Raw genomic sequence first — 71,249 nt, 5'->3', positions numbered from 1 at the left:
TTCTTGAATGAATTGAAATACAATACATCTCACTTATATATAAATGAATTTACACGCATAAAATAGGATCCAGAACTTTCTAACAATCCTAACTAACTTGTAACAGAATTTCCCGCCATCTCTGAAGCTTGAACTGACTGGGTTTTAACAGACACATGCCATACCAGAATCACACGAGTTATAACTAACTCTTATCCACACTGAAACGACATAGTTTAATTTATTGGTTCACACGTGTGTATGAGTCCAATACGTGCTTAACCATCTTCTTCCTTTAACTGTAAATGATGCTCTGTTTTTCTATTGTTATCATCCCCCCTCAAATGAATGGGGAAGGAACGAGGCATGAGTTTGTCCCGAAATAGGAGAAACAAAGGACCAGGCAAAGGCTTAGTGAATATATCTGCAAGATTATCTTTGCCAGAAACAAAGGAAATAGCTAAGTCCTTGTGAAGAACACATTCTCTGATGAAATGATAATCCACTTCGACATGCTTAGTACGAGCATGAAAGACTGGATTCGAAGCAAGAGCAATGGCAGACACATTGTCACACCATAAAACTGGAACATGATGAAGGAAAAGTAGAAGATCACGAAACAACTGACGAAGCTAGGAAAGCTCAGCAGTAGTGGTGGCAAGTGCACGATACTCAGCTTGTGGAGGATCTAGACACAGTGCTCTGCTTCTTAGATGACCAAGAAATAGGATTGGAGCCTAAAAACACCATAAACCCAGTGGTGGACTTCCTGTCAAAAGGGTCACCTGCCCAATCAGCGTCTGTGAAGGCAGTTAAAGTAAGGGGACCTCGAGAGAAATAAATGCCATGAGAAAGAGTGCCCCTCACATATCTGAGAACTCTCTTAGCAGCCTCCAGATGAGCAGATGTAGGAAATTGCATAAATTGACATAACTGATGAACACTAAATGCCAAATCTGGTCTAGTAAATGTGAGGTACTACAGTGCTCCAACCATGCTTCTATAAGTAGAAGGATCAGACAAGGGCATACCAGAATCTGGAGTAAGTCTTGTGGCGGGACAACATGGAGTTTTAGTAGGCTTAGAGTTATGCATATTGAAACGATGAAGAACATCAGAGGCATACTTTGTCTGGGATAAGGTAAGACCATACTTGGTGGGTGTGATTTGAATACCCAGAAAATAATTGAGGGGGCCAAGATCCTTGAGATCAAAAGTGGCACTGAGAGCTGAGATGAGATAGGTAATCTGGTTAGGAGCATTACCAGTGATGATAATATCATCAACATACAGCAGTAGGTAGAGAATAGTAGAGCCAGACTGATAAACAAATAGAGAAGAATCTGCTAAGGAAGCCACAAAACCAAGATGAAGCAATTGGGAAGTGAACCTCTCAAACCATGCCTGTGGTGCCTGCTTCAATCCATAAAGGGATTTGAGTAATTTGCAGACATAATGAGGTTTAGAGGGATGAACATAACCCTGTGGTTGCTGCATATAAACCTCCTCCTTGAGATAGCCATGAAGGAAGGCATTGGAGACATCCAATTGCCTAATAGACCAGTTAAGGCTGACAGCAATGCCCAAAACCAATCTGACAGTAGCAGGTTTTATAATAGGACTGAATGTTTCTGTGAAATCAATTCCAGGTTGTTGATGAAACCCCTTGGCTACCAGCCTGGCCTTGTATCTGGCTATTGAACCATCACTGTGAAGCTTCAATTTGTAAACCCATTTACACCCTACCAGATTGAAATGATCAGAAGGAGGAACAAGAACCCAGGTTTACTGTTTCTGCAATGCATCAAATTCAGCATCCATTGCCTTGCACCAATTTGGATAAGAAGAAGCTATTTTGTAGGTAGGTGGTTCAGTAAAATTATAGTCCAGAGTGGCCTTATAGTAGAGTTTAGGTTTGGATATGCCACTCTTGGACCTAGTTTGCATGGAGTGAGTGTTAACAGGAACAATTGGTAAGGGTAAAAGGTTACTAAAGGAGGAAATATGTGGGACAGAAGCAGGTAATGATGGCAAAGTAGAACTAATAGGAGCTGTGGAAGGAGGATGGGGCAAGTTGTAGTGCAACTAGGTGAAGCAGGAGCAGGAGAATGAACTGTGTGAGAGGGTTGATCAAAGGAAGTGGCAAGAGGTGTGGCAGGAGTGACAAACTATGGGGCTGGCCCTAAAATAGAAGGTTGATGAAGAGAATGTAAGTAAAGAAGATTAGACAACCAAATTGAGTGAGATGTAGGAGTGACAGGTGATTGTGAGGAAGAAGAAGTCAGTGTAGTAAAAGGGAATTTGGATTCATTAAACAAAACATACCTAGAGGTATACATAGAATTTGTAATGGGATCAAAACATAGGTAACCTTTGGAAACAGAAGAGTAACCTAGAAATACACATTCCTTGGTTCTAGGTTCAAGCTTGTGTGAGGTGTAAGGTCTGAGAAGGGGATAACAAGCACATCCAAAGATCCTGAGCTGATTGAGATCAGGTTGGGAGTGATACAACAGATAATATGGTGAGTGGAACTGAAGTGTTGCAGTAGGAAGCAAGTTTATGAGAAAAACTGCAATTTGGACAGCATAAGACCAAAATTGGAAAGGTAGGGAAGCCTTAGACAGTAAAGTAATTGTTGTTTCTATAATATGTCTATGTTTTCGTTCTACCAATCCATTCTGCTATGGAGTGTATGGATAAGAGAGTTGATGGAGAATACCATAGGCAGATAAGTAAGACTTAAACTCCTTAGAAATATACTCACCACCCCCATCTGATCTTAAGATTTTAAGTTTTGATGAGAACTGTGTTTCAGCCATGGATTTGAACTTAACAAACATAGGAAAGACCTCAGACTTGTGTTGAAGAAAATAAACCCAAGTAAACCGAGTATAGTGATCAACAAACAACACATAATACTTGAATTTATTGATGGAAGAAACTGGAGCAGGGCCCCATACATCAGAGTGAACTAATTTAAGTGGGGAATGAGCAGTAAAATGGGAAGTAGGAAAGGGGAGTTTATGAATTTTCCCACTAAGACAGTGTGTACAAGATACACTGGTACAATTATTTGAAGAAATCTTAAGACTAGGGAGAAGTGTTTGCAGGACTTGAGCATGTGGATGACCAAGCTTGTTGTGCCATAATTCCCAAAGTGAAGATGTGGAGGCAACATGATTGCAGACTCTAGAAGGTAAAGATAGATTAGGAGCTTTACTAGGGTAGATAGGGTATACACCCTGTTCACTCCTGCCCTGGTAAAATACTCTCCTTGTGGTCAAGGCCTGAACAGATAAAAGGTTTTCATCAAAAACACCAAGAATTATTATCATGGCAGAGTTTGTGAACAGAAGCAAGATTTGAAGCTATTGAAGGCACTCTAAGGACATTATTAAGATGTAAGGATGAGTGTTGAGTAGGGAATTGAACTTTACCTATGTGAGTGATAGAAAGGTTTTGACCATTACCAACAGTTAGGTGATCCTGTCCAGTGTAAGGTTTTGGGAAGGAGAGTGCATTGAGGCTGGATGTGACATGATCCATTGCAGCACTGTCAGCTAACCAAGGCTGTTCTTGAGCAATTGTAGCATTGGAAGCTGTTGCCATAGCAGCTAACTTGGTTGGAGGGTGCTTTCCTTAATAGGCATAGTCCATGCGATGGTAACAATTAATTGCTGTATGACCACTCTTCCCACATATCTGACATGATGGCCTCTCATTTCTTGAACCTTGAAACTGTGATGATGGAGAGAACTGAGAGAACTGATTTGAATGGTTCTGATTTGAAGTGTATGATGAAAACTGATGTGGAAAAGCATTAGATGCTCTACCACCACCATTGCCTCTTCCTCTATTATTGTTATTCCTTCCTCTTCCTCTGTTGTTGTACTGATTATAGCCACCACCACCTGATCTAGGTGTGGCATTCACTGCCATAGCAAAAGTCTCTTTAACATCAATAGACTCATTCAAAGATTCCTCTTCTGCACCAAGTAGAGTAGTGAGTTCATCAAAATTCACTTGTGTACTCCTTGTTCGTATAGCAGATTTGAAAGCATTAAATTCTTTGGGAAGGCCTTTGATGGCTATGTGAAGTAATTCTTCATCATCAAGAATTATTCCAACTACCATCAGCTTATCTCTCATAACTTTGATCTTTTGAAGATACAGATCAACAGAATCACAGCCTTTCCTAATGTTGTGAAGTTCTCCTTTTAGATTCATAATGTGTGATCTTGAGACTGAAGAAAAACGGTTTTCAAGAACTTTCCAAACTTCCTTTGCTGAGTGACATCCCACAGTTAGAGCAAGAACTAAAGGAGTCAACGTTGAACTAATGAAGGTAAGAGGTGCTTTCTCCTTTGATTTCCAGATTGAATACTCTGGATTGAAGATTGCAGTAACAGATCCTGAAGGATCTGTGAGGAATTTCTCAGGCATTGGTTGAGTATCATCGAGTAACTCAAATAAGGAGTAAGTTTCAAGCACCATTGAGATTTGATGTTTCCAAACTATATAGTTGGAACTGTCAAGCTTTATTGTCATCATGTTTGACATGTTTGACAGCAATAAAAGAGGTTGATTGATCAAATTGATCGAAGCAGTAGAAGCTGTAGAGGAAGACGCCGTAGACGCCATTGTTGAAGATGAAGATGGCATTGCAGTAGAAGCCATCTGTTCAGTGAAGGCCGTTTGTGGCTCTGATACCATGAAGAAACAAGTGAGAATTGCAGAGATGCGTGAAAGAGAAAAGAAGCAAGGAAAAGAAAAGGAAAACCAGAGAGAGAGAGAGAATTGAGAATATCAGAGAAGAGAAAACTGAATTATGATTTTCTTGAATGAATTGAAATACAATACATCTCACTTATATATAAATGAATTTACACGCATAAAATAGGATCCAGAACTTTCTAACAATCCTAACTAACTTGTAACAGAATTTCCCGCCATCTCTGAAGCTTAAACTGACTAGGTTTTAACAGACACGTGTCATACCAGAATCACACGAGTTATAACTAACTCTCATCCACACTGAAACGACATAGTTTAATTTAGTGGTTCACACGTGTGTATGAGTCCAAGACGTGCTTAACCATCTTCTTCCTTTAACTGTAAATGATGCTCTGTTTTTCTATTGTTATCAAACTGCTCTAGTGACTTAGCTTCAATGACTCGAAGACTGAAGCAGCAGTTGGCTCAACGACTCAATGACTAGCATCAGGGTCTTAATGTCTGAGGTGCAAATTGACTTTTTTTTTTTTTTTTGAGCAAATTAACTTATTTGGTCTTAAATAAGTTTGGTTTTAGCATTGTAATAATGTACAAGTTAAAATGGCAACTAGCTTCTGGTTTGACTTTCTTTCGTTCCTCGTCTTATAGTGTTGCACCTGCACTATTGGTCTCCTCCTTACTTTATGAAAAATTATACAATTGGTGAAGAAATCTACAAAAATTATACAATTGGTGAAGAAATCTACTTAACATCGATGGGGAATTGCAATCATCGAGTGTATGAATTCTTTATTCTTTTTAGACTAAAGAGATTTCTGAACATCAACGCCAAATTGGAAAGATTAAATAGTGATTAAATAAAGAAGTTTGTTTGTGCTTTCTTTTGTGCATAAACAAAGCTGTATAATTAGATAAAACAAAACCGAATGCTGGTGGAACTCCTCTTTATTCTAATATAGGTTTTCTAAACGACAGGAAGATTAGAATCTGAAAGTTCAAATAGTGTAAAACATTATAGCTTGTTTAGACCTCCAATTTAAAAACACAGCTTAATTGCTTTTACTCTAACTTATCTACGTGCAAAACAAGAGTATATGAAGTGCAATAAACCGGAACTACTCTAGCGCATGAATATAAGCAATAAACAATAAACACTCAACTATATGATTAATCATTATTGTTATTAACATCAACTTACCTAATTAATTTTGGAGAACACTGATTTCTCTCTTCCCTATTTTTTGCTTGCTGTTCACAAATAAAATTTATAAAAAAGAAGAAGTCCATTACCAGCTTTTTTTTGTTCCATTAGCCATTCTTTTCTGCTCAAACAAACATTCCCTCGCTCTTTTGAGGAAGTCGACAAAGCCAACCCAAATGTGTATGAGCAGAATGACATACCTTCTTCTACCCTTGAGTAAGTTTGTTTTCTTTTCTTTTTTTAGGAAATGTGTGTGTGTGTATGTGTGTGTGTGTTTAAAAGCATATGAATTGGTTATATGAAGTCATTCTTGTATATCTGTGTTAGATTAGATTCATAGCAAAAAAAATTTTTATTTTTTTTATTTATTTATATAAGTTTCCAGTGAAACTCGAGTTCCAAAAATTGTCACGTAACTAATATAATATGTTTCATGTTTTGTCACATAACAGATATGTTGGCAAAAATATAATTTTTGATCAATGTATATTTTCTTCGGTTTCCATCTCTCCTTTTCTCATTTTCTCATTGAGTCAATTGTATGGGTTCAAATCAAATAAACCCAAGTGGTTAAAGAATTGTTGGATTTTTTTTTTTTTTTTTTTTTTTTGCTTTGATACTTCATTATCGATTGTAGCCCAGACCATGTCACCTGACATTCCGTCCCACCCAACCAACAACTTGAGACACCTAGATTTGATTTGAGACACCTAGATTTGATTGGCCATTCAATCGGCAGCAAATCCCTAATCCATTCACCCGATTAAATCAAGTTAAGTGGTGGCTCATCCCTAATACTAGGGGTGTCAAATGGGACCTAATAAAATTTCTAAAATGCCCCTTAAACTTGAAAATGACTAAAGTACTCCTAAAATACTTTAAAATTTCCAAAATACCCTCCAAACCTAAAGAAAGACCAAATATGCTAAAAAAAAACAACTTAAAATTACCAAAATACCCTCAAAACTTAGAAAATGACCAAAATACCCCTAAAACCTAAATATCGACGAAAATTACCCCCCAAACCAAAAAAAAAATGACAAAAATACATCTCAAAACCTTAAAAAAAAATGATAGAAATACATCCCAAAAACAAAATAAATTTACCAAAATACCCCCGAAACCTAAAAATTGAGCAAAATATTGGTGGGTTTCATTATTTGCTATTGTAAAGCGTAGATAAGCATCTTGCCTATGCTAATTTTGCACAATTTTGGTAGAATTTACTAGACTTTCCCCCCCTTACTAACGAAAGTATTCACTCTGGTTACATGATAAGATGAACATATTTCAGGTGGCTAACAACATGCCATTTAAAGCAAAGAAGTTAAGATGATATACAAAAGTAAAATAATCTTATCTTATACAATAACAAACGATAATTAATTAGTGGAGGAGAAAGCACAAAAACTAATAATAGTACAGAAGTTGAAGTATATATAGGAGAGTTCTTAGCAACCTTGCATTAAATTAGTTAATATTAGTTGAGTAGTTTCAATGGTGTGGAACTTAGGTATTGAAGTAAAAATAACTTCAAATCAAATGGGGTTACCATCATTTCGTACAGCAAACTAGCAATAGAAAGAAAATAAAGAACAATAAGATGGGAAAGAATTTAAGCATTGCAACAATTTCCTTGCTATTGGTGTTGGCATCCACCAAATCCCAGCAGGTCTCTGATGTTGAATCATATGGAGCACAACCTAATGCTGATATAACCTAGGTATAAATACGTAATTGGCAAGAAGAGTGTGTTCTAGTTAACATCACTAGTAAAGCCTTTTAACTTTAACAAGAGAACTTAGGTTCAGACTTCGTTTACACTAAAAATGGATTGATGTCATGACCAGATGATAAAAAATTAACATGCAAAAAGATTATTATATACTGATCTTGATTTTTTATTTTTTTTTTTTTTTTTTTTTTTTTTTTTGCAATGTGTTTAGGCTTTGACAAAAGCTTGGAAAGCTACGTGCGCAGTAGCAGGAAGTAAAGTTGTGATTTCAGCGGGGGTATACAAACTAGGTTTAGTGACTTTGTTGGGTCCATGCAAAGGTGCAATTGAGTTTAACCTTCAGGGAACCCTATAGGCCCCATCAGATGTTGCCTCCTTCAACGGTAAAGATGGTTGGGTTGCTTTTGAACGTATCAACCGTCTCACTGTGTCAGGTGGTGGAGTTTTTGATGGCAAAGGACAACAAGCATGGCAAAAAAATGAGTGTGACAAAGACAAAAACTGCAACGTACTTCCTATTGTAAGATTTCAATCTTAATTAATTAGCATTTATATTCCATCATTTTCTATTAGATATACATCGACACTACAACTTTAAAAAATTTACTCGTTAAAAAAAATTTCAAGCATTTATATGTTAAATGATGTTTTACTAATAATTTGACAAGTTTTGTATAGTTATGTGTCACAACTCAAAAAAGAATTAATTTTAAAATTTATATATGAGAAAGTTTATGGAGTACTTTTTGTGCCACGACACTAACATGTGTGACTATAAGCGATATAGAAAAAACAATGGTTAAATATAAAAGCGATAATTCACCAATCACAATCACACATGTAATCTTTTGACAAAGCTTGTGGTCTCTGAAGAATTGTTTATATAATATAATATTATTGAAGTAGTACCAACCACGTTCATAGAAACATTAGTTTATAAATTTTTATGTAATAATATTTGCTACAACTTTACCATTTTTTTATATTGATTTAATGATCACGTTTGTTTCCAATCAATTTTATTTATTTATTTTTGTATAATTCAAAGAATCGTTACCATTTTACTAATTAAAATGTTTTTAAATGAAACTCGAGCGCTCATATTTAGCGTTTTCATTTATCTAACTTGTAAACATGAACAGAATATAAGGTTCGACTATGTCACAAATTCAAAAGTCCAAGACATTACATCAAAGGATAGCAAATATTTCCATATCAACCTTTTGGAATGCAAGAAGTTGCAATTCCAACATGTTACCATAACTGCGCCCGTAGATAGCCCCAACACCGATGGAATCCACGTGGGACGTTCATCTCAGATCACCATTACCAATGCCGATATTGGAACAGGTGATGATTGCATCTCCTTTGGTGATGGAACCCAAGATATTACTGTTAACCAAGTAACTTGTGGACCTGGCCATGGTATCAGCGTTGGAAGTCTTGGAAGGTACCAGAACAAAGAACCTGTTTTAGGAATCAGAGTTACTAGTGCCACACTTAGCAATACAGATAATGGTGTTAGAATCAAAACATGGGCTGCTTCCTCTTCTGGAGTTGCATCTGATATACATTTCGAGGATGTTGTCATGAACAATGTTGCCAATCCTGTAATCATTGATCAAAACTACTGCCCAAACAGTCAATGCTCAAATCAGGTTATTATAAACATCACAAATATATACACAAATTTTGATGTTTAAAAAAAAGTAAAACTACTAATATCGAATTCTTGGGTGCGCTTTTTTGTTTTGGTTTTAGTCTCCCTCTAAAGTTAAGATCAGTAATGTTAGCTTCAAGAAAATTAGAGGCACTTCTTCGATAAAGGAAGCTCTGAATCGTATTTGCAGTAAGAGTGTACCATGCCAACAAGTGGTGCTTTCTGACATTGATCTCGCGTCTAAGGGAGGTGGAGAATCTGCTACTTCCACTTGTACTAATGTCCAGCCTGCAGTTTTGGGCAAGCTAAACCCTCCTGCTTGTACCAATAAACATTAATGAAATGCTTCCCAAGCTATTAAAACTAACGTAGAATGAACAAATACAATTTGCAGATAGGTTATCGGGGTTCTATTCTAAATAGAATCCCATCTAACATGTTCCCTTTTTCTTTATTTAAATGAAATTGGGGAATTTTTTTAGTTATTTTTTGAGTTGTTTAAGTTCAGCCTTTTGTTGAAATTTGCTATGATCTGTAGTATTGTTGTAGATAGTAATTGTTCTATTATTGCAATTGAGATCATTCTTAATGAAAATCAAAAAAATTATTCAACTCTTCCTAAATGCTTTTTATTCTTAAGTAATATTGTCCACCAATATTGTTAAGCATCTACTACCAATCCAATTTAGTACACAATCGGGTAAGTAAACAAAAACAAAATGAGCAAAATTTTAGGTTTCGATGAAATTTTGATCGTTTTTTAGGCTCCGGAGGTATTTTGGTCATTTTTGGGTTTTAGAGGTATTTCATTCAATTTTTAGGTTTAGGGGGGTACTTTGGTTTTTTTAGGTTTCGAGGGTATTTTGGTCATTTGATGGGTTTAGGGGGTATTTTGGTCATTTTTTATGTTTTAAAGGTATTTTGGTCATTTTTTAGATTTAGGGGGTATTTTGGTCATTTTAAGATTTCAGGGGGTATTTTTTTCATTTTTAGGTTTAGGAGGTATTTTGGTAATTTTGGAAGTTTTATGGGTATTTTGGTCTTTTTAGTGGTTTTGGGGTACTTTAGAGTTTAGTGATTTGTAGAAATGATATTTGGGCTTAATTGGGTACCTAGTAAAAACCCAATTAGCATTAGTTATAATTGGGTCTAATTGAGTTACTACCCATTTAACCCAATTAATAATTGGGTGGGTTTAGGTTGTATTTAAGTTGGTGGGTTTGCGTGGGAAAATGGGCATGAGTTGATTTTGCCAACTTGACTCGACCCATGGATAGCCCTGGGCATTACCATCATCAACCAAAACCAAAAGCCCATTCAATTGTATCTCTTTCACATAGTCACAAAATTACATGCCAATCCTTCTGTAAAAAAATATTTTGAGGATACTAGATTTATCCATTTAGCTTGGTACTCACACGCGTAACACGTATCTGTAGTACTATTTAAGGGTATTGCCCTGTTTGGGATCGTTTATTTAGATGCCCAAAATACCCTCAAATTCATCTATTTCTAAAACTTAAATCATAGGGTTAGACATGTAAAATTAGTATTTCAAAAACACCTAATTTTTAGCTAAATTAAAAAAAATAAAAATAAAAATAAAAAAAATAGTTTTTTCTCCCAGCTCCATATTTCTCTCTCACGTTAGTTGTCAAGTACTAATACAACTTCTTCTTTTAGAAAAAAATATAAAAAAAATAAAATAAAATTGTTTTTTCCTTTTTCCACAAATGTACCATTTTTTTATTTATCACTAAACTGTTTTATCCCACCTCAACATTTCTTTCTCGCATTAGTAGTCAAGTACTAATACAACTTCTTCTTAAAATAAAAAATAAAATAAAGCTCCCATGAGTAAAATGTGTAAACCCAAAAAATAAAAAATGAAAAGCATCATCGCGCGTGTGAAGCGCATGTGATGAGGCTAGTTACTTTTAATCAAGCTTATGAGAATCATTTCTAACTTAAAGAGTAAAGACTAAAAGCCAGACCAAGCACCCTACCATTACAGTAAATCGCATGCTAGTGTTCTCATATGCCATAAGCAATAAGAACATCAGGTGATATAAATCGAATAGAAACAACATCATTAGCACTGCTGCCACAAAGACACCATGCTTAAAAGGCATAGTGCTAGAATTTCTAACCTAAGAACATCTTTAACAGGTTCCTAAGTGTCAACAATAGTCTTACAAAATATTCAAACAATTAGAATATTCATATAAACTGAAAAAATAACACGAGTTTGCAGCAAGGTTCTACTAGACAAGCCAGAAGTCACAGATTATGAGAGGATTTACAATTCCCTATATTGCAAGAACAATATTTCTTAAAAAAATCTTTTTGTATGAAGATCCTTTAAACCTCTTGATCTTGAAAATATTTAAGCAACGACGCCATAAAGGAATTGGAAGCTCTCCAAGATTTCTGTGTTCTCGTTAAAATATTTCTCTAGCCCTGTTTCCTTTGCCTTTAGAGTTTCTTTATCCACAACAATTCTAGAGTTTTCAGTTATCACAGACTTTAGGCAATGCCTCCAACACGGAACTAGAAGGAGTTTGCAATGGCTAGGCTTTTCCCCTCTAAGATTAGGCTTTTCATAGGAGAACTGAAATCAAGTAAAGAATTGGTAACACTTTCAAAATGCTAAAAAAAAAGTTTAAGAGATTGGCTATAGTTAAATTAGTCTAGTTTTGTGACAAAATGAATCATATTTATCAAATTATGAAGCAGTGACGGTTATTGGGAAATATTTATTTTTATAAATACACTCGTTTAGAATACCATGATTATAACTTGTTAACGTGTATTATGTTATGGGCTTTAGGCCCAATTAGGTTACTTGTATAGCACACTTGTACTTGTACTACACTCTACTTGTACTGCACACATATGCCTCATATATAAAGGCAGTGATGTATATTCTTTCATTCAAGAAATACAATACAATCATTCAGTATTTCTAACATGGTATCAGAGCCATTGCTCTAACCTTCTTGTGTCTTGCAGTCCTGTCTTTGTTGGTGTTTTCCGCTGCCTCGACTTCTTCGGTCAGTAAACCTTTTCTTTTGTGCCCTCAGAGGTGCCAAGGTTGAATCTTCACCGTCAGAAGCTCGATCACCGCCACCAAGATCACTGCCTCCGTCAGGTCTTCCACATCAGACCTCCGATTAAGACATAAGAAATATCAACGTATAGATTTTCACCCGATCTACACATAGCCACCGGAATCATCATCATCTGACCTCTCACGCGCCGCCACGCGTCGGTCAAAGATTCGGCCGCTTTTCCACGCGCCATCTGTGTTGCTCCGATCATCTCACCGCCGCAGTCATCGGATTCGTCTAGCTTCGATCTACATCACCGGTGAAGAATCAGCATCATCAGGCGTGCCACGCGCCCTCACGCGCCGACAGAAGTTTCGGCGAAGATTGGACCACGTGCTCACGCGCCTCACGTGCCGCTGGGTCATCTGCTGACGTCATCGCTGACGTCATCTCTGCCACGTCATCATCTACGTCAGCCCTAGCTGACGTCATCACTGGAGTTGACCGTTGACCATTGACTTGACCGTTGACTTTCTACAGAGTTGACTTTTTACAGTACAGGTGCTCCTTACCCAGTTTTTCGCGTAGATTTCATTTTTGCAGTCTATTTTTGCATATTTTGCTTCAAAATGAAGAATAAGGACAAGTCTTCTTCCTTTTGCAACAATCGTCGCCGACAATCCAACAAACGTTTTTGCAATTTTTGCAAACGTTTTGGCCATAATATTGAGACTTGCTATCAACGCAACAAATCAGCTGTTTCCATTTCTGCTGCTACTGTTGCTAACACTGAGAGTATCCAACCTGTGGCTCCCGTCTCTGCAAAGTCTCAGTCTTCTGGATCCACTTTCACCATTTCCAGAGATGACCTTATAAATATCATCGCCAATGTCATTCGTATGGTTGGTAATGCATCTTATTCCTCTTCTCTCTCAGCTTTATCTGGTATGTCTCCTACCTCTTGGCTTATGGATTCTGCTTGTTGCAATCACATGACACCTCACTCGTCCTTATTTTCTGACCTTAAACCTGCACCACACCCTCTTAATATTCGCACAGCAAATGGTTCCACAATGTCTGGTCATAGTATAGGTTCTGTTGCGACCTCCAATCTCTCGGTTCCTGGAGTCTTTAATGTTCCTGACCTTTCTTATAATTTATTTTCTGTTGGACAATTAGCTGAGTTGGGTTATCGCATTATCTTTGATTATTCTGGGTGTATTGTGCAGGATCCGAGGACGGGACAGGAGCTTGGGACTGGTCCCAGAGTTGGGCGTATGTTTCCCGTGGACAACCTTCGTCTTCCACTTGTTGCTCCAGTTTCTGTTGCTGCAGCTGCTACAGCTTCTTCAATTCCTTCCCTTGCACTTTGGCATGCTCGCCTTGGTCATGCATCTTCCTCTCGGGTACAACAATTAACTTCTAGAGGTTTGTTAGGTTCAGTGTCTACAAAAAATTTTGATTGTGTTTCGTGCCAATTAGGAAAACAACCAGCTTTGCCTTTCAATTCTAGTGAATCAATATCCACTGATATCTTTGACCTTATTCATTCTGATGTTTGGGGCCCTTCTTCTGTCTCTAGTATTGGTGGGTCTCGATATTTTGTTGTCTTTGTTGATGATTACTCTCGCTATAGCTGGATTTTTAATATGAAACATCGTTCTAAATTATTGCAAGTATATTCTAATTTTGCAAAAATGGTTGAAACTCAGTTTTCCAAACGCATCAAAATTTTTCGATCTGATAATGCTCTTGAATATACTCAATATGCTTTCCAAGCTGTTTTACATTCCTATGGCACTGTTCATCAACTAACTTGTCCAGGTACCTCTCAGCAAAATGGTAGAGCCGAACGGAAACTTCGTCATATTCTTGACACTGTTCGTGCTCTTCTTCTCTCTACCAAAGTTCCTGCTCCTTTTTGGGGCGAAGCTGCTCTTCATGCTGTTCATACTATTAATCGCATTCCGAGTCCGGTTATCCAAAATCAAACTCCATATGAGCGCCTTTTTGGGTCATGTCCAGACTATCACCACCTTCGCTCCTTTGGTTCTGCTTGTTTCGTTCTTCTTCAGCCACATGAGCATAACAAACTTGAGCCTCGGTCAAGGCTTTGTTGTTTTCTTGGCTATGGCGAAACTCAAAAGGGGTATCGGTGTTATGACCCTGTCTCTCATCGTCTTCGTATTTCTCGCAATGTTGTCTTTTGGGAACATCGCCTCTTTGTCGAGCTCTCTCACTTTCGTGCCTCCCTATCTTCCTCTTCTGTTTTAGATCTTTTTCCAGATGAGGCACATATTCCTTCTGTAGCTGCTCCTGATCCTTCTGTAGTTGCTCCTGATTCTCTTGTAGACTTCTCTATCCAACCACCAGATATCACTGATCCCTTTCCTAGTTCACCCTTTAATGAACAGGTGGAAGATGAACAGGTTGAAGACGAGCTACCCAACCCCAACCCTGAGCTTGGGTCCCCTGCTCCTGCTCCGCCTGAAGATCTTGCACACGACATTCCACCTCGTCACTCAACTCGAGTAAGATCTATTCCTACACATTTACTTGACTATCATTGTTACACTGCTCTTGCTACATTACATGAGCCTCACACCTATCGTGAGGCTTCCACTGACCCTTTATGGCAGATTGCAATGAAAGAGGAACTTGATGCATTATCTAAAAATCATACTTGGGATTTGGTGACACTCCCTCCCGAGAAATCTGTGGTTGGTTGTAAGTGGATCTACAAGATTAAGACTCGCTCTGATGGGTCCATTGAGCGCTACAAAGCTCGTCTTGTTGCAAAAGGTTTTACACAGGAGTATGGGATTGATTATGAAGAGACATTTGCTCCGGTTGCTCGTATCTCATCTGTCCGTGCCCTTTTAGCTGTTGCTGCTGCCCGTAAATGGGACCTTTTTCAGATGGATGTCAAAAATGCATTCCTTAATGGGGATTTACATGAAGAAGTTTATATGCAACCTCCTCCTGGTCTCTCTGTTGACTCAAATAAGGTTTGTTACCTTCGACGTGCACTTTATGGCCTTAAACAAGCTCCACGAGCTTGGTTTGCCAAATTCAGCTCTACCATCTCTCATTTGGGTTACATGGCCAGTCATTATGATTCTGCCTTATTTCTTCGTCGCACTGACAAAGGCACTATTTTACTTCTCCTGTATGTGGATGATATGATCATAACTGGTGATGACCTCAGTGGCATTCAGGAACTCAAGGATTTTCTCAGTCAGCAATTTGAGATGAAAGATCTTGGACATCTCAGCTACTTCTTGGGTCTTGAAATCACTCATTCTACTGATGGACTTTATCTTACTCAAGCTAAGTATGCTTCTGAACTCTTGTCTCGAGCTGGACTCACTGATAGCAAGACTATTGACACTCCACTTGAGCTTAATGCGCATCTGACTCCCTCAGGGGGGAAACCATTGTCTAATCCCTCTCTTTATAGACGATTGGTTGGCAGCCTAATTTATCTCACAGTTACTCGCCCAGACATCTCCTATGCTGTTCATCAGGTGAGCCAGTATCTGTCTGCTCCACGATTAACTCACTATGCTGCTGTTCTGCGCATTCTTCGATACTTGAAGGGCACCCTCTTTCATGGCCTTTTCTACTCAGCTCAGTCTCCTCTTGTACTCCGTGCATTCTTTGATGCTGATTGGGCAGGAGATCCTACTGATCGTAGGTCTACTACAGGTTACTGTTTTCTCCTTGGTTCTTCTTTGATTTCTTGGCGAAGTAAGAAACAAACTTTTGTGGCCCGCTCCAATACTGAAGCAGAATATCGTGCTCTTGCTGATACCACATCTGAGCTCCTTTGGCTACGATGGCTCCTTAAGGATTTGGGTGTGTCCACCTCCTCTGCTACTCCCCTTTATTGTGACAACCAGAGTGCCATTCATATTGCTCATAATGATGTCTTTCATGAACGGACTAAACACATCGAGATTGATTGTCATTTTATCCGTTATCATCTTGTCCATGGTGCTCTTAAGCTTTTCTCCGTCTCCTCCAAAGATCAACTTGCAGATATCTTCACCAAGTCACTTCCTAAGGGACGCACTCGTGATTTGGTTGACAACCTCAAGTTGGTCTCACATCCACCTTGAGTTTGAGGGGGGCTGTTAACGTGTATTATGTTATAGGCTTTAGGCCCAATTAGGTTACTTGTATAGCACACTTGTACTTGTACTACACTCTACTTGTACTGCACACATATGCCTCATATATAAAGGCAGTGATGTATATTCTTTCATTCAAGAAATACAATACAATCATTCAGTATTTCTAACATAACTTTTAGCATCTACTCCAAGAAACTAGCAAATTAGGTATAATAGGAGATATACAAGACATATACAAACTTCCAAGATTGTAGGGAAAATGATAGAAGTCTCATCATCATAACCTTCTTTCGCTCTAGATATATGGTAGTTTCAATGATATGATTTGGAGTAGCGGAGCATTCTAAGCCTAACAAATAAGGTGGTTCAGAAGAGGTGGTGATACTAAGCCAAAACCCAACTTAAAGGTGGTTCAAAAGTAGACTATCTGCATGGAAGAACTATGCCTCTAAGAGAGTCATGGCAATAGAAGGGGCTATAGCTCTTACCAAGCCAAGCCGTTGGTTGTTGAGAATATGACAGAATTTAAGACCAATAGCAGATAGTATAGTTGAGTGGAGGAACCATTCCCTAATGACATGCTATTATCAGCTTTACACTTAAAATTTTTTATTTCCATCGCTCTTTACTCAAGTTGCCATTTACATGTCTTTTTATTTACCCACCTATGCTCGAACAAGCCATAATTTCCTATCCCCAGGAAAGGGGGGAGGGGGGAAGGAAGAAGAAACACCTGTGGGATGATAGATTTGCATATTATTTAAAACCTTTCTTAGCATCAAGTTTTGCTGGCCTTACAAGCTTTTTTTTTAGTACTACTGCTACTACTACTACATTTTTCTATTATGTCCTACCAAAAATAATTGAAAATTTATCTTGACACTACTTGTAACTTTTACCCTATGAACATGCCTACCTTTCTGTAGTCTTCTTATGAAGATCATGGTCCTTGAGGGTGTTCGTCCCCCAACAGATGGAAAAATACTGCCACGTCTTCGACCATTATCCATGATATCTCTTCAAGCAAGTAAGAGTAACTCCTCTAAAGCACCTAAGAGTGAACCCTTCCTTCATGCCACTTCATCCGGTCATGGCTCCACTACACCTGTGCATACCGAGACTGCTTCTCCCATTACTCCTATGCTACAGACAACTAGCACTCAACATGAACAATCCAACCATTAAGATGACAGGTTGGGTATTTTGTTTACGAGTCTACATCAACGTATTGCCGAGTTTGAAAAAGTTCTCTTCTCCACCAACAATCAAGTTTAAATGCATCTCACAACCATTCAGACACAGTTAAATGCTATTCAACAAAAGCTGGAGAACAACCTTTAGCTATTTGTGCCAAAAAGGGGGAGAAATATCATACAGTAAGGGGGGAGAGAAACACGAGAAAAAGGAAATGTGCATAGTGACAGGGGGAGTAAAAGGAAGCTGATACATACACTCACACATACTTTTGGATAGCCTAACAAACTTTTGTTTTGCTAGTCTAGTTTATATCTATTTGCATACAGTTTTTATAAACTCTTGGATATGTTTACAGTGCTTGTGTGGATATGGTTTTAGTGTTTGTGGTTAAAAGCTTTTGGATCATTGGTTTATATATATAAGTTTTTTGTTTAAATTTTGTTTTGTACCCTTGCTTTGTAGCGTAGTACTTGTTGATTAATGTTATGCATTTTCTTTAAGCACATCACTCTTGTGCCCTTTGTTAGATTTTATATCCTTAATGCAATTACCTTGAGTTGTTGCATTAGTTGAGTGTTGGACATGCAGATGATACTTTGCATTGAGATTATTAACTTGCATGTCCGGATGTTCATTCCTTGTGTGAATGAGCATTGTGGTCACTAATTATAATGATTGTTCTTTTTTGGTCAAGTCATGGTTTATTGCTTAATTCCATTTTGCTTGATTGCATTGTGCTTGCTCCATATGCATTACACGTTTTCTGCATACAATGATCATATTGTGTTGTTATTTTTCAGGAGATACTTGTACTTATGGCTCAAGAGCTACACAGATTCTAGAGTTAGGTGTGAGTGAGTTTTGTTCAACTGTTCCCAACTCACATGTTAAGTCTAGAGTTTGTTTTAGGGTTTTGTCATGGAATAGCAAAAAGGGGAGATCGTAAGGTTGAATTTACTCAACTATTTTGTTGGCTTTATTTCGTGCCAAATTTTCTTGTAATTCAGCATTTAGAAACCCTATATTTAGGTGAGAATCATGTAAGGGTAGTGTGTGAGAGAGTGTGAAGAAAAGCTCAGAATTATGCAACTTATCAAGGCCTCGCGACTAGATCTCGAGACTGACTCGTGGCTGGCAAGTCGCCAGAAAAGGCACATGTGTGAAGCATACAAAGGAGCTGAAGAGTCATACCAGCTGTTGCACTACAGGACAAAAGTCCCAGGCTGGCCAAGTAGTTAGCTCGCGACTTGAACTCGCGACTCAGTCCAGTCACAAGGCCAAGTCGCCAGACCACTCTGTTTGGGAAAAACTGAACTTTCTCATTCCAAACACACACCAATATAAATACCCCTTATACCCACGAAATGTTGAGAGCTTCCAGAGAGAATTTTGAGAGAAAAACCCTAGAGAAAAAAAAGACTGACTCATCCATAATCTTCATCTTTTGATTCTCCAAATTCCTCTACTATCACCCTCTCCATTGTTACATCCTTGAGAGATACATTGGCCAAAACCTTTTCTCACCATACTCATATTTGTGAGTAGGCTTTTTGGTGCTTGTGAAGCAGTTAGGAAGGAATCAATTGATATTGGTTGATGCTATGGATTATAGCGGAATCCGGTAAGCTAGAGAAGACAAAGGTTCGACGTAACCTCGTTGGAGCAAGAAGTTTGGAGGGCTTAGGTGCACTGGGTAGATTAGTCTTGGAGGGTCACAACTCAAAAAAAGAATTAATTTTAAAATTTATATATGAGAAAGTTTATGGAGTATGGACACAACTTTTTGTGCCACAACACTAACATGTGCGGCTTTAAGTGATAGAGAAAAAACAATGGTTAAATCTAAAAGTGATAATTCCGCAATCACAATTGCACATGTAATCTTTTGACAAAGCTTGTGGTCTATGAAAAATTGTTTATATAATATAATATTATTAAAGTAGTACCAACCATGTTCATAGACACATTAGTTTGTAAGTTTTTATGTAATAATATTTGCTATAACTTTACCCTTTTTTTTTAATATATATTGATATAATGATCATGTTTATTTCCAAACAAATTTTTATTTATTTTTTGTATAATTCAATGAATCATTAGCATTTTACTAATTGAAATGTTTTTAAATGAAACTCGAGCGCTCATATTTAGTGTTTTAGTTTATCAAACTTGTAAACATGAACATAATATAAGGTTCAGCATCGTCACAAATTAAAAAGTACAAGACATTAACCTTTTGGAATGCAAGAAGTTGCAATTCCAACATGTTGCCATAACTACACCAACAGACAGCCTTAACGTCGATGGAATCCACGTGGGACGTTCATCTTAGATCACCATTACCAATGCCAATGTTGGAACAAGTGATGATTGCATCTCCATTAGTGATGGAACCCAAGATTTTACTGCTAACCAAGTAACTTATGGACCTGGCCATGGTATCAGCATTGGAAGTCTTGGAAAGTACCAAAATGAACAACCTATTTTAAGAATTAGAGTTATTGGTGCCACACTTAGCAATACAGATAATGGTGTTAGAATCAAAACATGGCCTTCTTCCTCTTTTGGAGTTGCTTCCAATATACATTTTGAGGATGTTGTCATGAAAAATGTTGCCAATCCTATCATCATTGATCAAAACTACTACCCAAACAATCAATGCTCAAACCAGGTTATTATAAATATCACAAATATATACACAAATTTTGATGTTAAAGGTTAAAAAAAGAAAAAACAATTACAAATACTAATATCAAATTCTTGGGTGTGCTCTTTTGTTTTGTTTTCAGTCTCCCTCTAAAGTTAAGATTAGCAATGATAGCTTCAAGAAAATTAGAGGCACTTCTTCGACAAAGGAAGCTATGAATCTTATTTGCACTAAGAGTGTACCATGCCAACAAGTGGTGCTTTCTGACATTGATCTCGCATACAAGGGAGGTGGAGGATCTACTACTTCCACTTGTACTAACATCTAGCCCGCAATTTCGAGCAAGCAAAACCCTCCTGCTTGTATCAACAAACATTAATGAAATGCTTCCCAAGTTGTTAAAACTAATGCAGAATGAACAAATACAATTTGCAAATAGGTTATTGAGGTTCTATTCTAAATAAAATCCCATCTAACATGTTCTCTTTTTCTTTATTTAAATGAAATTGGGGAATTTTTCTTAGTTATTTTTTGAGTTGTTTAAGTTCAGCCTTTTGCTGAAATCTGCTATGATTTGTAGTGTTGTTATAGATAGTATTTGTTTAGTTATTGCAATTGGGATCATTCTTAATAAAAATAAAAAATTTTATTCAACTCATACTAAATGCTTTTTATTCTTAAGTAATATTGTCCACCAATATTGTTAAGCATCTACTACCAATCCAATTTAGTACACAATCGAGTAAGTAAACAAAAAAAAAAAAAATGAGCAAAATTTTTGGTTTCGGTGGTATTTCATTCATTTTTTAGGTTCCAGGGGTATTTTGGTCATTTTTAGGTTTTAGAGGTATTTCGGTCTTTTTTTAGGTTTAGGGGATATTTGGGTCATTTTAAGGTTTTAGAGGTCTTTTGGTCATTTTTAATTTTATAGGGGGTATTTCGGTCATTTTTTAGGTGTAGGGGGGTATTTTGGTCATTTTAAGTTTTCGGGGGTATTTATGTCATTTTTAGGTTTAGGAGATATTTTGGTAATTTTGGAGGTTTTATGGGTATTTTGGTCTTTTTAGTGGTTTTGGGTATTTTAGAGTTTGGTGATTTGTAAAAATGATACTTAGGTCAAACTGGGTACCTAGTTAAAACCCAATTAACATTAGTTTTAATTGGTTCTAGTTTTGGTTACTACTCATTTAACCCAATTAATAATTAGGTGAGTTTAGGTCATATTTAAGTTAGTGGATTTGGGTGGGAAAATGGGTTTGGGTTGATTTTTCCAACTCAACTCGACCCATGGACAGCCCTAGGCATTACCATCACCAACCAAAACCAAAAGCCCATTCAATAGTCTCTCTTTCACAGAGTCACTAACTACATGTCAATCCTTCTGTAAAAAAATATTTTGATGCTGCTAGATTTATCCATTTACCTTGTTACTCACACACTCAACACGTATCTATGCTACTTTTCATTGGAATCTAATTTGGAATTTAATTGGACTTTCTCTATGTTTGGGCTTTAAATACATATATATTAATGAATGTATCTCAAAATTCCCATTTTAGATGATGTGGCAGGGTGCCCAAAATAATGAGGATACCATATTAATATCTAACTGAAAATTGGCAAACTGGGCAATTATGTCATTTTAGATTATTAGATTAAGATTTGTGGACTTGTACAACTTTTTGTCATTCTTAAGGAAAGTGTTAATTTTTTTATGAGCTGTAGAGTAGTTTGAGGGCTTTGACAAGTTAGAAGTATTTGTATATTAGGAACCTCAAGTTGCAATGTTTGACAAGTTTGTGAAGGATATTAAGGATTTCAAAGCTTCTGTTTTGTGTTGTATATCCCCAGGATAGTACATTCCTGCTCCAAGCATATTTAGAGTCATGGGCATTAACTATCACTAAAGATTAGTTTTACCCCTCCAATCCCAACATGTCACATCATCATATCACATATTAAAAAATAAACACAACCACACTCAATCAATTCTAATACCCATTTGAAAATCCAACTTAATTGTAAGTTTATTGAAATGTTATTATGGGTGGTAGAATGAATTGAGTTTTAAGTAAAAAGCTGATGTGACAATCTTTTATTGTATGGTGTAAAACATGAGTTTTACACCCCCACCCTTACCAAATTTGAACTTATCCATCAATAAGAAGATGATAGTATTCTTTGTCATTGCACATCATATTTCTATTGGTGATTAGAGTCAAATCTTTTCCTTCGAAGAACATCTAGGGGCAAGCTCTAATTGTCAAATCTTTGATGCTACAATGGTGATGTTGGAGAGAGAGGGCAAATAGGAGGAGTAGATGTTGGAACGAGAAAGAAAGAGAACAAATAATGAGAGAGATTGTGAGAGTTTTTAATGGGAGGGGAGCTGGACTTGAGTACTTAAGTTTAAATCCAAAAATTTAAAATTCATCCTAAACTAGGGGTGATTGTTCAATTTTTTCTATAAACTACTATTGTTTTACAATTAATTCATAAAATTTTAAGAATCATTTAATATTACTCTTTTACAACTTTCTTTTAAAAATCAAGTAATTTTTGCAAAATTGCATTTTTGTTTTTGAAAGAGTGATTCACCTATAGCTTGATGAATTAGTTGATTGAATATTGAGGACAAATGATACAAAAAAGAAAAAAAGAAAAAGAAAAAAAAAGACGATAGAAAGATAATGATATGGTTTTAATCATAGATACTTAAATTAATGTTTTCTCTTTCTTTGAGAAAACATTAATATTTTTTTTGGAAATTATTGTGTTATATTGATTATGGCCATGTTTTAAAACCTAGACCGGTCAATGAATCGGTTTTGCATGTAATTCCCGATTTTTACCGGGTTTTTACCAGTTCTGGGTGGTTTTATTAGACTGAACTGGTATTCGGTTCTCGATTAAACCAGTCAGACTGGCTGGTCCGGTCTAGTTTTTAAAATCATGATTATGACATCATATTAGGTTTATATTGATACTTCATGGTGTGTTATGTGTGAAAATTCTATTGAATTACTGTTAATATGGTAATTATCACTGTTTTACAAACCAAATCAGACCGGCATGTTCAACCAATTGAATCGAAAATTGGACCTAGAACTGGTCAGGTCAAAACTGAAAAAACTGGCAAAATAATAATTAAAAAAAAAAAAAAAAACGGGTCAAGAATTGGGTTAAACTGGAAACTAACCTGTTTTTTGATTCTTTGATTGGTTCAGTTTTTAAGACCATGGTAATTATTTTGAAATCTAGTTGATGTGGCAATTATAGGAACATGATTGTAATCAAGAACAAGGTCCTTAAGTGCATTTTCATTACCCCACAACAATTACACAAAACAAAAATCTTTTCTTTTGAAACATCAAACATAAATCAAATTCCATTTTCAAACCCTCAAAGCTAAACCCATGAACAATTACAAAGGAGGAACTTTCAGCCCCAAAAAAGGGGGGAAATCTAATAAATAAATAAAAATAGAATAAGAGAGAAAAAGGGAGGATTGGTGGCTTGTGTTGGCTTGTGGTAGCTTGGGTAGTGGCAAGTGGTGGTTTGTGGAGAAGCTGTGGAGGATTAGTGTGGAGAGAAAGCTGTGGGTTTGAAGAGAAGATAAAAATATGAGAGAGAGAGAGAGAGAGAGAGAGAGAGAGAGAGAGAGAGTGGTTTGAGTTGATGAGACAAGACTCTAGTTGAGTCCTATACATGTGATTAAATTTACAAAAATGCCACCATAACTTATAATTCGTAATCCAAAAACATCAAAAATTTGGTTTCATTTTCCATCACTCTAACTCAATTTTTTGAGTTATGAGAGATGTAAATTGAGAATGAAAACTTAATTAAACAACACAATTTGATATGGGACCCAAGAAAAGTGAGTAATAAGTTATGAAAATTGAGTAATGAGTGATGAAAACTCTCTAAACCAAACAGGCCCTAAATGATTTTCCATCACTCTAACTCAATTTTTTGAGTTATGAGAGATGTAAATTGAGAATGAAAACTTAATTAAACAACACAATTTGATATGGGACCCAAGAAAAGTGAGTAATAAGTTATGAAAATTGAGTAATGAGTGATGAAAACTCTCTAAACCAAACAGGCCCTAAATGACTCGCCCAAAAATCAAGTTGGGAAGGGGGCAAAGAATAGGAAAGTAACCTACCCCTCTGCCATCCACACTTGAATACTCAAGGATTATATGCTAGTTTTATATTTAAATAAATTATATAAAATAAATTTTGCTAAAGTTTGACAGTTAAAAAAGAAAAAAAAAAATCTATCATGTTGTAGATTCTTAATAGTTGGTAAAAAGTGAGGTTAATAGTAAGTACATACGAAAACTAATAAAAACTTGTCAATTCAATAGCTAATAAAAGAAAAGTATTACATTCACAACATTTTCACACAACTTAGAATTAGTGTGGGTTTGGATCCGCGTTTCCAAACACACATTTGCGTTTTCTGCCAAAAAATTTTTTTTTCAGCGCGTGAATAGTAACATCACATGTGAGCACTGTGCAAGGGACAAAAGGCACTGTTCACACACTGTTCACAGGTCCTACAGAACTGATCACCCAATTAAAAATTATTTTGTTATAGTGTTTTCAGTTTTCAGTTTCAATAAAAATAAGTTATATCCAAATGCACCTTTAGAATCTACCAATATATATTTTTTTTTTCATATTTACTTAATTACTTAAATTTTATTGGGAAAATGTTTGGAAAATAACATTTCTGCCGATAAAAATGTTGGGAAAACAAACGGCGGGTTATTGATAAAAGAAAACAAGTGGCGGGAATATGTATAGTTTATTTTGCTTTAGTGTGTGTTGTTACTTGTATGGATTAGGTGTGAAAGTCAAATACGAGGAATTTGACAAGCACAGAGAGAGAGAGAGAGAGAGGTCTTCGTTCCGGCTATTACATACTCAAATCAAAAGCTTTTTATTTATTTATTTTTTAAAATTTCTTTAAAATTATTCGCAGCGATGGGTAAGGCATCGGCATCGTCATCGTCGTCGTCGAGGACGAGGAGCGAGACCAACAAAAGTAGTAAAACGCACCGTACTACTACATCAACATCTACATCTACATGTACAGTGTGGTTTGAGCTGATAAACGATGACGTATTGCAGAAGATTCTAGAGAAGCTACCGGCGTTATCGTTCGCATCGGCGGCGTGCGTTAGCAAAACCTGGAACCAACTCTGCAATCGCATCCTCTCTCGCCCTAAGATCTCTTCTGCTCTCTCTCTCAACCCTTCCCCTCATGTAATTTTACCAATCTACCCTTCCCTCCCTCTCTCTCACTTCTTCACACACAACTTGAAATTATAATTGGATTTTTTTTTTAATTAGTTTTGGTAATTGTGGCTGATTATTGTGTGTTAAAAAAATGATAGATTGCTGTACAAGAGGTTTTTGATAAGGTGCTGTCGAGGCCGATTCGACCGCATTTCGCTATAGCAAATATTGGCAGCAGATTCAGACTCTTTGAGGCCTTTGGCTTTTGGCTTGTATGTTTCTACTTTCTACTTTCTACTTTTACCTTCCATCTTTATTTCTGTTTCTATATTTCAAGGACGCAGCAGAAATAAAAATTTTTTGTTTCAACAAATTTACACATTTATCCTTCAAATCCATCTAATTTTTGTATATATATTTATTTATTTAAATTGGGAGGGAAATTGTGTTTTAGTCTTTATAAATTGTGAGGTAATTGTTTGCTAATGCTTATAATGCAGATAACAAAAAGATTGGGATCAAATACTCCGTTTATTATTTCTGTTGCTGGTGGAATAATTGGAAGGGATGCTCTTACCAATGAATTTAAAGAGGTTTACATCTCCTTCTTATTTGCTACTTTTTTTTTGATAAATTGTCATTTTTTTCTTTTTGGGGGAAGCAAAAGGTAATGGTTTTGCTTTTGTTGATTTTTTTTTTATTACTTAAATGTTTTTTTTATTTTTAGTAATTTATTACTTAAATGTTAATGTAGGTCATGTGGGGAGATATTACTAGTGATTCAGATGATGAAGTTGGTGAGTATATAGAAGATATAAATGATGGCATTGTTTTGACAGTAGGTTATGTACCAGGATTAAAAGTTGAGGCTATGCCTAAGGCTACCCCACTTCTACGAATAGTAAAGGTGACAAATTTGGCACTGCCAATTTTCTCTAATTGGGGTTTTACCGTAGAAATATTGATATTATATTAAACTAATGTATAATGCACAGGTACATTTAAAAACAATCAATAATTATATACGTATATGAGTTCAAATTATAAATGGTGTTAGAGTTACAACTTACACATTTTTTAAGTCATGAATTTCTAAAATATGTAATGGTTTCTCTCATATATATATATATATATATATATATACACCAGACTCATCACAAGTGTTTTGTGCGTGCAATAATTCTCTTTTTTATTTATTTGTTTTTTTGGATTAGTGTTATAATGTTTAAAAGTGATATATAAATAATCAACTGGTAAAATCTCATATGGTTGAATAAAAGATCTGGGGTTCATCGTCTAGACCAAAAACTAATTGCTGTCTTGGTCTAATGATAAAGAGGTTTTATCAGAAGCAGACGTCATAGGTTGAAACTTTCTAAAAAAAACTGTGTATTTTTTTTAAAAAAATTTTTTAAGAAAGAGATAAGATAACGTCAAATAATATTTAAAAATGAGATAATATAGTGTCCTAAGTTTTAGGCCAAATGGAAAAGATAAAGAAAAAAGCCTAAAACTTAGGAACATTATATTACTCTTCTAACCGATTTGTGTTTTTTAATTTAAAATTATTTAACTAAAAGATAGGGGTATCTTAGAGAGTTTAAGAATTTGTGTGAGGATATTTTAGCAAGCAAAATGTTGAAACCCAAACTGAGAATTCTGCTACTATATATATATATATATATATATAAAATTTAGAATCTTATTGGATTTGGATTCTTCAACTTTTGTACCCAATAATTCACTTACCAAAAAATTTAAAAATTAGATAGGACACATGGAACAAAATTGAACTCCAATTAAAATCCAATTTAAAATCTAATTGAATTTAGATTTTTCGATTTTTTTTATATAATAATTTATTTGACACAAATTTAAAAATAAGATGAGACATGTGTTACAAAATTGGACTTCAATTTAAAATTTAATTAGACTTTCTCTGTGCTTTGGCTTTTAACTATATACATAGATTAATGAATCTATCTCAAAATGCCCATTTTAGATGATGTGGCAGGGTGCGCAAAATAATGAGGATACCATTTTCATTTCTGACAGAAAATTGGCCAATTGGGCAATTATGTCAGTTTAGATTCTTAGATTAAGATTTGTGGACTTGTACAACTTTTTGTCATTCTTAAGGAAAGTGTTAAATTTTTTTATGAGCTCTAGAGCAGTTTGAGGGCTTTGACATTTAGAAGTATTTGTATATTAGGAACCTCAAGTGGCAATGTTTGACAAGTTTGTGAAGGATATTAAGGATTTCAAAGCTTCTGTTTCGCGTTGTATATCCCCAGCTGGGATCATAATGTCTGGAGTAAGTTCATCCTTCCATTTTGACTTTGAAAAAAAAAATCATCATTTTATTTCTTTGGAAAAGTTTGTCCTTGCGTTGCTAACTGTGATGTGAATGATGTGATAGGAAGGACCTGTGGACTTGAAACCTGTTATTGATTTGTTGGGTGAGTATTGATCTGCCTATCCAATTTTCATATATACATATATTATCTTGTATTAGACTTTCTTTTTGAGAGAAGGAAATTAATCTTTGTTTGGTATTAGGTAATGGATGGCTTCCTTTGGTCGATGAAAGATTTTTACTATTACCAGTGACTTGGGGTAGAGTGATAAGTAGCAAGTTTGTGCTTTAGTTGATTACAACTTATTGCAAATTATGCCATGCCAAGGAAAACTGTCATTGTGGGTGATGAGAGAGGCCGCTTTCTAAATTCAATATAGAAGTGGGAATGAAACTAGCAATGTCTGGGGGAGTACAAAATACTTATCAGATGATGGAGCTGGAATATTCGCAAGGGATAGAGACCAGTCTAGTGGTATTTATTTTTGTGTTTATTTGTAAAGTACTCTTTGTTTTCTTATGTGTCCAATATGAATTGGTACAACGTTTACTAACATTGATACCTCTTATATTATTATGAATTAATAGATTTATGGGTAATCTTGGGAAATAGAAATAAAAGTATATGTACAATTAAGAGAGAAGAGGGGTGCTGTGCTTTGTGAAGCTCACCCTTTTCCTATTAATATTTGCCCTCGGTTTTGTTTTTATGTTTCCAATTTTCCATTGCTCTCTTATTATGTTCCTTGATATAAGAGTATTGACTACTAATATTTTACTAAGAAAGATGTCAATTTTTATATGCTTATTGCCTATAAAAAATTTATTCAACTGATTCCATAGAGATTTGGAGAAAATTTGTCTTTGATCAAAGCTTGGATGTGCTCCTTTCGCTGTGTGCAGCGTGTTAGCTAGGAGGCCTTTATTAGAGAGAGGATTGTGTTGAAGAGCTGGTAATGGCAATTCAATAGGGATATGGAAGGATCACAATGCTAAAGTTTTGAATCTCATTGATAGGGATGTGCGATGGTGGAATGTTGGATCTTATTCGTCATCAGGAGGATGAATCTCCAGTTCATACACTCAGGTTCTGTGCAGTGGCAGATGCTGTTTGTTATCTCTACAATAAAATTTCAGATATGTGAGCGTGATTATGGTGATGTGCGAGAATTATTTGATGATCTGATACAAAGATTAACCAAGGAAGATTTTGACCTGTTCGCAATTACAGCTTGGCATATTTTGGTTCAACAGCAGTAGCTATTTTTCTTGGTGAACAATTTGGAGATCCTTCAATGATGGTTCAAGATAGTGTGAAGCTGTTGCAGGACTTAGCTGCTAGTTAATCTTCTTGGGCTCCCTCAGTTATGGCTGATTTGATTGCAGACCAGATCAGATGGATACCTCTAACTTTAGGCAGACAAACCAAATTGGGCTCTACATTATAAGGCTTTGGATTTAATGGGTCTTGCTATTTTTATGAGATAAGATTCCCTCCCATCGAATCTTTCGATTCCCTCCAATTTTTATTTAGACTTAAGATATGTGGTATTTAAAAATTAAATAAAAAACTTGTGTGGCACATCCAGCTAGAAATGAGAGGTTTTCGGAAGATTCCCGGGGGTAGGGTGAAAGGTGCTAAAAGTTCAGGTCGCCACTACTTGCCTCATGCCTGGATTCTTTTGTGTATTGGTGCGTTGGAAACTATCGGGTTTTATGTGGACATTGGTATCTTTGATGTAGAAATTGAATAGGATGATAGCAAATCCATGCCTGTTGTGGATGGATCTTCCTTTGCAACCTAGGGCTGTTTGTTGGAGGAAATAAAAGAGCTAATGGAGCAACCTTGGTCTTGTGTTTTACGTTATACAAGCTGTTGACCCTTCCCTCGTACGATTTGAATTTTAATATTTTATTAAAAAATCATTTGCTTTCTTATTTATAAATATTACTAGCTAACCCATGTTATGCTGAACCTACCTATTTGTGAGGTATACTAAATAATTTTATAAAATCTTAAATTGATTAAGAAATTACACAATTATATGATTTACTCTTATATGACTTCAATTTGTGTTACAATTTAATGAAGAAGTCATTGCTTGAATGTGCAATGGTTTACAAAAAAATTGTTAGACAGTTTCAAGTATTACAAAAAAATAACTCAAAAATTCAGATATTAAAACTTCTGAAAGACCAAAAAATATTAAAGAATCAGATGATTTACTGCTTAGAAATTATTGAAACAAAACAAAATATATATGACTAAATAATAGAGAAATATAAGAGAAAGATGGGTTATATCCAAAACATATTAAAGAATTAGATGATTCACTGCTTAGAAATTATTGAAACAAAACAAAATATATATGACTAAATAATAGAGAAATATAAGAGAAAGATGGGTTACATTCAAAAAAATAATCCATGATTATAACTATTGAAAGGAATCAAAAGATTCAAAGCCTACAAATTATAGATAATATATTTGTGTGTGTGTGTGTGTGTGTGTGTGTGTGTGATTACACAAATTCAGATGTTAAAACTTTCAAAATACCAAAAAATATATAATTAAACAGTAAGTTATTGAAACAATTCAAAAAATATATGACTATTCAAAAGAGAAATATAAGAAATAAAAAAAAGTACACGATCTCATAAAGAAATAAGTTTTAAATTTTAATGGGCCTAAACTTTAAATGAACCTTATCAGCACATGGCCCATGCTAAAAATGTTGAACAAGAGCCTATATTGAAATAATGAAAGTCATACATTCTCTTAATATATCGTATATAAGCTTTCTGCTCAACAAATTAACATACATTCATATCGTGAGGTGAAATAAAGACATATGAAGTAGCAGCAACCTTAAATTTCAATTATTGCAAGGTTTTTTATCTTGTAAAAAACGGCTAAAGAGAATTTGGTGGTTCATGTACGAAAATTACTTTTTAAAAATTACATGAAAAACCATAATATATATATATATATATATATAATTTTTTTTTTTAACAAAGTAGAGGAGAAGAAAATAACAGAAGAATAACTCAGACCTCTACTAGGCTTTGACTACTTTTATAGTGTTCATGATTAACCTCGTAAATTTGGAAATAAATTATCAACGTTTGAGTTTGAGTTTAAGTTGGACTTATTAGAAAGATAAAGTTTCACTCATTTCTAAGTTTGGACTAAATAAAAATAATTTTGTTTTAAAAAAATGATAATGATGAGTTTGAGTTTAAGTTGAACTTGTTAGAAAGATAGAGTTACACTCATTAAGTTTGAACTAAACAAAAATAATTTTATTTTAAAAAAAATGATAATGATGTGGCAAGCTCTGGAGAGGTCAATAAAAAGTCAAAAAATTCGGTTATATATATATATATATATTATATAAGTAGATCTATTTCTAAAAAGTATATTTTTTTTATAAATTCTACAAAGTAATTGTTATTAAAAAGAAGTATTAAATAATAGTTAGCTAAATATATATTAAGGCTTTTTTTTTAAGAGAGAATATAACAGAGAAATTAGTGTCCGTTTGAGAACAACTTATTTAGCTTTTTTGCTGATTTTTTTTTTTTTGGTTAAAAGTGTGTTATAGTATACTTGTACTTTAAAAAAGCGAAGTTTAAAAAAATTGTATATAAAATTTAAAAAAAAAAAAAAAAAAAAAAAGCTAGCTTTATAAGTTGGTACCAAACACATTTAAAATAGACAAAATAATAAAAAGTTTCCTTTTAAAAAAAGCTATATATATCACATTACCTTCTTAAACAAGGGTAATCTTACATTAATGATGGGTAGGATATAATAATTTATTGAATGGACAAAATTGTCCATGCTAATGAATTTTATTTTCAAAATTACCCTAATATATTTTTTTTTAAACCCTAGCCTCTTTCTCATCAAACTCAAATCCCAACCTGCAATTTCTTTAAGACATTCTCCCATCTCCCCATGTGTGTGTGTTAAAATACTTATTATTCTAAAAAAAATCCTAGCCTCCTCACTCTCTCTCTCTCTCTCTCTCTCTCTCTCTCTCTCTCTCTCTCTCTCTCTCTCTCTCTCTCTCTCTCTCTCTCTCTCTCTCTCTCTCTCTCTCTCTCTCTCTCTCTCTCTCTCTCTCCACTAAGGGATGGTGGAGATTGGAGTATATTCTTGAATTTTAGTTTGTTCTTTGTTTATTTGTTTGGTGAGAAAGTGAAGAAAATGAATAAATTTTGTTTATTTTTGTGGATCTAAGTTGTTTGGTTGGTGAGAAAGTGTGGGAGACAGAAAGAAAAATGTTTTAATTTTTATGGATTTGAATTATTTGGTTAGTGAGAAAGTGTGATAAAGATTTTTTTTTTTTGTTATTTTCTAGATTTTAATTAAAAATTAAAATTTTGTTTAGTTTTGTAAAATGGATATTTTTGGAAATTCAAATGTAAAAATTGTATTGATCTTGTGAATGTTAGGAGTCAATCAAGCACAATAAAGTTATATCATTGTAATGAGAATACATGAATCTAACATTACAATAATGTTATATTATTGTAATGTAGCATTATGTGAACCAAATGCCCCCTTAAACTAATGTATGTGTAACAATTTGCACCATACCTTCTATTTGACAGTAAATTTGGATTAAAAAAAGTCACATAAGTCTCACATAACTTTTTGTGGTGTACATTTGTGTTAGAACCTCATTCATTTACCTTTTGTTCATGTGTTTGTTTCTAAAAAGAAAGGTGTTATTTTACTTTTATCCTAGATCCTTATCGAATTTAAAATCTTCCGTTGTTACCATTGCTTGTGACTAATGAAAACATACTACCCTCAGTGACTTTTTTCACATCACATAGTAACATTAAGAACACTAGTATTGAGTGTGCCAAATGACAAAATTTGGCATTTGGCACACCAAACACCAAAAAAACTCTCACCTCAGATGTTCCAAATGCTAAAAGATTTAGCATAGGTGAACGATACCGTTCCAAATTTGGAGCGGTACAAACACAAATGCTAAAAAAAAATTAATCTTTTTCTCTCTCCTCTTACATATTTTTTCATCTCAGCCCCATGGGTCTTAGTCTCTTACTCTCTTCCTCTATCACTCCCTCCTCTCTTGCTCTCACCTCCACCTCACCATGCCGCCACCTGGCCACGCCAGCCACCCGTTACGCCACCAATTTGTGTTGGTTTGGTGCTATGGTCATGATTATTTGGTTATAAATTTGCTCTTATTTGTGGTGATATTATAATGCTCAATTTAATAATAATAATAATAATAATAATAGTATTAAAAAAAGTTATCCAACCCATGGGTCCAACTCGATCCATGTGGGTTAGGTTAGACCCCTGTGATGGGTTGGATTTTTTTTAACCTACCATAATAAGTTGGGTTGAAAAAACTTCTCAACCCAACCCAACCCGACCCATGTACACCCTAATCTTTCTTTTTATTTCCTTGGCATCAAAACAACAAATCATCCATATTTTTATTATTTTAATTCTTATAATATTTTAAAATACATGCTCCCTCCATGGGTTTGGTAGCAAGAGGGAGAACAGCAACTTGGTTTACAAACTCAAAAAATCCTTGTATAGTCTCAAGTAAGCTAGTAGGCAATGGTTCTCTAAACTGTCTACTACTATCATTGGTCATGGTTTCATTCAGTTTAAGTATGATTATTGCATGTTTACCAGAGTACAAGGTGATGTTATCATTGTCATTCTAGTGTATGTAGAAGATATTTTGGTGGCTAGCAACAGTTTACAAGCTATTACAGATTTTAAAGAGTTTCTTCATGATCAATTCAAGCTGAAAGATGTTGGTACTTTAAAGTATTTCTTGGGATTGGAGGTGGTAAGAACTTCCAAAGGCATCAACTTATGCCAGAGGAAGTATGTACTAGATTCGCTTGTAGAAACTGGTCAACTTGCAGTCAAACCAGTGAAGTTACCAATGGAACAAAACCTGAAACCGTCAAACTATCATGGAGAGTTATTGACAGATCCCACATTATAGGAAACTAATTGGAAAGCTGTTGTATCTGACTTTAACCAGACCTGACATAACCTTCAGTGTACATCAGGTTAGTCAGTTCCTTTCACAGCCAAGGTAGCCACATCTTCAAGCAGCTACCAGGATACTTAAATACTTAAAGGGCACACCTGGCCAAGGATTGTTCTTCTCTACTACTTCTAAGCTACACCTTAAAGGTTATTGTGATTCTAATTGGGTTAGCTGTCCTGATACCAGAAGATCGATCACTGGTTTCTGTGTATTCTTGGGCGATTCTCTCACATCTTGGAAGTCCAAAAAGCAGCACACAGTGTCAAGGTCTTCTACAGAGTCAGAGTATAGATCAATGGCAGCTCGTATGAGTGAATTTGTGTGGATGATTGCCTTATTTAAGGATCTAGGAGTTGATCGTACTCAGCCTGTCCTTCTCTATTGTGACAGCCAAGCTGTAATCCACATAGCAGCAAATCCTGATTATCATGAGAGAACAAAACACATTGAATTGGATTGCCACTTTGTAAGTGAGAAGATACAAAATAAGGTAGTGAAGACTTTCCATGTTTCAACCAAACATCACCTGGCAGATCTACTCACAAAGCCACTTGGACATGATGGGCATAAATAACATTTATATATGCTTCATCTTGAGGGGGAGTGTTGCCAAGATTGAAGACTGCAAGCTGAATGAAAACGACAAGTAGCTTAGCATTAAAGCAGTCTAAACTACCTGCAGCTTAGCAATATGTAACAAGTGTTTTAAGTCTACACGTGCTCCACATGTGAGTCTGCTAGTGGTGCTTAGTAGAGTTAGTTATGCAGTTAATAGAGTCAGTTATTCTGTTAGTTAGCTTTTTCTTCTTTCCCTAATCTCAATTATGTATAAATACGATTATCCCCAATCAATAATATTCACCGAAGCATTATTCAATCTTGGATTTCCTTTTCTGTTTTCAATAGGTACCAAGCGAAGTGTCCAACACCGTTATTGAAGATCTTGTGGTGTTCCAAGTGGAAGCTACTATATAAGACTACAACAATCAAATGATTCAAGTTGTTGCGTGCTGTTTGTCACGGATCATATATTCATGGGTTGAATTGATCCGCGATAGTATAGAAGAGTTTAACTGGAGTTGAAGATATGTATGGTGACTTTTTTTTTTTTTTTTTTTTTTTATGAAGATGTGTATGGTGACGTTAATAAGTTCTATTGCAGGTAGTAATATTATAATTAGGTATATTCTTGTATTGTGTACTACCATTTTACTATAGTGAATTCTTTCATTGGGATATTAATAAAGGGGGTTTTTCCTATCAAGATTTTCCCTTCGTAAACATATTACATGTCCTTTAATTTTTCACTGCTTACAATCTTTGCAATATGGTTGTATGCATGTTTAACTATATTAATTGGAACTCTACTAGCATAATTGGTAATTAAATAATCAAATTAACTAATTCAATTAAGACCAATCAATTGGGGTTCGAATTCACTTTCAGATAGAATTTGGATTTTATAATATGGCATCCTATGTAACCTAAGATTCATAAAAATTTAAATATGAACCCTGATTTAAATTTTATGAATCGCCATTTGAAGGCATATAGAGAGTATAGCTGTAGCTGAGATGGTTCACATATTGATTTTTGCAAGTAGTTTACATATGGTTGGAATAGGATTTTATTTCAATGGAAATAAATGAAAACATATCTTTTACGTCATACATGTATGCATATGTATTCTCTATTGCACAACATGTTAACCTCACGTAATTGTGGGGGCTACATATTGGGATAGAAAGGGAGGATACATGAGAATGTGATGCCCATAAAATAATTATTGGAAATGGAAGATTCCTTCTCTCCAAACATTACTTTGGAGGACGTGGAAAGCTTTGGTCCATAATTTTTCCACGTGTCGCTTGTTTAGTGGCTCATAAAATTCACATTCATAGCAAAAATCTCGTTAAGGATAAGGTATATATATAACCTCACAATCTCTCCCCCACAGCTTGAAACCTTATCTGCAAGATGGCCATTTCCTCTTATTCAGACTGGTCTTTAGCTTGCATTCACTCTCGCAGTCACAGAAATTCCCACATATTAACTTTGATCCCAACATGCAAAACCCTTCCCTTTTTCCCTGCAATTTCATGCTCAAAAGTCCAAAATTTTCAGTTCAAAACCACAGGTTGCTCTTCTCCAATATTAGAAGAGGGCCAAGAGGCCTCTAGCAACTTGCCAGTGATCGAGTTGAATGTACCGTTTCAAGATTCTAAGCAAAACCCAGTACAAGATTCTGCAAAATTAAATGATTTCTTACGTGGGTTATTTGGAAGTCCTCAAACCGAGGATCTTGCTTTCGAGTACTATGAAAAAATGAAAGGAAGCCCAGAATTTAGACCGGAGAAATCAACTTTAAAGCATGTAATCAGGTATTTGTTACGTTCAAAGAAATGGCGTATGATTTTAGTAGTTTGTGATGATTTCAAGAACTACAATGTGTTGCCTGATAGTTCCACTTGTTCAAAATTGGTTAGTAGTTGCATTAGAGCTAGAAAATTCAAAATTGTTGAGACTTTGCTTGAAGTTTTCAAATCTAATGGTAAAGTCAGTGTATTGGCCTTTGGTTCTGCAATTAGAGGCTATAACAAGCTTCATATGTATAGAAGCACCATTGTAGCATTGGGGAAAATGAGATCTGCTGGAGTTGTTCTGGATTCTGAATGTTCATGCCATATTATGGAAGCTTATATGAGACTTGGTGATTCTGATAAAGTGGTTGAATTGTTTTGTGAATTAGAAAGTAGTCAACTAGATTTTTATTCATCACCATTTTGCACTCGTATATATGGGACTCTAATTGAGTCTCTAGGCAAATCAGGAAGAGCTTTTGAAGCTCTTGAATACTTCAAAGAAATGACAAGGAAAGGAATTTCCAAGGATTCTTCGGTTTACTCTTCTTTGATTTGTTCTTTTGCAAGCTTGCGAGAAGTAAAGGTGGCCGAAGATCTTTTTGAAGAAGGGAAAAGCAAACAAATGTTGAGAGATCCCGGGCTGTACTTAAAACTAGTGTTGATGTATGTGAAAGAAGGACTAATGGAGAAGACACTTGAAATTGTTAAAGCAATGAAAAGTTCAAAGTTAAAAATTTCTGATTGTATATTCTGTGCAATTGTCAATGGCTTCTCAAAGAAAAGAGGATTTCTAGCTGCAGTTAAGGTATATGAAGAGCTAATTTCTCAGGGATGTGAACCAGGACAAGTTACATACTCCTCGGTTATAAATGCATATTGTCATCTTGGGCTCTATTCGAAAGCAGAAATGTTATTTTCAGAGATGGAACAAAAGGGGTTTGATAAGTGTGTTGTGGCTTATTCTAGCATGATTGTAATGTATGGCAAAACGGGGAGGCCTAAAGATGCAATGAGGCTTTTGGCCAAGATGAAAGAAAGAGGGTGTGAACCAAATGTTTGGATTTACAATTCTTTGATGGAAATGCATGGAAAGGCCAATAATTTAAGGCAGGTTGAGAAGCTATGGAAGGAGATGAAGCGAAGAAAGGTTGCACCAGATAAGGTTAGTTACACTAGTGTTATTAGTGCTTATAGTAAAGCCAAGGAGTTTGAGACGTGCCTGAGATATTACAATGAGTTTAGGATCAATGGGGGTGAGATTGACAAGGTCATGGCTGGAATTATGGTTGGAGTTTTTTCAAGGAGTAGTCGGATCGATGAGTTGGTGAAGCTTTTACGGGATATGAAATCTGAAGGAACACGATTAGATGGGAGGCTTTATCGATCATCGATGAATGCATTGAGGGATTCTGGGTTGCAAGTGGAAGCCAAATGGTTGCAGGAGTATTTTGCCAAAATGTACTTAGATTGAAGCACATTTTTCCTTTTTTAAATATTGATTTCTTCTCTTATATATAAATAGTGTATATTAAAATTTTTGTTGTATGATATTGCAATTTTTACCATTGGAACCAGATGAATTGCTACAAAACATTATTTTTCTTAGTTTTGCGGTAATTGATGATTTGTTCTAAAATATGATCATACTGCCCCAATTTCTTTGTATTTGGCAATTGGCATGTGGAATATGTGCTTGATAAAAAAACTGAGAAGTGGAATATGTGCTTGATAAAAAAACTGAGAAGCACATGAGAGCGCATAAGGTGATACATCAGTTTATAGCAAAGATTTTATAAAATCTTAATACCCACATGTTTCTCAAAAGGTTGATTTACAAAACTATTTTTATTGGAGCTTGTTGGCCCCCAAAATGATATCATGTTGGATATTATCATGCAAGTTATGATGTTTCTATTTCAAAAATTAAAAAAAAAAAAAAAAAAAATTTACTATGCGAACATAATCTCGTTATGTAAGATTTTTTGTTTTGGGAGTTCTATTTTCCTAGTTGATTTGGAAAGATTTTGGATCAAAAATGAAATTTGCAGTTTTTGACAAATGACAATTTGCATGAGCTACATGGATTGTAGATATCCCATTTTGATCCAACCCATAATCGAGGCTCCCAATCCTATGACAAAGAAGACCCAGCCACAACCAAAATTATCAGTATCGTGTCTATTAGTAACTACACTACTGAAGTGGCATACACCAGTGCGTGCATGGTGCATACTGCTTAGAGATAAGAACCTTAAAATTGTTCACTTTCCATTTCTACTTAGGGATTTGTTTTGGTCAATTGCCTCTGCCAGATAGAATGTTGCACCAACTCCTCTTTTTTTTTTTTTTTTTTTTTTTTTTTTTTAAGCTCAAATAGAAATCCTAATCTAATGAACCTAATGTACTATCCCTACCTCTCCATCCAAGACTACTCAAACTTTGGTCCTCAAACCCTACAAGCCTTTAAGGCTTGGGGAAGTACTATTCCGCCCAGCGTGGGCGATGGTGTTGCACCAACTCCTTAAAAGGCCTAAAAGCCTATAAATACCCCCCAGCACCCTCATTTTCATAAGTTGAAGACAACCCTAAAGTCCATACTGAAACTCTACCGTATTGGCTTTATATTTGTTTTAATTTCCTCCCTTTATAAAGTGATAGGGCATATTCTTTGAGAGTTGGATTTAGTTTTTTGGGGTTTAATGATTAATCATTCGAAAAATAATGGTTAACCCATGGGTTTCAAGTTTCAACTATATCTCATTCGGTCCTTCATTTCCACCTCCTTTAGTCTCCTCTCAAATTAATAATACATTAGTGTTTAATTGCGTGCATATGCATGGATACACTTAAAAACAATCACAATTTTATATATATAATCTAATTGGATCTAGAATTCAATTCGATCTAGACTCTTCGGTTTTTACACTCAATAATTCACTTGCCACAAAAATTAAAAAACTAAATAGGACACATGGTGCAAATTTAAACTCCAATTAAAATTCAATTTAGAATCTAATTAAATTTAGAATCTTTAATTTTTGCACCTAATAATTTACCTGACATACAAATTTAAAAACTATATAAAACACGTGGCACAAAATTATGCTCCAATTTAAAATTTAATTGAAATTTCTCTCAATTTTGATTTTATATATATATATATATATATATATATATATATATATATTAGTTGTACAAGTTTTGCTTTTGCACTTCACAACCAACGTACACCATTGTGGAAATCCATTTATGAATTGAAAACTATGGCTCCAAAATCCCACCACTAGCTTAAATTTTAATTTTCTTTTATTATTATTATTATTATTATTATTATTATTATTATTATTATTATTATTATTATTATTATTATTATTATGTTTTGTTTTTGCTCTCTCCCAAATTTTCTCCATCCAAATCCTTTTTTTTTTGGATAAGGTCCGCCTTTAGGCCAAGACTTGAGCAAAGGTTTTTAAACCATTGATGCTATAATTTAATTTGCCCATGTCATTGACTCATAGACAGTTAAATACTTTAATTTTAAATCATAAATGAGGATACTTTTCACCGATATGATACAGTATTGGAGCAACATTAGAATTTTCTTAGGTTAGAACCAATGACAGTCAACCGCCCCGAAGGTCACATTCTGACCTTTAAAAATTTTGAAAAGTCGAAATTAATCACCTGCAAGCTGCAGCGACTTTACATTTTTTACACTTAATCTGTGTGCTTTAATTGAAAGCAAACACACCAGCACTCCCTGCTGCCCCACTAGAGTTTCATTGTTCAAATTTTGATTCATTCTAATAATGAACTGGAATACATTGAGAAGGTAAAACATAGACTATTCAATGGAGGCGCTGTAATAGTCTGAATTTTATGAATTCTCCATTGTCAGAAAGATTATGAAGAATAGGTCACATACATGCACAAGAAGAATGTAACAAGGCAATGTGTTTACTTCTATTAGCACTATATATATAGGATACGAGGCTTGTGTTTCTAATCCATCCTACACTTCCCTCTAAACTTCTACTTGATTAGCTCTAATATTTACGTTCTTGGTATTTTGTATTGCATTTCCATAACTGAGCTGGTGCCTCTATCACAGTCAAAACCTTGGTTTTCATCTAAAAGGAACAGAACATGGCTTCTACTCGTACAAGTGTATGCTTGTTTCTTTCTATGTTATTGTTTCTCTCAAATATGCATTGTGAAGCACAACTATCTTCCACATTCTATGACAAAACATGTCCAAATGCACTTAGTAAGATCCGATCAGCTATCAGAACAGCGGTTTCTCGTGAGCGTAGAATGGCAGCATCACTCGTTCGGCTCCATTTCCATGATTGTTTTGTTCAGGTAATTTAAGTTCGCGGAATCATTTTGAGTTTTCACACAAACATAACGTAAGTAAATTTAACATGATAAATATAAATCAATTATTGCAGGGTTGTGATGCATCAATCTTGCTTGATGATGCTCCCTCAATATCGAGCGAGAAAAAGGCAATAAACAATGATCATTCAATTAGAGGATACGAGGTCATTGATGATGCCAAGTCCCAAGTAGAGAGCATTTGTCCTGGCATTGTATCATGTGCAGATATTGTTGCAGTTGCTGCTCGTGATGCATCTGTCGCTGTGAGTACTATTAATTTATAATCATTAGCACTTCTATCACTAAAAGTTTTGTAACTCAATAGCATTATTGATCTCTTTTATAAAGAGAGTCTTGGTTCAAAGCTCCGTGTTCCCTCACTTGTTGTAACATTTGAATTAAAAAATAAAAAATTGAAACATAGACTTGTATCAACCTTGCCAATCATCACTAATATTGTTTGTGGTAGCCATAAGCATATGCTGTGTTATGATTAATCTACAAATTACTAATCACAATTTCTTAATATGAAATCAGGTGGGTGGACCAACATGGTCAGTGAAACTTGGAAGAAGAGACTCAACCACCGCAAGCCGTAGCCTAGCTGAGAGCAACCTTCCAAGCTTTAGAGACAGCCTTGACAGGCTAACATCCTTGTTTGGTAGCAAAGGTTTGAGTCAAAGAGACATGGTTGCCCTCTCAGGTTTGAGCCTAAATCTATGACATAATTAAAAAAAAAATAGAAATTAATTACTTGCGTCACAATAAGTGCAACATGGTTAACTGAACTGGCTTCATTGAAATGCAGGATCCCATACAATTGGCCAAGCAAGATGTGTGACATTCCGTGATAGGATACATAACAATGCAAGTGATATCGATGCAGGCTTTGCTAGCACTAGAAAGCGCAGGTGTTCACTTGATGATGCTAGCAGTGATAATCTAGCGCCCCTTGATTTGGTGACACCCAATTCCTTTGATAATAACTACTTCAAGAATCTCATTCAGAAGAAGGGCCTTCTTCAAACTGATCAAATACTCTTTAGTGGAGGATCCACAGACAGCATTGTTACAGAGTATAGCAAGAGCCCTTCAACTTTCAGTTCTGATTTTGCTGCTGCCATGGTAAAGATGGGAGATATTGATCCTAAGACTGGTTCTGAAGGACAGATTCGAAAGTTTTGCAATGTTGTCAATTAAATTGTCAGCTAATTTGCTTGTTAGTTTTATTCGTTTGGTGTGTCAATTTTTTCCTAGTTCATTCTTCTCGAATTAAACAATAAATAGTGGGTGTGTAAAATGAGTTTAACGATTCTCATGGCACCCTACTAGTTCATTATAATTTGTGTAATCATTTTCAAAGTACAACAAATGTACATCAGTAGTCATTATTATTCATCTGTTTATAAGCTTTTCAGTAAAAAGTCCTTTCTTATTTTAGATTAGATGGAATGAAAAAATGATTTTACTCGTAAGAACCGTCTCATTATAGGGTGTGCATTCAACCCACCAACCTAACCAAAAGTTAGTGTTTTGTAGAAAAAGCTTAATAAAAATCGTAGATAGGCCATGGTGTTTTAATTCTCCATGTGACTGAAATTTACATAAAACAATTTGGAATTCCCCGTCATAAACATACAAATTGGTCCAAAGAAAGAGAATTTGAACCTTGTCAACCAATGAAAATCACATACAAAAATTTAGAAAAATAAAAATGAAATCACACAAATTAATCCGGTGATCTTGGAAGGCCAAAATTTTAAATTCACTATGTGGCTGAATTTTACACTAAACAATTTGATATTTCACATCATAAATTAGTTACATAAAATACATACACAAACTAGGAAGAAAGTTCATGAAAATTAGAATCAATTATTAAATTTGGTTTAATAAAAAAATTTGAAAATTAAAAAGCATGAAAATTAGAATCAATTATTAAATTTGGTTTGGTAAAAAAAATTGAAAATTAAAAAATTAAAAATATCAAAGCAAAAATCAACGCTAGAAGGAGGGCTTGAACCTCCGACCTTGTGGTTAACAGCCACACGCTCTAACCAACTGAGCTATTCCAGCTATATAATATAAATATATAAATTACTTTTAGATTTCTTAAACAATGGCGGTATACACGATTCTAGATATACATGCGACTATTCCCCAGGCTTGAGAGATTCCGTTCAGTCATCCTTTGTGGGTCCCACGAACATGGAGCCGGAGGCCATAATAATGCACCTAGGGGAAATATATTACGTAATTACCAACTTAGCCCCCAAAAAAAAAAAAATTTCCTATTGTAGCTGAATTTTGGAACTTCTCTATGCATACAGCGCTCGAAAGTCTCTAGGCGAAAAATGGTTGGAATTTCTTGGAAAAATTGAATTATTAAATGTTAATTATCATTTAAAGTTCTGAGAAGTGAGAACAACAGTAACAAATAAACAATACAAAACCCAAACCATATTCCATAAACTTGTGGACTGTCTATGAACATATATTATGCAAGCTATCAACCTACAAAAAGAATATATATATATATATATATATGTGTGAGTGGGGTTCAAGTTACACCTGATGTAACTTTAAATAATATTACACCACTCAATATTTTTTAAGTGGATGAGAATATTGACAAATCCACCGTTAGATTATATTATTTTGTATATTCTCCATATTTGCAAAATTTCAAGGTGATCAAAGATTAATAATCATGTCATTAATCAATTGTTAAAATTCAAGTTTTTGTAATTTAAAATAATACATAAAAGATGAATTTATAGATCAAGGTAAATAACATTCGATGGGTATGAAAATTGGCATGCATGTTAAGAATATATAGAACATGTAATCAACAGTTAAATTTTCAAAAGATTAATTCAATAACAAGTTATTAGGTGTTGTAACATTTCTTAGAGTTACACCAACAGTAACTTGAACCTAACTATATATATATATATATATATAGGCTTCGGATTAGTTCTTAACAAAAATTTTACACAAATCATAAAAACATGCAGAGTTATATAAAGCATTAATTAGATTAATAGTCAAAATATTTTTATTTCAATACAATGAAATTCTATCCAAACTTAGAATTAAAAAATCTAAGAAAAATTAAATTAAATGAAATGAAAAAAATTAAATTAACAACTAACCACCTATAATCTGTTGTGAAAATGTTGTAGACGTAGCACTTCTCTTTACGTAAAAGGGTTAAGAAATTCCAAATTTTTATTTAAAGCATTTAATAGAAATCTGAAATTTAAAAGCATTTAGAAGATTACCAATAAAAGTATTTAAAAGATTTTTTAATTACTCAATAATTTATTTAAATTTTAAAAATTCATGTTGGATAAATATGAATAAAAATGAAGTTAATTTATGAGTTAAAACGAGTTGATATTAAAACGGATTAATCCATCTTAACACGAAAAACCAGATCAATTTGAATTTATTACAAGGCCGAAGAGGTCTATAGAAAATAGACTCATTTATTATTTGTATCAAAGTGGATAGACTTGCTTTGACATAAACTCATTTACATTACACATCAACCATGAAAAATCATGTCATATAGTGGTGGCTCCAGGAATTTTGTTTAGGGGTGTTACTAAGAAATTTAAATTTAATAAAAAAAGAACTTGAATATATGAGTTATTGACAAAAAAAAAAAAAAAGTTTTACAATTTTTTTCTACAAGTTTTTAAATTTTGAATTGTTACATAATAGTTCATTATGAGTATTTATTGCCAATGTGAATAGCTATGACCATTTTATTTTGTTAAGTATGTCTAATATTTTTTATTTTTATACAGTTGTTATTATTTATTTGTCATTGTTTTTATAAAAATATTTTAAACTAAATGACTAAACTCAACTTATTGGATATGTATTAATTATTAACGCACACAATCACACTCATTCATACAATTTAACCAATCAAATGTTTAAACAATCACTAACTTTACAATTTTTTTTTCTTGAATTTTTCTAACTTTACAACAAAAAGTTATTATAACATAGCAACAATACTCACACGTAACAAACCCTATCTATTTTCTAATTATTAAATTATATAAAGTTTGTTGAGGCCCATTTTAGCAAAGAAAGAAGAAAAGGGCTAATGGCAAGAAGAAGCCCAACAATTTAACAAAGAGTGAAGAAAGAAGAATTAGCAAAGTGAGAAAAAAAAAATCATTAAGCCCGAGTGGTAGGAATAATGGTCCACAGGTCTACAAAATAGTAAAAAATGTCTCAAAGAAACCAAACAGGCCCAAGGGAGCTTAGAGAAGGAAGTAATAAGCCCATGGGAATTATCAGAAATGGAAAGCAAGCAAAATGGATTGAAGGAGCCCAAAGAAAGGAATTAGTAAATGGGATTGGTGCAAAGGCCGACAAACCCCCAAAAGTAAAACATATGGTAATTGGGCCAAAAAATCCCAAAAGATGTAGAAAAAGCCTATGAGAATGTAAAAATTGAATGGGCTGAAGATGCCCAAGGGAATGAAATGGGTCAAGGAAGCCCAAAAAGAAGGATATGGGCCAAAGGAGCCCAAGATGGCATGAGAATTAACCTAACAGAAATACTGGGCAACGTGAATTGAATAAAGGAAAGTACATAGCAGGCCCAAAGGAGGCCCAGCAAGTACAAGTCAAGTGGCAACATGGCAAAAGCAATGGAGTGGCGTGGCAGAAATACTAGTTGGCCCATAAACCAGCAATAAAGAGAAACAAAGGCTGAATTGAAGAAGAAATGGCCCTTGCCCAAGTAAGACCCAGCCTAGGAAGGAAACAAAATGCAAAGAATAAAGACCCAGACTCACCCACACCACAAAAGGTTAAAAATAAGCAGTAGGAATGCATAGCAAGACCAGACAGACTTGCAGTCAATGGCAAACGCATGAACGGCAGATAAACCATGAACTCACATGGGAGTGGAGCACGTATAAGGCTCAGGCACCACCCACTTGTACCCAGCCAATACAAGCGTGGTAGGCCATGATCCAAAGGTAAGAAAAGGTATGGTTTGGTGGTGGGGAGAAGGGAGAAGTCTATTATGGGATTCCCGCTCAAACTCTTTTAGGAAAAATGTTCTGTTCGGATGACATACCACCCAAAAAAGGGAAAGATGAGTTGGAATCACTATGTGCATGTCAGATGAGTTAGTAAAAGAGAATACCCAACCCTTATTCGAATAGGGATGCTACGGGAGAAAAAAAAAAAAAAAAAAAAAAAAAAAAAAAAAAAAAAAAAAAAAAAAAAAAAAAAAAAAAAAAAAAAAAAACTCTTTTGTCTGGGAATGGAACGTGGCACAGCCAGTACAGAGTAGTGGTGAATGGTGATAGCTAAGTAGCCAACAGACCAGTGGGTGGTCTGGGAAGGGCACCTACACTAGGCCAAAAGTAGTTGAGGGGTAAAACAGTAAAACTCTTCACGGCAAGAAGTATAAAAAGACCTTAGTTGTGTACAATAAATGAAGGGGAGAACAACAAGAGGCAAGCAGAGAGTAAGAAAAAAAAAGTGAGGAAAATAGCAAGAAAGAAAAAATAAAGAAGAATAGAGGAAATATAGGAATTAAAAAGGAAATGGAGAGCAAAGAAAAAAAAAAAGTGGATAGAAAGGGAAGTGAGGAAGCAAAAGTTTGATAAGGCATGCACCAATAGGCTACTCCCTTCTCTCCCTCTCTACAGCCAACTCTCTAGCAAGATTAAAGGATTTGAAGATAAGCCATTTAGGCCCATACTTTCAAAGTAGGCAGTTTTCATGGTAGGATTTCCCTGTGAGATTGCCCACATTGAAGAGTAGTTCCCTTCCTGGATTTAAATCTGTTAAAAAACCAAGCACAGCAGACTGGTCCTCCTTTTTCTTTTTTATTGATTAATCAAGCATTGACATTATTCCTTTTTCTTTCATTATTGTCACTAACCTATTTCTACCGTACTCATATCGCTGTGTTTTCCTTACTAAGAAAGTGGTTTGATTATTGTCTTTGGTTGGCAGCAAATATATTCTTGTTGTTTTATTATACTATGCCCTCATGTTATAACATTTTTGTGACAGCATCTTCTGTCGTGGGCACGTGACCAAGATCTTAGTAAAGGGGTCCTAACTTGCGCACAAGCTAGCTTGAGGTAAGTTTCAATCAGGTCAGTCTCGACTCTACTACCCCAGAACTATTGGGCCACAACGTGGCAGGAAGCAGTCCAGCCCAGAAGTACAGAAAGGCCCACCACAAAGTTATATTATATTTATACTATACACACAAACACCCACACACATCATTATTCACACAAATAACTTTTTTTTTTTTTTAGGAAATAGTAATACTTATTAGAACACACGAACACAAAAGTAGTATATAGAGTTTTTTAAATAGGTTTATAATATATTATATAGCCTGAGTACCACTACAAAAGGGTCTAACCTTTGTAGTAGTAGCCTGGGGTTATAAGAACTAAAACTTTAATAACAAAAAATAAAGAACACAATCAATATTAGACACACTCACACACATATAATATAAATTTATAATAAAGAGTAACACTTACAATTCACAAACAATTACTCTTACTCTTAGAGTTAGAAATAGTTATAATGAGAGTGTATAAAATTTAAGTTAGGGTGTGCAAAAATATTTTCAAAAATAAATTAAAGTATTAAACTTCAAAAAATATTATATATATATATATATATATATATTTTTTTTTTTTTTTTTTTTTTGAAGTTAGGGGGTTCATTTGAACCCCCTGAACAAAGTGTACTGCCACCCTTGTGACATAAGTATATTACGGGTCCGTTTGGATTGAGCTTATTATTGCTGAAACTGAAAACTGAAAACTGAAAACTGAAAACACTGTAGCAAAATAATTTTTAAATGTGTAAATAGTGTCGTGGGACCCATGAACAGTACATGAACAGTGCACGAATAGTGTTTTTTGTCCCCTGCACAGTGATTTTACTGTTCACTGCAGAGCAAAAAAATAAAAATAAAAATAAAAATAAGGTATGAAAACGCAGGGCTGAAACGCAACTTTCAGCCCTGCCCAAACGCTCACTACATCAAACATTGTCACCCTTAATTATCTGTTGTTATTTCTTTGAAACCAGGGCATGCAGCTTGTTTTTAAAAATGAGACTAGTCTAATAATTAAAGTTTGAATAAATTTTATATACATATATAATTATAAATAAAAGGAAACTTTATAAAAGTGTAATATAAGCTAGAGAAAAGCCACTGAATTCATCTTTGATGGGGGCAAAGGGCAGAAATCTTCATCTCAGATTGTCATACAGGTTAGTGGATTTGCCCACACATTAATTGGTAGAAACTCAATTTAGATGGAAAAATTTGCTAAATATTACCTAACCAAACTTATTTAGTTATATAACACTTTTTTGGAACTCAAGTTCCAAGTATTATGTTCCATCAGATTGTCATTATGGTCAGAACTCAAGTCTAGTAAACTCAAGTTTCACTTGGAACTTGAGTTTAACAAACTCGAGTTCCAAAAAATATGTCACATAACTAAATAACTTTAGCCTGGTACTTTTTTCATAAGTTATTCCTAAAATTATGTTATTTAACAAAAAATGCCGAATTCAGATTCTTCTCTAGGAAATCCTGGTATGGCCGGGGAAGGTGGACTTACAAGGAATGCTAACAAAGATTGGATTAGAGGATACACTAGACCTATTAGGAATACTACGAGTGTTGCAGCGGAGTTGTGGGCCTTGAAAGATGGTTGTGGGTTCTTATTTTGGACAATACCCAGGCCTAAGTGGAATTAAAGATCCTAGGCCCCTAAAGAGCTTTGTACTTGTTGTTTGGTGGAGTAGGCTTGGTTCATCATAACTTTATTGGGCTGATTACGAACCAAGTTGTGCACAAAACATGGATCATACAACACATACATATTCATACATACATACATACATATATAAATAAATAAATAAATATATATATATATATATTGTAAAGAAACAGTAAAGAAATAAAGAAAAAAGGTAAATAGAGACGTTTAGGATCCTCAGAAAATAAAATGATATTTCATTATATTGAGTTTTAATACATTGGGCTCTTCTTTCCACTGGGATAGGCCACAAGGTTCAAATAAGTTAAAAGTCACAGACTTAGATAGCTCTTTGTAGGCTTCTAAGATTTGTGAGGTTTGAATCCCTTTGAATTCAAGTGTATCCTCTAGTGCTTATCTCAGGATCCCTCATAGTGTTTTCCCTCTTCTCTCATTTTTTGAATTTTAAAGAAGTATTTCAAAGGTTTTTTTTGGCTCTAATTAGTTATTGCTAAATGAATTTTGCTGATGGCTTGATCCTCTTTTATAGTACATTCCTAAGGTTTTTGGTGTGCCATTGATTCCCTCCATTTGCTACCCTAGATACTAGAACCAATATTATGTCAGCAACATTAGTGGCTGGTCTTTCCTTATTTTCTTACTACATCCTTCTTTTGAGGTTTCCCCTTAGAAAGTTCCCAACTGACCTTCTTCTTTTGGGAGGTCCTAAAGGCTGACTTTCAATCTACTCTTCCCAAAACTTCTAGATGGACCTTTTCAAACCCCACCTTTTGGCTGCTTCTACTTTTTTCCTTATCTCTAAATGGGTAGATTCCTTCATATCAAGCTGAAAGATCCTCAGCCACATTCCTTCATGATTCAACTTCTTGCGCTCCTCTAGGTACCAGGCTCCCTTTAATCAAGTATTGATTCTGAAGTCATCAGCTTTTTTTTGAGTCATAGGCAGCTAATAGGACATGCCTATCTTCGTTCCTTATGTCCATAAGCATGCTCCCTTGAGCTGTCCAAATCCCAACTAGCTCTTTTCTACATTCCCTAAGGATCCCCCTGGTTTTGGAAATTCCAAGGTATCTTAGTCCTGTCCCTTTCTGAGCTCCTCGAGAATTCTTCTCACAAAGGCTAGGCTGAGCCCCTCTTTTCCTTTTTCTCCTTTTCTAAGGCCTAGGGCTTGCCCTTCCATGGCTTGGGTTCCTTTTTTCTTATTTTAAGTGGGCTTTGGATGGCAGATTGAGCATTCCTTATCTTGAAGGGCCCTTTAGCTTTAGATTTTAATACTTGTGATATTTTGAACCTCAACAATGGTATAAACCTCTGAATCTACCAGTTGTTAAGATTGAATTGGAGGCTAAGTTGGTGGTTGATCTACTGAGCAAAGCTGAAGTGTCGTCTAATGCTATTGATATCATTCAGGCTGACTGTAAAGAAAGACTTAGTCAAAGTCCCATGGTTAAAATCCAACCCTATTACAGGGAAGCCTGCACTAACACTCTTGCTAGAAGAAAATCTCTACTCTCTTAAGATTTTGTTGTTTACTTGGAGCCTCCTTTGGAGGTCTCTTTGCTGCTTAGTTTAGATGTTGCTGGTGTTTTGTATAACTGGACTGTAAGCTTCAATGGGGCACTTTAGTTTTTGTTAATGAAAAGCCTCTTCTAACCAAAAAAAAAAAAAAAAAGGGTAAATTTCAGATAACTACCCAGAGAATCGAGGTAATACCAAACACATCCAAGACAATTAAAAAGCAACAATTTTGGTCCTTAAACATAAACACGGTTGTCATGCCTGTCATGCCGTTTGTTCACTCCACCTAAAACAAAAGCTGCACAACTTTTTTTCATTTCCAAGAATGAATGTTCAGAAAGGTACCCACACTCATTTGTTCCCGCCAGCCTAAATGCATTTTGCAAATTCTTTGTGTTTATCCTTTCATTTCCATAAAGATAAAGGTCTTTACCTACCAAAAACTATAACTTAGACGATGAAAAAAAAAAAAAACCAAGATTAAACGCTAGAAGAGTCAAAATTTCCAAGCAAAAGAACCAAGTTGCTAAAAGAAAAACCTACAAATGAAACCGGAACAAAAACTAAATCAACTATTTTTCAGGTAATTTATACTTCTTTCGTTACAAGCAGTTTAGCTATATTTTGATATCAAGAACTAATTTGTATCTTTCTTCGTATTAAAACTTGAACAGAAATTCTCCTTCTCTTTGTTTAGTCCCAATTTTTTTTTTTTTTTTTTTTTTTTTGAGTGAGAGGTGAAATTTTAACTCTGACGAAGTCTAAAAAGAGACATTGAACCAACTTGGGTTCTTTTCTTCTAGTTTATATTAAAAGCCCTATGTTGCTCTTGGGAAGAGCAAAAATGATGAAAACGTGTTGGACTCAAATGTGAGGATTTTGGCCTGGCGGAAACAGACGGTGTGGGGTACATTTTCTGAACTTGTTGCCTTGGAAATGAAAAAAAATATGTTGTGCAAATTTTGTTTTGTGTTGTGAACAAACAGCTTGTATCAGCGTTTGTCTTCTGGGACTAAGATGGTTGCTTTTTAATTATTCTAGATGTGTGTTTGGTATTATCCCAAACTCCGGGGTAATTATCTGAAATTTACCCAAAGAAAAGAAAATATGGGACTAAAGCAGGCTTTTAAGAATTCGAAGCTGTTTCTCACCAAAAAAAAAAAAAAAAAGGGATTCGAGGCTCAACTGAGTCTAATACATACGCACACTCTGACTCAAAGAGACACAGAGACACGCATAATAATACATTAACATTATCCGAGAAAACGATAGATTACAAAACCCGATGAATCACACGATAGAAGAGTACGAATCCCCCCTATACAAAGTAGGGTCTTATTATTCTTGGGACACACTAGGTAAAAGAAAAAGAAAAGACAAACCATATCGCATGTTATTCTTGGTTCACACAAGCTAAAAGGAGATGATATCATAATCATCTTCTAGCTGATCTCAGACACACACTAACAATGTTTAGTGCAGAAGCATCGGCGGCGGAAGCCCCGGCATTGGCCGCCATGAAAGCCCTCCGTTTGGCAGACAGAAGCACAGTTACTCTTCCTCACACATGGGCCTTTGAAGCGATGGCTCTGTGACTCACATGTCCTAGCTTCGGCTACCATTGGCCCCATCTCTGCTCAAACACCAAAATAATTCCTAACATTACTTTTTTAGTAGTGGTAAGTGTGGCAACTATGTATAACTTTCACTTGTACTAACAAATATTTGAAACGATTATAAGAATATAAGATCCACACTATCTTTTAGCATGATAGCGTGGAAACTACAGATTAAAACCGGATTATGAGAATGTTTGCCCTTTTATCTTTAATAAGATTTACCAAAAGAATAATATTTGTGCCACATGCCACAATTTACCCAACAGTGAATTATGAATAGTAAAGAAGTCAGGGTAGATCCACTGACAAATTACGGCACAAATGGTACTTCTTTACGTGACACTGATGACACTGACATAGCTCTTACTAAACGGGCCCAAATCTTGAAGACTTGGGATTTCGTGCAACTGACCTTCATCAATATCTAGATTTCTTACCTTTATAATTTGTCATCTTCAAACCCCAAAATCATAATTTATTTTACTATAAATAATTATTTGTCAATTGTCTTGACAAAAATATTCCTAACTGGATTTGAAGGAAATTTTAATTTTAACCATGAAAAAATTTATATCATTGTTTTTTAATGTGTGTATTTATATTGCTCAATTTTTAATGTATAACTATATATAACTATAGTCATTATATTCACTACAGTTCTTCAACCCAAAGTTATATATCTATTTTCTTTATAAAAAAAAGTTATATATCTAGATTTGAAATTTTCTAAAATTTAATAAAATTTTAAAAATATAGTAATCTTTTTAAAGCGTGTTTTACTTTATTAGATGTGGCATAAATAATATATAATCATGTATGTTTCATAAAATCAAAATTAAAATTTTGAAGAAGTAAAATTTTCATTATTAAAATAAAAATTGAGCATATATATTCTAGGAAGTCCCAAATTAAAAATGAAAAATCATCACACTTACTCTGAGAAACAAGATTTCAAAAGTCTCGTCTTTTTTTTTTAAACAGCAGATTAAAATTTTTTTATAAAAGTACTATTTTTGTTTCCTCAAAAAAACAACTATTTTGAGATAAAAAATTTATCTAAACAGATAATTCATTTTCTTTATTAAAAAAAAAAAAAAACGTTCTTATTTTCTTTAAATGATTTATACTTTCCATTTTATTTTCCCTCAAATCGAGTTTCTTTCACAAACTTTTTGAAAGAAATGGTCATATGCCATCAATGAATTTATGGACCATGTGAAGAAATGACTACGATCAAAATCTCTTTAATGAAGCTTGAGGAGTTGGCTAGACAAGCTTTTCCTCTCCTTTTGTGGGGATAAAGGAACACACGCAAAATACAAACACAGCTCAGAGTTACTTCACAAGTGCCTTGTCAACCATATATGTTTGCAGTTTGCACTATGCAATATGTTATATACTTAACTCTAAGACAGATTTAGAGCTATATATATGTGTGTGTGTGTTATGTAGAAAGGAAATAAGTGTATGAGAAAGAACAACCTGTGGCCACAAGAAGCAGCAGCACGACGAAAACTGTGGAAAACACACGCATGGATCGCTCCATCTCTTTTTCTTCTTCTTGTTCTTCTTTCTTCTTCGAATGTGTGAGAGCTGCTGAGTGCTGTTGCAAGAAAGGCAGCTAAGCAAGGCCTTTAAATAGGCGTTTTTTGTTTCTCAAAAAACGATGAATATCCTTGGTATTTCACATTTTAATACTTTCATCGTTTCTTTTCTTTTCTTTTTAACTATTGTGATTGGAATATTAATTTTAAAACAATCCTAATAATAATTGTTTTTTACTGTTACAGTGTAAACAGAATTTAAAAGTCTATTTTTTTATGATAAAATATTTTGCCTATTAAGTTGATTGAAACACACTATTATAATAAATTACTAAATAATTATAATAATAAAAAATGACACATCTCTAACACTGCTTTTTTTTTTTTTCTTTTTCTTTGATGGGCTGTAACATTGCTTTTCATTGAACTCGGAACAACATATTAATTTTACTTGATAATTTTTATTTTAAAAATTGATTCAAAGTCAAACAAAATACTCCATATCTGTTAAAAATTTAGTTAACTTTGAATATTTAAATTTACATTCCCTTTAAATTTAAAGTTTTACATACATGTCAACTAAAATTAATTTTTTAAAAAATAGAAATAAAATTATTCTAATACAAAACTAAACTGGTTTTTTCTTTAGTGTTGGGTTTTTTTTCTTTTTCTTTTTCTTTTTTTTACCGCTATAAATTATAAATGATGGATAAAAAAATTATCGTTTAAAGTAAAAAAAAAAATTAAAACAAAAGGTGACAATAAATACGCCTGAATTTGTCATTACCACTCTGTCTGTAGTACTACTTTTTGCTTTATTTTTGATCTGTCATCCACGGCTTTTTGTTCATGGCTGACACTGACACTTTTCTTTTTTGTAGATCTAACGCGCCATCGCGGTGTGCTTGGCTGCTTGCTTAATTTTGGTATTGGATGTGAAATCAATGTGCTGGCCGGTTCTCTGTTTTTACAAACTGGGATAGAAATCCTCAATAATTGTCGGAATAGACTGCACTGTATCACCTAGTTACATCCGAGGTTGTACAAAAATTACTATTTTTTCATTTAAAAGTATTCCTTTATCTATTATATTATTTTACTTTATAATATAATTAATATCTTAGTTTTTATTTTTTTGTACAATACGATAAAATAATATAAATCAATACAATAAAATAATATAACTACACCATAAAATGTTATAAAATAATGCCTTACACGCAACCGAAAAGAAGAGAGAGAGAGATGGGTGAATAAAATAATGTCTTTTAAGTTTAAAATTAGGCTATATAAGAGCACTAGCATTGGGGTGTAAGAACATTCATAACAGTAGAGTTATTTTTTTAGTCATTTGGCACCATAAAATACAACTTTATCTATTTTAACTACTTATTTTACCAAACATCCAGCAGTAGTTGATCTATTTAACTTTTAACACAATAAAATAATATAAATATCATAATAAAATAATATAAATATCACAATAAAATAACATATCTACTACAATAAAATAATACATCCCACTAAAAAAAACACCGCAAACCAATCAATGCACAATCCACAGCCACTATTAACCAAGAACAATCACCCACAAAAACCTTTCAACTAGCCACATCCACCTCCACCACGACTCCACTAGCAGCAACCTCTATGTGACAACCACAACCCACGACAAGAAAAAAGAAAAAAAAAAAAAAAATCAAACCACCACCAAACCCAGAACAGATCGGTGATGAAGATGAAGATTTGCGTGAAGATGAAGATCAACGACAAACCACGACACCACCAACCTTGCCAGACTTGCTCCTCCTTACCAAACAGTCATGACCCGGAGTCGAAATTTTGTCTTCTGATTCATCTGTGTCAATCTCTGGTTTTGGAGTGGCCGAGTAGAACCGATATAGAACTGATAGTTTGAAAGTTTGAGAGAGTTTGATGATTTGAGGAGAAAGGGTGAGAATGAGAGCACAATAGGCAAAATGAGCAAAAAAGAAAAAGAAAAAAATATATTATTTTAATAGACGTAGGAATTAAAATAATATTTCTAACTTTTAGCTTCATTTTGGCTTCGTACGGAAGCCTAAAGCTAAAATTTTTTAGCTTTACATACACTGCTGTGGGAGCATTTTTTATATTTTGATGAAGCTAAAATAACTATATAGCTATTTAGCTTCATTGTTGCTAGTGCTCTAAACACCCTCCAGGTGCTATTTTACAACCACAACCTCAAAAAGCATGCTCCATCTGGGTATGGGTTTCCATAATATTTTACAACCTGTGAATAGTTGGTTCTTATATATAGAACCAACTGTTCACTTGGATGTAAAACAAACAATATTTTTTAATTGAAAATATCTGATGTTCTCTCTCTTCATTCACGTATAGCACTCCTCATCTCATTCATTATCTCACTCTTCTCCCCCTCTCTCCTAAGCCGCTCAAACAGTCTTAGTCCCTCTACCTTTTTTTTCACTTCATTCTTCACCCAGTTACTCTCTCCCAAGACCAAGGCTGGCCCAAGCATTTTGGAGGCCTAAGGCAAAATCTTTGTGTGGGGGCCAGTTACTCAGGAGGTACTGTTAAGGCTGTACTAACTGGACCTATGGCCCAATCTGAGGATATTAGCTAATCCGAGAATATCCAGATAAGATTATAAGGAAAACGGAATAAAGAGAAAAGTAGAGATAATTTAAGATAAGTCCAACGAATGTCCGAGGAGAAAAGCCATCTCGGCAACAAGGGTCCGAGGTCAGTAAGAGTGTCATATCATCATAGACTTTCTTCGAAGTTACATCACAACTAAGAGTTGGACGTTGGACAAGGGGTAAGAAAGGAGAAGAGCAACAAATATCTTCAAATAGATGCTACCTCCGCATTAAATACCTCCCAACTAACTCTTTAGCCTCATTAATGTGGAGGTGATGCCTAAACAGTGGTCAAGCAGCTTTACAGCTACTAGTTTATGGTTCTAGGAGGTGTTAGATGGGACAGGAAGGAGTTCCCATAATCTAACCTACACATGTATGGCAGGGATGATACCAAGATTGTAGTATATAGCATGGGAAGATATACTAAAAAAGAGATCAGAGAAAAAATCAAGCAATTTTTACAATAAGACTGTGAACTCTTGTAACTTTATTTATCAACAAGACAATATAATATAAGCTCCTTAGGCCACTCCGAGGACAGACTTTCTTATCTTACTTGTGTTTAATAGCCTTAAATTAGCAAATTTTATCGTTTTTCTTCTGGAGTAGATCTAGTTGTTTCATCCACGCTCTACAAATTTATTGTTTGGGCTTCTTGGGCTAAAACCTAATCCCATATTGGGTTCAATCCAATTACAGTCCTTACAATTGGTGCCGTTTGTTGGAAGAGCTTGATCTATTCTAAAGGAGATTCGACTATAACGTTCACGATGGAGGAGGCAGGTCCACACCAGGCAGCAGCAGGACCACACCAGGCAGCAGCAAAACCACACCAGGTAGATGTTAATCTACATCAAGTAGAATCAAGAGGTTCTCAGCATAGCAATCCGCATAGAAGCCTTGAACAGAGAGGAGGTCGTGAGGGAAGTGTGCACACAACTCATACTAGTAAAACTCAATCTCGAGGGAAGAGCCATGTTTCCTATGCAAAGAATGACAGAGATATGCAAAGTGAAATCAACGAGTTGAAGAAGGAATTGCGTCATGCTCGGCGAGGATGTTCATCGCCCAGCTCCACAGTCCTCGGAAGAGACAAATGGTGCTAGTTATCCTACAACGAAGAGCACCACCATAGACGTAGATACAAAAGCCCGCCTTGCAAAGGCTTGGGGAACGATGCCATGAACAAGGCACTGAGTCAAGTTTCTAAGTCACCCTTCACACGAAACATAGAAGATGCGAGTCTTCCTCAGCAATTTCATCAACCCACGTTCACCATTTATAATGGTTGAACAAACCCGGTAGAACATGTCAGCCATTTCAGTCAAAGGATGGCCGTTCACTCCAAAGATGAGGCTTTAATGTGTAAGGTCTTCCCATATAGCTTGGGCCCAGTAGCGATAAGATGGTTCAATGGTTTAAAGGCGAATTCTATTGACTCCATTACGAAACTCACTCGGGCTTTTGGTGCTCACTTTATTACTTGTAGCCAGGTCCCTTGGCCTTTGGGATCCTTATTATCCATGTCCATGCGGAAGGGTGAGACTCTTAAGGCTTATTCAGATAGATACTGGGAGATGTTTAACGAAATAGAGGGAGATTATGATGACGTGGCTATTAGCACTTTTAAGGCTGGTCTTCCAACCGAGCATGATTTGAGGAAATCTCTAACTGGTAAACCTGTTACCAGTGTACGCCAACTGATGGATGGGATTGACAAGTGCAGAAGAGTAGAAGAAGACCAACTACAGGGGAAAGGAAAGGCTAAGGTGATCCCTCAAGAGAGGAGGGATTTCAGGTTGGACCGATACAATAATAACCGACCTCGGAAGGACTTTGTTTGGCAGTCAGGATCTGCCAACACTCAGGTGTTTAACGCTGTATTTCGAGAGCCAGTGCAACAGGTACTGGAGAAGATTAAGAATAAGCCGTTTTTCAAATGGCCAAATAAGATGGCAAGAGATCCAATGAGACACAACTAGAACCTTTATTGCCACTATCATTAAGATCATGGACACACAACTGAGGATTGCAGAAACTTATGGGAACATTTGGACCAGTTAGTCCGAGAAGAGAAGTTGAAGCAACTCTTGCATCATTCCAGTGGTCGGGTAAGCCAAACGAGCTCGGAGTTTCGGGGAGATGCTTCTTCAAGACTCCCCCTTAGCATAATAAACGTTATTTTTGCCGCCTCGGGGAGGACCAGATCTTGTCCTTCCAAGGTGATGTCGGTATCCCTTTATCCGACCGAGGAATCTAGTTCAATGCCTAAGAGAGCCAAGATAGGCGTCCCGTTAGTGTTAGATTTTTCAGAAGAGGACAAAGTCGGAACCATACAGCCCAATGATGATGCTCTAGTGGTTACGCTGAGAATTGGTGGGTATAACGTGAAAAGGGTAATGATTGACCAAGGCAGCGCTACTGACATCATGTACCCTGACTTGTATAGGGGGCTAAACTTGAAACCTGAAAACTTAACAGCCTATAGTTCTCCTCTGGTGAGTTTTGAGGGCAAAATGGTTGTCCCAAAAGGTCAGATCAGATTACCTGTGCAGACCGGCACAGATGTGGTGGAAGTGGACTTCATCGTCGTAGATGTTTTCTCTCCCTACACGGCCATTATGGGCAGACCCTGGCTTCATACCCAAGGGCCGTCTCCTCTACTCTTCACCAGAAAATGAAGTACCCATCCGAAGACCAGGTTTTGGAGATAGTAGGAAATCAGACTATAGCCAAACAATGCCTAGTAGCGACTATCCAACATCGGCTTGAGGCGGAGACCTCGGCCACCGCTGATAATGGTTTATAGCAATCAGAAACCCCAGCGTTGCCCTTCAATGGTCTAGCCAACGAGCCGAAATGTGAAGATCTAAAGAGGGTAATCATTGGTGATGATACGGAGAAGTTCTTTTAGGTTGGAGCTAAACTGCCTTTGCAGGAGAGGGAGCAACTGGTTGAATTCCTCAGAGAAAATGTTGATGTGTTCGCGTGGAGCACGTATGAAGCCTTGGGTGTAGACCCAAGTTTCATCTGTCATCATCTAAATGTTAACCCTTCCATCACCCCGAAGAGACAGCCACCTCGGAATCCGTCAAAAGAGCACGCCGAGGCTATCAAAAATGAAGTAACCAAGCTCAAGCAGACAGGGGCTATTTTTTATCCTCAATGGTTAGCCAACACAGTAGTGGTGAAAAAGAAGACTAGGAAATGGCCTGTGTGCATGGACTTCACAGACCTTAATAAGGCCTGTCCCAAGGACCCTTTCCCCATGCCTCGAATAGACCAATTGGTGGATGCAACGGTCGGTCATCCTCGGATGAGTTTTTTGGATGCCTTCCAAGGATATCACCAAATACCGTTAGCATTGGACGATCAAGAAAAGATAGCTTTTGTCATTCCTATTGAAAACTATCACTACAAAGTGATGCCTTTTGGTTTTAAAAATACTGGGTCTACTTATCAACGGATCTAAGATGTTCAAACCACAATTGGGCAGGAACATTGAAGTCTATATCAATGATATGGTTGTAAAGAGTAAAGTGGTGTCTGAGCATGTGGGAGATCTTACGAGCATTTTTGGAATTTTGAGAAAGCACAAGTTATGTCTGAATACTTCAAAGTGTTCATTTGGTGTAGGCCCCGGAAAGTTCTTGGGCTACATGGTGACTCACAGGGGAATTGAGGTGAACCTAGATCAGATTAAGGCCATTAACGACTTGCAAGCACCTCGGAACCCCAAGAAGGTCCAGAAACTGACAGGGATGACTACTGCTTTGAATCGATTTATCTTCAGGTCAGCTGATAGGTGTAGACCCTTTTTTCCTTTTACTGCATAAATGGAAAGGATTTGAATGGATCGAGGAGTGTGCTGTAGCATTTCAGCAGCTGAAAGAGTACCTATCTCGGCCGCCCATTATGTCCAGTCCTGAGGTGGATGAAGTTCTGTTTGCCTACTTGGCGATAGCCTCTCATGCGGTAAGTTTTGTTTTGATACGAGTAGACAGTGGCATCAAATGTGAGAAACTCAAGTTTGAAAATTAAGTGTCTCACACTCAATTTCCAAGTGCATTTTCAAATGGCAAAATCGAGTCCTCTGGACTCGAATTGTTAGTGTACGGCACCGAGATCCCAAGACCCATATGGGCCCTGGGCTTAGGCCCAATGGAACGACCCCATCGCCCTAAACCCTTCTTGAAACTGCCTTCATAAAGAACGAGTTTTGGGCCTCGGATCCTGAGCTGCGCTCAGCATAGAACCTCCCGAACAATCATATAAACCCTGTCCGGGCAAGTCATGGGATGCTCGGGGAACATCATTACCGAGCAGATTCGCCTGAACTGGAACCAAATTCCAAGGCCACAATTGTTACATCTCACTCTCACCTAAACACCCACTTAAAACAGATGATATTGGACCATCAATTGCACTAGCGATGGCAGTAATCATGATCTCTCCACTAACCTAAGCTATAAATAGCAGAAGTTGGGGAGGATCAAGGGGTTCAGAAAAAAGGAGTGAAAACAGTCATTTAGAGAGGGGAGGAACACTACTTTGAGTCTCTGTGCAGAGAACGACCCAAAGTAAGAAATCTTGAAGCCCACCTTACAAATAAATTGTGAGCCCGAGTGAGGTTGAGCCCAACAGTCTCGTTTTAGGCTTGCACAATTAGCGCCCACCGTGGGGCTCTCCTACAAAGCTGTGGTTCGACTGAGACTCAAATAAGGGAAATGTCCGAACGACATTCGGGAGGGCGTGCCGAGAGTGGTTCCGTGGGATCTTCTTGGGGGTCCACATGGCGGGAAAGAAGACAGAAAAGGCGCGAGGATAGGGAGCGCCTGCGAGGAGATGAAGAGTCTGGCCTGGGAGAAGGGTCGGATCAGACCCGCCGAACAGTGTTGGGTGTCTCGGGACACAGGTAGTATGATGACAGAGACCGAGAGCTGGAGCGGTTGCGCAGACTGGTGATGGATCTAGAACTGGAAGCAAGGGGTCGACGCCAAGAAAGGGACCGCCACCACCGACAAAGGAGAAATGATGGCACGGGAGATCGGGGCGAAGAGATCTCTAGCCAATCCGGTACACGACGATTCCAAAACCAATCACCCTCTCAAGAATCGCACCGGCGTAGGAATCACTCACATTCCTGAGAGACACGTCACTGCCGGAACCGTTCGCGTTTGCATGGATACGAGGACCGAGGGTCTGATTCGCCAGAGGAACGGCGACCCCACAGTGCTGCCATGGACGCCATGAGCCGAGCCTTACAAAGGGCTGCTTGGTCAACATTCTCAGATGAAATTGAACGGGCCCCTATACTGAGTAGATTTACAAGACTGCCATTCAATTCCTACGACGGGAAGACGGACCCTGTGGAGCATGTCAGTCATTATATCCACATGATGTCCTTGCATGCACACAATGATGCCTTAATGTGTAAAGTATTCCCCTCCAGTCTCGGTTCCACGGCCCTGAGATGGTTCAACGGGTTACGAAAAGGCTCCATTCGTAGTTTTGCCGAGCTAATTCAAGAATTCGGCAGTAAATTCGTGACATGCAGCCGAGTGCCGCAGCCGGTGGAAGCGCTACTTTCCATAAAGATGAGGGTCGGTGAAACCCTTCGGAGTTATGCCAGTCGGTACTGGGAACTCTACAACGAGATCGGTGGAGGAAATGAGAAGATAGCGGCAAGCACCTTCAGGATGGGGCTCCCTGAAGATTCTGAATTACGGGAATCGTTGACGAAAAGACCTCCCGAGGATTTGAGGCAGCTTATGAGGCGCATTGAGGAGTATAAATGCCTGGAAGATGATCGGCTACAAAATAAGGGGAAAGCCCCGTTACTCGAGAGATCTCGGCAGGGTTTTATCCCAGCAAGACCGAAAAAAGATTTCAGGATGCAAGAACCAGAGGCGCAAATTGAGGGAGTTAATGTGGCGTTCAAAGAACCTGTGCACAAAATTTTAGATCGGATTAAGAACGAATCATTCTTCAAGTGGCCGAACAAAATGGGGGGTGACCCATCTCGGAGGAACCAAAACTTGTATTGCACATACCATAGGGACAAAGGGCACACCACCAAGTAGTGTCGGGTACTGAAAGATCATCTCGGGCAGTTATTAAAAGCAGAGTATCTGAAAGAGTTTGTAGTGGACTCCGTTGACCAAAATTCCGGCCAGGGTGTTCAGCAGAGAAGGAATCCCCTCCCACCACCGCTGGGGGTGATCGAAGTCATCCACACTGCCCCGAGAGGTACGGCAGCAACTAAAGGGGTAATGACAGTGGCTTGCACAGAAGGAGAATCACCCGAGAAGAGGATGAAAGTTGGTTGGTTAACCATCTCTTTTGGCGAAGAAAACTTACAAGGGACGATCCAACCTCATGATGATGCGTTGGTAGTAACAGCTCGGATAAGCGGGTTCTTGGAAAAAAGAGTGATGATAGACCAAGGAAGTGGAGCCGACGTGATGTACCCGAACTTGTTCGAAGGGCTCGGATTGAAGAGTCAGGATTTGGCGAAGTATGACTCGCCATTGGTCTCGTTTGACGAAAGGGTCGTGGTTCCCGAAGGGCAAATTTCTCTCTCGATGGACATGGAAGGCATGGAAGTAATAGTGACCTTCATAGTAGTCCGGTCATTCTCACCATACACTGCAATCCTAGGAAGGCCGTGGATCCACGCAATGAAGGCCGTTCCGTCCACCCTGCACGTGAAAGTGAAATTTCCCACCGAGTATGGAGTCGCCGAGGTGCGAGGAAACCAACAAGTGGCTAGGCAGTGTCTGGTCGCCGCGGTCAGATGGAAGAACGAACAGCTCGGACAAGTGGAAGAGATCGAAAAAGAGCCTTTATAGCAATCACAGAAGCCCCGAGGGGAAACGAGGGCGGATGTTGCCGAGGATGTTTTGAAGGTCAGAATTTTTCCGGACAAAGACATGTATTTCTAAATAGGCATGAGCATGAACAACCAAGAAAAGGCAGAAATGTTGTTGTTTCTTTTACAGAACGTGGATGTTTTTGCTTGGAGTCCGTACGAAGTGCCCGGCGTAGATCCCAAGTTCATTGTCCACAAGCTTAATGTGGACCCATCATTCCCCCCGAAAAAGTAGAAACCGAGGAGATCATTGAAGGAGCATGCTGACGCGGTGAACTTGGAAGTCCATAGGCTGAAGGAAGCAGGGGCGATAACGGAAATATTCTTCCCGAGGTGGTTGGCAAATACGGTGGTAGTGAAGAAAAAGAATGGTAAATGGAGAGTTTGTGTGGATTTCACAGACTTGAATAGGGCATGCCCCAAGGATCCGTTCCCAATGCCCAAGATTGACCAACTAGTAGACGCCACGTATGGGCACCCGAGGATGAGCTTCTTGGATGCTTTCCAGGGGTACCACCAGATTGCCTTGGCTCCCGAGGACCGAGAAAAGACAGCATTTATTTCCCCGAGTGCTAACTATCACTACGAAGTCATGTCGTTTGGGTTGAAGAACGCCGGTGCCACATACCAGCGGATGATGACGAGGATGTTCCGAGAGAAAATTGGGTGCATGGTGGAAGTATACATTGATGACATGGTGTTAAAGAGCAAATAGGAGTCGCAACACACGGAAGACCTCCGGGGAGTATTTGAGATACTCCGGAAGCACAAGCTGCGCTTGAACGCCGAGAAGTGTACTTTCGATGTGGGGGCTGGAAAGTTCTTGGGTTATCTGATTTCTACTCGGGGGATAGAAGCCAATCCCAACCAGATAAACGCCGTGAATCGCCTCATACCGCCGAGCAATCCGAAGGAAGTACAGGTGCTAACCGGGATGTTAGCCGCCCTAAACCGATTCATCTCCAAATTCACGGATCGCTGCAGACCGTTTTATCAGCTTCTGAAGAAGTGGAAGGGGTTTCATTGGGACGAGGAATGCGACAAGGCCTTTCGAGAACTGAAGGAGTACTTGGCAAAAGCACCCATGTTAAAAGCCCCAGAATCCGAGGAGGATTTGTTTATGTACCTCTTAGTGTCTGACCATGCCGTGAGTGCTGTGTTACTAAAGGACCAAGGAGTACAGCAGCCAGTGTATTACATAAGCAAAACCTTAGTAGATGCCGAGACGAGATACCTGCCCCTTGAGAAGCTAGTTTTGGCACTAGTGCACGCCACGAGGAAGTTGCCGCATTACTTTCGGGTTCATACGGTATTCATCCTCACCGAGTATCCCCTGCAGTCGTTGCTAAAGAGATCGGACTTCATGAGCTGAATAGCCAAATGGGGAACTTGTTTGGGTTCGTTCAACATAAGGTACCGACCGCGAAGCTCAGTAAAGGGACAGGTTCTTGCTGACTTTATTGCAGAATTCACCCCCAAGAGCGACGGGAAGATAATATGTAATGCGGAGCGTCGTCCGTGGAAAGTGTTTGTAGACGGCGCTTCGAATGCTATGGGGGCCGGAGCTGGTATTGTCATAATCACCTCGGAGGGCATACGATTAGAACACTCCTTCAGATTAGAATTCAAAACCTCAAACAACGAAGCCGAGTATGAGGCCTTCCTGGCCAGGTTGAGGGTCGTATTGTGTTTAGGCGCGAAAGATGTTGAGATTTATTCGGACTCTCGGCTAGTCGTTTATCAAATCTTGGGAAGCTTCGAAGCTCGGGACTCTCGGATGAAAGCCTATCTAAGTGCAGCCAAGCAAATTATTGGCCGGTTCGGGACAGTAAAGGTAGCCCAGGTAGGTCAGGCACAAAACAGACATGCAGACTCGCTGGCCACGTTGGCTTCATCCTCTACCGAGAACATACCTCGGCTGGTCAAGATAGAGCTTATAAGGGAGCCAAGCATCGAGGTGAAAAGTGATGATAACCTGGCTGGGGTTGAAGTTGCCATGATGTCAATGGCAAATCCGTGTTGGATGAACCCGATCATAGACTTCATAGCCGAGGATAAAGTTCCGAACGATGAAAAGGAGGCCAAAAAGATTCGTCGAGTGGCTTCCTGGTACTGGCTGTCGGCAGATCGCAAGTTGTACCGGAGGTCTTTCGCAGGCCCTTACCTTTTATGCCTACATCCTGAGAAAATGAACGAACTTCTGACCAAGCTGTATGATGGAGTATGTGGTGGCCATGTCGGAGGACGGTCTCTAGCACACAGGGCCATGACCCAGGGGTTTTGGTGGCCACAGATGCATAAGGATGCCGCGGAATACGTCAGGAGGTGTGAACAATGCCAAAAGCACGCCCCTCTGATCCACCAGCCGGCAGGACGTCTAAACCCCGTCAGCAACCCATGGCCGTTCGCACAATGGGGGCTAGACATCCTCAGCCCGTTTCCCCGAGCAACAGGTAACCGCCGTTTTGTATTAGTGGCTGAGGATTACTTCACGAAGTGGGCTGATGCCGAGGCCTTGGCCAACATTCGGGATATCGACGTGAAAACGTTTGTGTGGAAAAACATAGTCACAAGGTTTGGGGTACCGAACCCACTAGTGTCAAACAATGGGCTACAGTTCAATAGCAAAGCTTTCCGAGCCTTCTGCAGCGATCTCGGTATTAAGAACAAGTACTCAACCCCGGCATACCCTCAAAGCAACGGCCAAGTTGAGGTAGTGAACAAGACAATTTTGAACGGGTTGAAGAGGAGGTTGGACGGGGTAAAGGGAAGATGGTTTGAAGAGCTGCCTAACGTTTTATGGGCTTACCGTACGACTCCCAGAAGATCCACGAGTGAGACCCCTTTCTCTTTGACATATGGGGCGGAGGCCGTGATACCAACCGAGGTGAGCTTGTGCAGTGCACGGGTCACAGGATTTGACCTTGCCCAGAACGCCGACCTGATGATGGAGCGCTTGGACTGGTTAGAAGAATGCCGGGAGGCCGCAACCATACGGCTCGCAGAGTACCAGCAGAAACTGTCCCAGAGATATAACCAAGATGTAAAGGGGAGGGAATTCAGCGCCGGGGATTTGGTTCTAAGGAGGGTCGTGGGAAACATGCGAGATGTAGCTGCCGGGAAGCTTGCTCAAACATGGGAAGGGCCGTACAGGATTACCGCCATCGCTGGCGCGGGGGCTTACTACCTGGAAGATCTTGACGAGAGGCCGCTCCCTCAGCCATGGAATGCTCACAATTTAAAGAAGTTCTACCCGTGACCATCCATATAGTAAATGTAAGTCAAAACTTTGTACTTCGTTAAAGTCAAGAGAATGATGTTACTTGTCTAAGCTGTTTTCGATCCCGTCATTGCACATTAAGAGAATTGCATGTTTTGTACAAAAAAAATTTTAAGGACAGAAGCCTCATCCTCGGTTCGATCAAAATCACCGAGCAGACGGAAACCTTATCATTACAAAAAAATTCTAAGGACAGAAGCCTCGTCCTCGGTTCGATCAAAATCACCGACCAGGCGGAAACCTTATCGTTACAAAAAAATTCCAAGGACAGAAGCCTCGTCCTCGGTTCGATCACAATCACCGACCAGGCGGAAACCATATCGTTACAAAGAAATTCTAAGGAGAGAAGCCTCGTCCTCGGTTCGATCACAATTACCGACCAGGCAGAAACCTTATCGTTACAAAAAAATTCTAAGGACAGAAGCCTCGTCCTCGGTTCGATCACAATCACCGAGCAGGCGGAAACCTTATCGTTACAAAAAAATTCTAAGGACAGAAGCCTCGTCCTCGGTTCGATCACAATCACCGACCAAGCGTAAACCTTATCGTCCCAAAAAAATTTTCTAAGGACAGAAACCTTGTCCTCGGTTCGACCAAATCGCCGAGCAAGTAGAAACCTTAACCCCTTTACAAACACTAATTGCAAATTCATTCTTGGATTATCCAAAGCACCGCGCAACAGGTTTTAGACGACTCTTGGCCGGACTTACTACAGTATAAGAAACCGCTAACATAATCTAAGCAAACACGCAAATAAATAGAGAATCATTCAACAAGTTGAAAGCAAAGTCAAAAAGCAGAATTAATATCTCGTCACCAAAACTCGGCAATTGTTTTCGGGTCGTCCCCGTGAAATAAGCAGATTGTTCGTTCACCACAACCCGGTGACGTAGGCAAATATACCATTGAAAAAATAAATTAAAAATGCTATAAAGATAAGTGAAAGCACAAAAAAACTGGACTGCAAATAATCAGCTGGAGGGCCGGGTTGGATCTGTCACTTCTTGCTGGACGGTCAAGGGGTAATGCGGGTCTTCGCCGAGAATGTCCTGTACAGTTGGCATGCTAGTGGCCTCCATCTCATCTAGCTCGACATGAGCATCGATCTGTTCAACCAGCTCCCTCATGCTTACCGTTTCTTCCTCCTCAGCAGCAGCCGGTGGATCCTGTACAGCAGTAACGGGGCTCGAGAAAGGAATTTGGCCGGGGTCTCTTAGAGGGGAATCCTCAGGAACTCCCAGAGCTTGAAGAGCGGCAAACCACCTGGCCTCAAAACCCAGCTTTCGAGCCTAGGCTACTACCGGTTCTGCAGATTGCTCGGCATCAACGAATCCCTCGTTGTACCACTTTTGCTCGCAGGCCTCCAGGGCTGCCCTTAGGTCGGTTAGCTCCTCCGCTTGAGAGGTGTTGAGGCTAATGGCTTCAGCTAGCTTCACGTCCGTTTCATTCTGCTTAGCCAAAATTTCAGCACATCTCTTCTCCGCCAGCACTCTATTTTTCTCCGCAGCAGCGGCCTTCTTCTCGACCGATTCAGCTGCCCTTAGTTTTCCTTTGCTGTTTTGGCAGCTGACTCTCGCGCCCCCTTCTCACGGTCGACCTCCTTGGCAAGATCCCGTGTACGGCCAGCTAGTATGTGAGCCAGTTGAGCAGCCTGGCAACCACAAAAGTTAGTACGGAAGTAGAAGTAAATGTATGGAAAGGAATAGACAACTAAGGAGTTACTGCAATAGCGTGCCACTCTAACCGGCACCCCACGGACTCCTCGGACCCCTCCTCGAAGGCATGCACGTCGTCTGGAAGAAGAAGACCCTCGGCCAGGGTCTGGGCAATACGACCACCCTCGCCTTTCTCCCACAGCCGCACACAGGTGGTCGAAGGCAAAGGCTTGCCGTTCAACAACAACTTGGGCTTCCACGCTGGAGCCGCTTGGGAGGAGGACGCAACCCCCGGACCGACCTGGGTCTGCGGCTCGCGGATAACGATCCCCCCTGTTGGCTAGGGAGGAGTCTGGATGGCAGCATCTCTCGAATCCGTGGATGGTTGATCGGCGACCTTCTGTTTCTTACGAGCTCATCCAGCTTGAGAAGAGGGTGGAGGGGGAGGCACTTGGCTCTGACCCTGAGAAGGTGGGGGCTAGTTGGGTTGCCATGCACCAGGCACAAAGCGATCAATAGTCATAACCTTCCTTGAAACCATGTTTCCGCTGGGTTAGGTATCTTTAGCCGACAAGGCAGTTGCTTCAACCGCTGGTTGCTCAGGGTCCGCAGCTGGGTTCTCGGGCTATGCTTTCTCTTGAACAGGGTCCTCTTGTTGAATTGCCTTGTGAGCTAACTCTTTAAGACGCCAAGACACACGTTCCGCGGACTCGTCCGCAAAGGAGCTAACTCGTTCGAGCAAGTGTAGCGTCTTCCGAACTCCCTCGCCTCCCTGGTTGTAAGCTTCGGCGGCAAAAAGTTCGTGAACCGAACGTCAATATATGACAGCAGGGGACTATAAACTAACAATGCCTGCTTAAAGGTCTGCTAGGTAGAGTAAACTGGCTCTACTCCGAGGATCAGGTGCGAAGCCCGGAGCTGTCCGTCCCAATGCACGAATATCTCGGAACGAAGGACGAAGTTCAGGTTTTTCACATGGACGGTTCTGATGTCCGGAACGAACACTTTACCGTCTGCAAAAGAACAAGTGTTATATCAATATCCGATGATGAAGATCTACTTCAATAAATAGGAAAGAAAAGGAAAAAAAGGGAGGAAAAACAGTTAGATCAAGGGATTGGTACGAATCCACTTCACGCCGTGAAAGAGGGCAAGGGACATCTTCGGCAAACCAGTTGCCGCGCATCCGAACAAACTCCTCGGTGGAGTTCCTATTCGAATCAGGTAGGCAAGATATTAGCCATACCCGATTATCTCTTGTTTTTAGGTAATAATTGGTAGCTTTGTTCCCACAGAGGCTATACATATGGTTAATATCATGGTAATTTAACTGTAAATCAAAGGTGTGGTTCAACCTACTGACGCAGCTAACTACCTGGTAAAAGTTGGGGGGAAGCTGGTCGGGACATAGTCCGTAGTACCTAAGTGTATCTGCTAAAAGGGGATCCACAGGGAATCTAACCCCACCCTCTAGAATTTACATTAAAGGAAAAAAGGTCGTGCCTAGTCCTCGGTGGAGAGCGATTTCACTCTCGTGGCAGTAAGCCACTTCCACGTCATCGGGAATATTAAACTTGCGCCTAAAAGTGGCCATGGTAGCCGGGGCCTCCAAGAGATGAGAGTAGCCCATCTGTGACGCTAAATGCTATGAAAGGGAACTTGAAGAAATAAGCTGAAGGAATAGGAAGGGGAAAAGGACCTACTTTGGGTTCTAAGGGAGGAAAGAACTCTGGGCAGGTAAGTAAGCGCATAAAGAGTTGGTCGACAGAGAGTAAGCTCGAAGGATTAGAGGTGAAAAAAAAGTGAAAGAATGTTCTGAGGAAGGCTATTTATAGGATCAGAAAAGGGGCAAAGGAACGTTCAATCAAGCAATAAATGGGCACGATTCACGAATGACCATGCGGATGCCCAAGATAACCGACATGCACGCCGCTTCGGTTCACGAACCGTCAAGCAATAATGACAACTAAACCTAGCGCCGCGGAACAGCGCGTCTTTTGAGATGAGCATTAATGAGAAGCCATAACCGCATGAGTCCCAGGCCATAGGACTTCCAAGACCAAAAGACTCGACTGGCTCCTTGATTCTTCCCGGCAACTAGGTATGAATCAAGGGGGGGCTAATGTACGGCACCGAGATCCCAAGACCCATATGGGCCCTGGGCTTAGGCCCAATGGAACGGGCCCATCGCCCTAAACCCTTCTTGAAATTGCCTTCATAAAGAACGAGTTTTGGGCCTCAGATCCTGAGCTGCGCTCGGCATAGAACCTCCCGAACAATCATATAAACCCTGTCCGGGCAAATTGTGGGATGCTCGGGGAACATCATTACCGAGCAGATTTGCCTGAATTGGAACCAAGTTCCAAGGCCACAATTGTTACATCTCATTCTCACCTAAACACCCACTTAAAACAGATGATATTGGACCTTCAATTGCACTAGCGATGGTAGTAATCATGATCTCCCCACTAACCTAAGCTATAAATAGCAGAAGTTGGGGAGGATCAAGGGGTTCAGAAAAAAGGAGTGAAAACAGTCATTTAGAGAGGGGAGGAACACTATTTTGAGTCTTTGTGCCGAGAATGACCCAAAGTAGGAAATCTTGAAGCCCACCTTACAAATAAATTGTGAGCCCATGTGAGGTTGAGCCCAACAGTCTCGTTTTAGGCTTGCAAAGTTAGAAATGAAAATAGTTTGAAACGTTGCCTTACTAATAAAATAATTTGAGGGATTTGGTTATTTTTTTAAAAAATCCGTGAGCAGTCAATTCTTATTTATAAAACCTATTGTACGTGGGGATGTAAACTTATTTTTCATTATTTTATTCATCTATCTCCTTTTCAAAAAAAAAAAAAAAACTCATCTCTCTACTTTCTATCACTTTCTCTCTCTCTCAAACTCTCTATTCTCTTCGGGCCAAAGCTCGTAGACCACCAAGGCTCAAGCTTGCTCTACCACTTACCAAGCCTCCACGGTTGTGGTTCTCTTTGAGCTCGCACTCTTCCTCCTTTAGATTCCTCTATCTCAAAATCTCATCTCCTTTCCAAATCCTAAACCCGATCTAATCACCATAGCTGCCACCTTATTTTCTTTTATTTTTCCGCTCAAAGCTCCCTCCTTTTTTTCTTATCCATGGGTTTGGTATTTGGTTTGAGATTTGAGAAGTGGTTATGATTGTGGTGGTGCCTGTATGTTTTGGTTTGGTTATGAGTTTGGGGTTTGTACTGATGTATGTTTATTGGGTATTGGGTTTGGGTTTGAATCGATGGCTTTGGTGGTGGGTGGTGTGATTAGGTTGCTCGATGGTGTTGGTACGTGGTGGGCGGTGCATTAGGTTGCTCGGCAGTGGCTGTTGATGGCCAAAGGAGAGAAGGGAAAAGACCAATTTTTTTTTTTTTTAAAGAAAAGGAATAGACCAAATTGGAGAGATAGAATGTTTTTTTTAATATTATTTTATTGTGTAGTTGATATTATTTTAATGGGTTAGATGTAAAAATAAAAACTTGGATATTAGGTTTATTGTTAAGTAGGTTGGTATAATAGATAAA

The 71,249-nt window shown here is 37.3% G+C and overlaps 6 protein-coding genes, 1 non-coding gene and 1 pseudogene across 8 annotated transcripts; 6 read left to right on the top strand and 2 right to left on the bottom strand.

Moving 5' to 3' along the window:
* Window positions 1–7,520: 7,520 nt before the first annotated feature.
* LOC126719550 (exopolygalacturonase-like) lies at window positions 7,521–9,650 on the top strand (annotated as a pseudogene).
* A 15,558-nt stretch (window positions 9,651–25,208) lies between these two features.
* LOC126717851 (F-box/LRR-repeat protein At5g63520-like) lies at window positions 25,209–29,805 on the top strand. 2 transcript variants are annotated; one of them, XM_050419779.1, is made up of 7 exons: window positions 25,209–25,621; window positions 25,753–25,866; window positions 26,095–26,187; window positions 26,349–26,501; window positions 27,807–27,908; window positions 28,014–28,053; window positions 28,854–29,805. In XM_050419779.1, exons 1-7 carry the CDS (start codon window positions 25,340–25,342, stop codon window positions 28,859–28,861), a joined length of 792 nt encoding a protein of 263 aa, XP_050275736.1. In that variant the 5' UTR covers window positions 25,209–25,339; the 3' UTR covers window positions 28,862–29,805. The 2 variants fall into 2 exon arrangements, with proteins under 2 accessions (XP_050275736.1, XP_050275735.1); XM_050419778.1 differs by lacking the exon at window positions 28,854–29,805 and adding an exon at window positions 28,154–28,664 and having other exon boundaries at window positions 25,211–25,621.
* A 6,155-nt stretch (window positions 29,806–35,960) lies between these two features.
* On the top strand, window positions 35,961–37,980 carry LOC126717850 (pentatricopeptide repeat-containing protein At5g13770, chloroplastic-like). Its single transcript, XM_050419776.1, has one exon. It carries the CDS (start codon window positions 35,990–35,992, stop codon window positions 37,844–37,846), a length of 1,857 nt encoding a protein of 618 aa, XP_050275733.1. The 5' UTR covers window positions 35,961–35,989; the 3' UTR covers window positions 37,847–37,980.
* A 2,388-nt stretch (window positions 37,981–40,368) lies between these two features.
* Window positions 40,369–42,131, top strand: LOC126717849 (lignin-forming anionic peroxidase-like). The gene is made up of 4 exons (XM_050419775.1): window positions 40,369–40,737; window positions 40,827–41,018; window positions 41,293–41,458; window positions 41,564–42,131. Exons 1-4 carry the CDS (start codon window positions 40,522–40,524, stop codon window positions 41,953–41,955), a joined length of 966 nt encoding a protein of 321 aa, XP_050275732.1. The 5' UTR covers window positions 40,369–40,521; the 3' UTR covers window positions 41,956–42,131.
* Window positions 42,132–42,757: 626 nt separating this feature from the next.
* On the bottom strand, window positions 42,758–42,831 carry TRNAN-GUU (transfer RNA asparagine (anticodon GUU)). Its single transcript has one exon. It is a non-coding gene; the product is annotated as a tRNA-Asn (tRNA).
* Window positions 42,832–51,270: 8,439 nt separating this feature from the next.
* On the bottom strand, window positions 51,271–53,339 carry LOC126717845 (defensin Ec-AMP-D2-like). Its single transcript, XM_050419773.1, has 2 exons — window positions 53,186–53,339; window positions 51,271–51,717 (listed from the first exon to the last, which is right to left on the bottom strand). The coding sequence occupies exons 1-2, from the start codon at window positions 53,247–53,249 to the stop codon at window positions 51,548–51,550; spliced, it is 234 nt and encodes a 77-aa protein (XP_050275730.1). The 5' UTR covers window positions 53,250–53,339; the 3' UTR covers window positions 51,271–51,547.
* A 3,887-nt stretch (window positions 53,340–57,226) lies between these two features.
* Window positions 57,227–57,877, top strand: LOC126719548 (uncharacterized). Its single transcript, XM_050422085.1, has 2 exons — window positions 57,227–57,586; window positions 57,743–57,877. Exons 1-2 carry the CDS (start codon window positions 57,227–57,229, stop codon window positions 57,875–57,877), a joined length of 495 nt encoding a protein of 164 aa, XP_050278042.1.
* Window positions 57,878–58,120: 243 nt separating this feature from the next.
* On the top strand, window positions 58,121–58,576 carry LOC126719547 (uncharacterized). The gene has a single exon (XM_050422084.1). It carries the CDS (start codon window positions 58,121–58,123, stop codon window positions 58,574–58,576), a length of 456 nt encoding a protein of 151 aa, XP_050278041.1.
* The last annotated feature ends 12,673 nt before the right edge of the window (window positions 58,577–71,249 follow it).

This window comes from Quercus robur, chromosome 3 (assembly GCF_932294415.1).
Source record: "Quercus robur chromosome 3, dhQueRobu3.1, whole genome shotgun sequence".
Lineage (NCBI taxonomy): Eukaryota > Viridiplantae > Streptophyta > Magnoliopsida > Fagales > Fagaceae > Quercus > Quercus robur.
This window is presented reverse-complemented; position numbering and strand designations above follow the sequence as displayed.

Coding starts and splice junctions, on each gene's coding strand:
- LOC126717845 (XM_050419773.1), bottom strand. CDS start 53,249: ATGGAGCGATCCATGCGTGTGTTTTCCACAGTTTTCGTCGTGCTGCTG. Junction 51,718..53,185: donor GCTGCTTCTTGTGGCCACAG/GTTGTTCTTTCT, acceptor GTGTTTGAGCAG/AGATGGGGCCAATGGTAGCC.
- LOC126717849 (XM_050419775.1), top strand. CDS start 40,522: ATGGCTTCTACTCGTACAAGTGTATGCTTGTTTCTTTCTATGTTATTG. Junction 40,738..40,826: donor TCCATGATTGTTTTGTTCAG/GTAATTTAAGTT, acceptor CAATTATTGCAG/GGTTGTGATGCATCAATCTT. Junction 41,459..41,563: donor AGACATGGTTGCCCTCTCAG/GTTTGAGCCTAA, acceptor ATTGAAATGCAG/GATCCCATACAATTGGCCAA.
- LOC126719547 (XM_050422084.1), top strand. CDS start 58,121: ATGTCGGTATCCCTTTATCCGACCGAGGAATCTAGTTCAATGCCTAAG.
- LOC126717850 (XM_050419776.1), top strand. CDS start 35,990: ATGGCCATTTCCTCTTATTCAGACTGGTCTTTAGCTTGCATTCACTCT.
- LOC126717851 (XM_050419778.1), top strand. CDS start 25,340: ATGGGTAAGGCATCGGCATCGTCATCGTCGTCGTCGAGGACGAGGAGC. Junction 26,188..26,348: donor TTACCAATGAATTTAAAGAG/GTTTACATCTCC, acceptor ATGTTAATGTAG/GTCATGTGGGGAGATATTAC. Junction 27,909..28,013: donor CTGGGATCATAATGTCTGGA/GTAAGTTCATCC, acceptor ATGATGTGATAG/GAAGGACCTGTGGACTTGAA.
- LOC126719548 (XM_050422085.1), top strand. CDS start 57,227: ATGGCCGTTCACTCCAAAGATGAGGCTTTAATGTGTAAGGTCTTCCCA. Junction 57,587..57,742: donor CTGGTAAACCTGTTACCAGT/GTACGCCAACTG, acceptor TTTGTTTGGCAG/TCAGGATCTGCCAACACTCA.